This window comes from Akebia trifoliata, unplaced genomic scaffold (genome assembly GCF_017979445.1).
Source record: "Akebia trifoliata isolate Shusen 1 unplaced genomic scaffold, ASM1797944v1 Contig00209, whole genome shotgun sequence".
Taxonomy (NCBI): Eukaryota; Viridiplantae; Streptophyta; class Magnoliopsida; order Ranunculales; family Lardizabalaceae; genus Akebia; species Akebia trifoliata.
The window spans coordinates 2,959-66,694 of record NW_028236862.1 but is presented as its reverse complement, the minus strand read 5'-3'; the positions used below and the strand labels follow the sequence as shown (position 1 = coordinate 66,694).

Below are 63,736 nucleotides of genomic sequence, written 5' to 3'. Positions count from 1 at the left end.
TGGACCAATGGGAGAACAAAAGTACTTTTGGGAGGGTGAGTAGGAGAATGACATGTGTAAATGTGAAGTGGTAGGTAAAAAGTAGACCTTGATTCATTTGTAAATAACTTATAAAACAATAGTGGAAGTATAATTTTGAAATGGACTAATGGGAGAACTCCATGTATGTACTTGAAGATTCTCACATTTTGAGGGTATGATTGGAAAGTTCTCTCAACTTTATGGATTATTACCAAAGATCAAAGTATCTTTTTGATTTGACTAACCTTTTTGGAAAATGTATTCTTGGATTTTCACATGGAAGAGTTGACTCTCCAATTAGATAATGCATTGGGTATTGAGGACTTATGAGATATCAACATGTGTCATCTTTTGGGAGGTGTGAGAGAATGGACTTAGAATGGGCTTGGTGTTGGGCTTAGAATAGACTTGGTTTTAAGTTTAAGATATGGACTTGGGTTTGGGCTTAAAATATGGACTTGGGTTAGGTTGGAGAATGGATATAGGTTTGGATCGGATCATGGAAATAAGTAGAATTGACTTGGATTAGGGACAAGGTATGGGTATGCAAAAATAATATGAGATGATGAATGTATGCATGTATGCATGACTAATGTTACCAAGTGGCAATGCGGGCTCTTTAAGAGGCTTAAGTCCTAAATTGAAATCAATTTGAAAAAACGTGAATTTTTCTAATGGGTTCGTGCAAATTGGGGTGTCTACACCCTCAATAAACTCCATGAGAGCATTAGAATAATTGTTCTCTTTTGTTCTTTATTTCCCTTACAAGTTTTAGATTATTAATATAGATGCTCTTTATTTCCTTTTATTTCCATTGCAAGTTAAATTCCTAGAATAAATGTTTTTGTTTTCTTTTTTAATGGCTTAAGAGTTAGACAATAATCCCTCCTTGAAGGTAATCTTATATTTCCAAGTCCATTACATGCATACACTATATGAACATACTTACTTATAAAATGATCACAAGCAAGAGTGTAGGTCCCTATTGACCTATATTCAACCTTTAGAACCAACAAAACAGTTCAAAATGGACACATTGCATGCATAAGGTCACTAGTCTTTCTATAGTGGTGTCCAATTATTAAACACCTCCTAAAAGCTAAACTAACAAAAAAATGCTCCCAAGTGAGCACATAACCTCTAAAAGAATCCTTTTGATTCAAGAAGGTGAAATTCACATGGATTATCATCAAAATCTTAGGCTCTTAAAAAAAATCCAACAAACAACATTTCTATTTTAACTTGCTCATTGTCTTATTTTGTTCATTTTCCAAAACTAGATTATAGTTCTTTTTCTTTTCAATAGAAAAATTATCAAAACCTAAAAAAAATTTATAATCTTTACCGAGGGTCATATATCGGTAGCCATCTATAGATAGGTGGGACAAGGTGCCTAATACATTTCTTATCCCTCAACCAAACTTCCTTACCTTAGGAATCTAGGTTAACCATTATCCTTTTATCACTTAGATATGTGAGTCACTACAAGTAAAAAAATAAAATTTCACAAAATAATTTTTATAGTGTCCATTCATACTTTAATTGAATGATGGCGACTCCTAAACCCGTGTAGATGAGTTCAAAACCTCTCAAAAGATTTCGAAGCCCATGTGTCTACAATCCTTACTAAGAATTTTTCAATTGCATTAAGATCTAGCAATTTCTGTTGATGATTTTTCAAAGTTGAGTCTATTGTATGTTTTTGATATTTTTTTGCTTTTAATTAGCAATGATGTCATTTTGTCAAAATATGTTGAGCTTGTCAACGTATATCAAGAAAATGTCTCACCTTTTGGATCAGATCTGCTAGTAAACTCCTTAGTCTATCAATTTATCATAAAAAGGTCTCACCTTTTGCATCATATCTGCTTGTAAATCCTCAATTCATCGATTTATCATGAACCTTTTACATCAGTTCATCATTTATCTACTCAACCCATCGATCTATCTAAGATAAAACCAACAAATTTTGCACCAAATTCGCATAAAATAATCTTTCCTTTTTTTTACCCTATTTGTTTTCTTTATACGAGCAGGACGAAACAACAACAATTTCGACATCTTTCTTCTTCTCCTTCCCTTTTTTTCCCATCTGTTTTGAATGAGAAAATAAGAATTAGCTTTCATTATTCCTTAAGTGAAAGATTGAGTTGTTAACCATAGACCGAAGTTCAATTTTCAATTACACGTGGATTTTTGTATTTATTTTACACCCTACTCTTTTATTATTGGCTTGTTTCGATGCAGGGTTCTATCGAAATTAAGTTGAATCCGAGTCCTACTAGCCTTACTGAATTAATAAGATATGGAAAAATTACTTAAAAGACCCTCAGAAAGGGATTTCTTTCTAAATGATCCCTGGGTTTTTTTACATTGGGTTAACAAGACATTTAGTAACTTCTAGTTTTTAAACGATCATTGAAAACTATTTTTACCAAAAAATTTGATCAAACTTGTAAACATGAGATGTTCATCATAGACCTCAATCATACATTGTTTGGAGTCACCACTATTCTTTTTTGGAAATAGGTGTGAATGGAGACCCGAAATGATTTTAAAATTGATTTTGTCATTGTAGTGACTCTCATACATGAAAAATGCATAGTCTATCTAAGATCTAAGTAGGGATGTCTGGTTAGAGGATGGGGAAGGTATTAGGCACCCCATCCCCTCTACCGTGGTTACCTTGAAACTTGGTCATTCTTTTGAAAAACTTAAGAAAATAAAAAATGCATGAAAATGCATGTTAGAGGTAGTGTGTGCAATAAGTGAAAATGTTCCCTTAAAAAAAGAGTTTTGATGTCAATGTGACATTAAGAACATCTTATGGAGAAGGATAGCCCATATAGTCTACATTATATTTTTTATTAGTAAGAATGTTGGTTTGGGACTTTTTAGAGAGATTCCATAATGGAGTTCCCTTAATGCCATAATTTTAATGCATGTATGTAAGGCTAAAAACTTAGTGCTTCAATCCCAACAAGAAAGTGACATATTTCTTCATCATGACCAAGCATATGTGATAGGTACATGATGTACAATATGATGCATGAGATATGTAATAGGAAATAGAAAGCTTCAACCCCTACCCTTTCAGTCGAACTTAAGTCCAACCTACCGAAAGTGGGAGAAATTGTACATTACATCTTATAAGTTTTCTAAAAATATAAAATAAATAGAGGGTTAGAAATAGAAGATGCAAGTACTTGAAAATGAAAACCTAATCTAACACACCTTGTCTCTAGATATTTTTTAATGAACTTGAGTCTTGAGAGATGAACTTGAGGGTTGAGTGTTTTAGTTGAGGGTAGATGACTAGAGAAGATGGGAGTTGTTGGCTGAAGGTTGAAAGATAAGAAAGAGTTCTTAAGTTAAAGGTTAGTTTAAGAGATAATTAAAGAGATGGAGTAGAGATTTTGGTATAGTTTTAAGTTGAGAGATGGGATTTGAGAGCATGAATTGTTTATAGGAAATATGATTATTTTTAGAGTTTTTGGATAACTTTTGAGGATAAAGTGGTTTAACCCTAAAAATAAAGATAATGGACACAAGGTTTAGGTTATTGCTTTTTAGATTTTTCATTTTTATGAGGGTAAATGTGGAATTTGTGAAAAAAATCATAAAAGTATTTTTTGTATTTGATTTTTTGGTAAATAGAGGTGAAAAAACAAAATTACTTTTGGGAGGGTGAGTAGGGAAGTGACATGTGTAAAGGTGAAATGGTAGGTAAAAAGTAGACCTTGATTCATTTGTAAATAACTTATAAAGCAATGGTAGATGTATATTTTTGAAATAGACTAATGGAAGAGCTTCATGTATGTACTTGAAAAATTCTTATATTTTAAGAGTAAGATTGGAAGTTTTTCCAACTTTAGAGATTTTTATCAAAGACCAAAGTGCTTTTTTTGTTGAACTATACTTTTTAAGAAGGGTATTTTTGAGTTTTTACAAAGGGAGTTGACTTGCCAATCAAGTTAGAGCATTGGGCATTGGGGGCCTATGAGAGATCAACATGGGTCATCTTTTGGGAGGAGGTGTAAGATCATGGACTTAGAATGAGCTTAGTATTAGGCTTATAATGAACTTAACTTTAGATTTTGATTTTGGGCTTAGATTATGGATTTAGGGTAGTATAGGTTTGAGTATTTTGAGTAGATTTGAATGTGGACTTAATATTGGGTTAGGATATGGGTAATGAATTGGTTAATGAAGAGTGGATTTGGATAATGAAGCGGGTATGAAATTGGATCGATCCATGGACTCGGAGACATGGGTTAGGGAAGCGAGTATGAAATTGTATTGGATTAGGGATAAACTTTGGGCATACAAAACAATGTGAGATGATACATGTATGCATGAAAATGATACTAAGTGGCAATGTGGGCCCGTTAAAGAGCTTAAAGTTTCTTAATTGGAATCAACTTGAGAAGATTTTGATTTTTCTAATGGCTTCATGCAAATTGGGGTATCTACAAAACTACCTAACCTAACCTCCAAACTTATCATTATTTTTATCAAAAGACTCAATTTTCGGCATCTAATTGATATGTAAAAGCCATCATTTACATCGGATAAGGTCGAAAGAGCTCAAATATGTTCTTTTGGAAAGTTTTATCGGTCGGTTTGAAAAGTTACATTTGATTTAGGTTTTTGTTGAGTTTTGTAATCACTTTTAACATAAAATCTAATTTGTACGGTTCATTTTGGTTTGAAAATGAAAATAGAGTTTGATTTTGTTATTTTTATATTTTCCATCATTTTTTTGTAAAAGAAAATGAATGCTCGTTTTTTATAGGGTCAAGTTCATTTTTTATTATTGTTGAGTTCAGTAGTATTACTAATATGAACTTGACAGTAATTAAATTACAACCGAGTTCAATGGTAATATATATTATGAACTCATTGTAATTTAATTACCATCGAATTTGGAGTAAAATGAATTATGAACTCGATGGCAATTTATTGAATTCAACTGTAATTTATTTCGAATTCAACGATAATTTATTGAACTAAATATATTTTTTATATTAAAAATCCTTGATTATTGTCTATAATGATACAATTATCTCGTGATATTGAAGTCAAAGATTTATTAAACTCAAAATATGGTATGTATTGTGTTGCTTTTTTTGTCAATATAAATATTTTATTTTATTTTATTATCTTGTTGCTTCCGCTCAAGTATTGGTATTATCAAATTTTTTGAGGATTTAACAAAAGAGCAAACCAATACATTTAAAGGTGTGTGCTTTGATAAATTATACAAATTGGAGGTGATGAATATTACACAACTACAAAGTCTTATTACAATTTTGTTGGAAAAATATAAATCGACTTTGGCATTTTCTTTTGGAGACGAAGGCTCAAAGGTTACCCTATTAGATATTACCTTTATATTAGTATTGAAATATGTGGTGGATAAAGAAATTGTAGTCCAACCACTTAAGAAAGGTAAGAAAAATATTTAAGAGGCATATTTCTCCACTTTTGAAAAGATCCTTGTTGAGGATATTTCAATTGCATTAAAGATCCGGGGATTTTATCAATTCTAAAATATCCCTAAAAAAAGACGTGATATTATCAAATTCTAAAATATCCCTTGGAATGTCCATTCAAGGCCTCTCATGCTCTATTACCTCCTCGAGATGTGATGTATTCAAATCTAAAATCTCTCTTGGAAAATTATTCCAAGGCTTTTCGTCTCCTCTTATTATTTCACTCTTTATGTTTCCCTCGATCTCTGTTGTTCCCTGCCTCACCTGTAAACATAAAGACAATTTTTTAACCAGACATTAACATTATTAAAAACAGTAATGAGAGAAAAGCGGTTTTAAAACCTAATTAGAAACACTGGTCACTGGCTATATCTATTGAACATATGAAATATTAGCTCATCTATCTGTGATTGAATATACTAAGATTCAGTCTTTAGTGATTTTTAGCCATTATGTTCAATTTTTTTTCTTTCTATTAATGACTAGAAAACACCAATTGAGCAGATTTTAGCGAATAAGTTCACATGATTTTGGTTGGCCCCTTTATCAAGGGTGATGGATGAAACTTGTTATTTATAAATGTTAAAAGAACAGGAGTTTTGCCCACTCTTGATGTGGAACAAATCCTATTAGTTTTTGGGTATTGGAAGATCCACATTTCATGTAAAACTTCCCAATATATTAGGAGAATAGGGTAGATAGAGCATGAGAAGACAATGAGAAGTGTTGAGGCCCTTGATGGTTTAATATATATATATATATATATAGGGTCCCGTTCAGCAAAAAACATTTTGGCAAAACATGGGTTAGAGGTTTTGGAATGGGTTGATTTTTGGTGAGGATGATCTCTACGGTGAGGAGATCATCCTCACCAAAAATCAGCCCATTCCAAAACTTCTAGCCCCAATTTACAAGTTGAAAAATCGTGGACCATCCATTTTTTGTAAATCATTTTTGATGGGGTTAGAAGTTTTGGAATGGGCTGATTTTTGGTGATGATGATCTCCTCACCGTAGAGATCATCCTCACCAAAAATCAGCCCATTCCAAAATCTCTTACCCATGTTTTGAAAAATGTTTTGCCAAAATGTTTGTTGCTGAACATTTCCCATATATATATATATATATATATATATATATATATGGGTCGGGTTCCGTAGACCCCCATTACGACTCACATTGCGACACACCGTTTTGTCTTATATGGACAAAAATGTTTGGAATGGGCTGATTTTTTGTGAGGATGATCTTTATGGTGAGGAAATCATCCTTGCCAAAAATCAGCTCATTATGAAACTTCTAGCCCTATGTTTACAAGTTGAAAAATTTTAGACCGTCCAATTTTTGTAAATCAATTTTGATGGGGTTAGAAATTTTGGAATGGGATGATTTTTTGCAAAGATGATCCCCTCATCACAGAGATCATTCTCACAAAAAATCAGCCCATTTCAAACATTTTTCCCCATATAAGACAAACGGTGTGTCGCAATGTGAGTCGTAATGGGGGTCGTAGGAACCCCACCCTATATATATAGGGTAGCGTTCAATGGCAAACTTTTTGGCAAAACATTTTTCAAAACATGAGTTAGAAGTTTTGGAATGGGCTGATTTTTGGTGAGGATGATCTCTACGGTGAGGAGATCATCCTCACCAAAAATCAGCTCATTCCAAAACTTCTAACCCCATCAAAAATGGTTTACAAAAAATGAACGGTCTACAATTTTTCAACTTGTAAACACGGGACTAAAAATTTCAGAATGGGCTGATTTTTGGTGAGCATGATCTTCTAATCATAGAGATCATCCTCACCAAAAATCAGCCCATTCTAAAATTTCTAACCCATGTAGGACAAAACACGTAGGGTAAAGCGTAGGGTGTTAATATATATATATATGGTTTACAAAAAATGGACGGTCCACGATTTTTCAACTTGTAAACATGGGGCTAGAAGTTTTAGAATGGGCTGATTTTTGGTGAGGATGATCTCCTCACCGTAAAGATCATCCTCACCAAAAATCAGCCCATTCCAAAACTCCTAAACCATGTAGGATAAAAGATGTTGGGCAAATTGTTGGGTAAATGGTTGGGTGCTAAACATATATATATGGGTCCCGTTCAGCACCAAACATTTTGGCCAACATTTTAGCTAACTATTTTTGTCCTACATGGGTTAGAAGTTTTGGAATGGACTGATTTTTGGTGAGGATGATTTCTACACATTTCAAAACTTCTAGCCCCATGTTTACAAGTTGAAAAATCGTGGATCGTCCATTTTTTGTAAACCATTTTTTATGGGGTTAGAAGTTTTGGAATGTGCTGATTTTTGGTGAGGACGATCTCTACGGTGAGGAGATCATTCTCACCAAAAATCAGCCCATTCCAAAACTTCTAGCCCCATGTTTACAAGTTGTCGTGGACCGTCCATTTTTTGTAAACCATTTTTGATGGGGTTAAAAGTTTTGGAATGTGTTGATTTTTGGTGATGATGATCTCCTCACTGTAGAGATCATCCTCACAAAAAATCAGCCAATTCCAAAATTTCTAACCCATGTTTTGAAAAATGTTTGGTGTTGAACATTTCCTTTTTTACATATGTCTCATGATCCATCCCATATATATATGGGTCCCCTTCAACACCAAACATTTTGGCCAACATTTTAGCCAATCACTATTGTCCTACATGGGTTAGAAGTTTTGGAATGAGCTAATTTTTTGTGAGGATGATCTCTACGGTGAGGAGATCATCCTCACAAAAAATTAGCCCATTCCAAAACTTCTAGTCCCATGTTTACAAGTTGAAAAATCGTGGACCGTCCATTTTTTGTTAACCATTTTTGATGGGGTTAAAACTTTTGGAATGTGCTGATTTTTGGTGATGATGATCTCCTCACCGTAGAGATCATCCTCACCAAAAATCTGCCCATTCCAAAATTTCTAACCCATGTTTTGAAAAATATTTTGCCAAAATGTTTGGTGCTGAACATTTCCCATATATATGAGAGCTGTTCGGCATCAATCTAATTATCAAACGTTTCACCCTACAAAAAGGAGTCGTTCGATCGGACACAATCCAACGGACGAAATCTAAAACGTTAAAACACGTGCTCACTTATAGATTTTTGAAAATTTGGGAGACCTCCCTGCTCGACCCTCTCTCTCTCGCTAGAACTCTCTCTCTTGCTGCAACTCCATCTCTCTCTCTCTCTCGCTACAACTCTCTCGCCCTCTCTCACATTCTCCATCTCCCACACGTTGAACCCTAATCTTTTTTAGGGCTTCACGAACAAACCCTAATCACCCAAATCCAATCTAAGAAGCAGTATTACAGTCGCTTGAATGCTTATCAACAGGTAAATTTACACTATCAAACCTTTTTTTTTTATGTTTTTGTTAGGCATTTTGTGAGAAGCATTACGAAACATTCAGAATTTGTAATTTTTTGTTGATTTTCATATAGGCCATATTCGAGGTTGGTGAGGTCATATAGTTTTATGATTCTGATAAGCGCTGCCCTTCATGGGGTTTTTGGAGGAAGGACAATTGGTGGTGTTGTATCTCATTGTTTAATTTGAATGGTAGTGTTAGTGAGTTTGAGGCAAGTTTATTTGAATTTTTGTGTTCCGTTTGCTTGTTTTCTCGTCATTGAAGATTTGAATTGGTCATTGTTTCCCTAAATTCGTATTGTATTTCTTGTTTTCAAATGTCTTGATATCATAATGAATTACACGATGCAACCATTTCTACTTTTTGACTATAACTTGATACACTCTTGCAAGACAAGCTACTATAAAAAGTGCAGGGAAGAGGTGGAACCAAATATGTGTGGATACTTTAAAATTACAATCTATATATTGTATATGATACTTCAGCTTATTTTCTTCATTTGTAACGATTTACTTATTTAGGTGTCAACAAGACTTAAAAAATTAAAACTTTGCAACACTAGAAGCGTCATAAGATTTGGATGATTTCGATACTTGGAAATGATACCTACCTTTACATATTTGATACAGATATCCTACCTTTAATGTAGTGGTTACTCCACAAAATGCGCTCTTCTAGTACAACATACTTCTTATTATAAACACATCTAGTGACGGGGTTTTATAAATAATGTATATTTGTGAGCTTTGCTACGGTAAGTTTTGGTTGAATCTGGACAGGTTTTTGTTGAAAATTTGTTCCCCCTTTACCTTCAGGTCGAAGGAGTAAATGGAATTATGTCAGCCTATTCAAGTGCTCTGCATAATGTTGCTCTTTCAGGGCCCACTTTATTTGGGCAAGTAATCCACAAAGCTGCACATATTGCTAGTGAGTCACTCTCGTATAACCAGAGCAAGTACTATGTCTTGCTCATAATTATGGTAAAGGATGAAATTGTTGTGTCTCTCATTGTTTGCCCTTATTTCTATTTTTTTTCTGAGCTAATAAATTGTTATCCTTTTCTAGGATGGAGTACTTACGGATCTTCAGGAAACCACAGATGCTCTGGTGAGAGCATCTGATTTACCCTTATCAATTCTTATAGTTGGCGTGGGAGGTGCAGATTTTAAGGAAATGGAGTTATCCATATTATCCTTACTAAACATGATCATAATTCCCCAACCCTTTAGAAGTTGTTTGGATGAACTTCATGTTTTATGCGTTTTGCGCAAAATACATCACCATAATGCTATTTTAGTTCATGTTTTTTCTTCTAGAAGGCTCATCGTGCAAAAAAAAAAAAAAATGCTAATCCTGCTTTCAATGTGTTAAAAAGATCCCACATGAACCTACTTTTATCCGGCTGAATCTTGGGTTTTTCCTATTAACCAAACAACATTCAACATTAAATGTGTTTACAAGTGAAACATTTTCCACCAACAATTTGTCCGAGAATAATGTGTTTATAGAAGAAAAGAAAAACACGCATCCAAATACCCTCTTAATGATTTATTGGGAAGAAAACAATTAATGGTTCAATTATGTGGCTGAGCAGATCTTAGATGTTGATAATGGAAAACGTTTAGAGAGTTCCACCAGAAGGATAGCTACACGTGACATCGTACAATTAATGGTGCATTGTGAGTGTTTCTCTTTTCATCATCATTCTTCTTTGTGTTGATAGGTGGGTGCCTGTGCCTGTGCCCGATGTGGGTTCATTCATCTATGATCCCCATATTCATCACTCCTTCATGTAATGTGTGAGGAGTGACACATCATGGGGCATGTGTTCTTGTCTGTGGTTGTGTTTGTTCTATCGGTGGGTCATTTCGACCTCCTATTTTCTTAATAAAATCCAATTTACTTACTAAAAAAAAAAAAGAATTCTTATGTACAGGTAGAGAGATCTTTGTTCAAGTTCTCTTGCAAGAGTTGCCCGAAAATTTTTTGACGTACATGCTAAGCAAGGGTATCATGCATTTCGTGAATCAAGCCCAAACTTCCGTTGCAGAACACGCATCAACAAGCTGTGGTACGGATCATGATTTTGAATGTCACAAGTTGATTAGATCTAAAAGTTTCTTTTTTCCATTATGGGCAAGAAAAAGAAATTCTTTTTTTTTTTTTTCTCTTTTTAATATTTTTAATAAGTTATGTGCTCCCCTTCAACGCATCAAGTCCATCCACCACAAAAAGTCGTTACATTATCAAGACTCCTTTATTTATGATTTAGATGTGGCCCCCCTATATCTTACTCAAAATTAGAGAGATCTTCTGTGCTTTGAAACTTATGACTCAGTCTTCTAAGTAGACTAATAGGAAAGACTTAAATGCCGTCATTTTTAACCTCTAGCCAAAAATTCATATTTTTTTAAATCAGTTATCTTCAAACTCTCAAACTTCTATAGTATATTGAATTGACTCTATCTTAAATTGATCGTTTCAACTTAGAACTAATCCTTTACATGAAACTCTATATCTTTCTACCCAAAATCCCATCATTTTCGATTTTTCCAAAAAATCCTATTTGTTTTTCTTCCCAAAATCAATCAATTTCAAACTTTTCATTTTTTTTTTTTTGGTAACTTCAACCTTTTCAACTTTATCTTCATCCATCATTTTCTACCTTATCTCCTTTTTGAAAATCCTTGGTTTTTCTATCAAAATTTTATCATTTAATATTTTCCCAAAAATTGTATCTTCAATTGAGATTTTAAGATTGAAAAAAAAAATTGATACAAATTATCTAAAGAGGCTAAAAATGATTGATTGATTTTAAAACGAAAAATTAGGGTTTTTGACTAGGTGTTGAAGGTGAGGGCATTTAAGTCTTTTTTAGCTATTTATTTTAGAGAGTAAGGTCAAGGAATGCATGTCATAAATTTAAAAACTTAGGGGGATACTTCAAATATTCAGCAAAACATGAGGGGCATGTCTAAATCACCCTCTAATTCACCAACAATCCTTGAGAGCTGATTATGGTTAAGCGCAGTTTATTCGATAAAATAGATCTGTCTTCTGTACAGAAAAAAATAGATAAGGGAGAAGAAGTAGAAGAAAAGAAAAATCAGTAAGCGATTTCGAGCTCTGAAGAAGGGATAACAATGGCGATAAGATAATCAAATTTCTCAGATCTCTCTCTCGATAAGTTCCTGTCTTTTGAAATTTGTTAGGATTTGTGAAATGAGAGGAATTGACGCACTTTCAATTAGAAGGAATGTAATTTGCTAGAGATTATTTTCTATATTTAATATTTTTGAGTTGTTCTCTTGGTGTTACATGGGATGTTTGTAGTGGTGAAATTTAGCTTTTTATGTACTCTTGACGACTCTTTATCCTCGTATCAATTTATTTAACTTATTAAAAAATAAAATCATTTACTTTTAATTTACAATTAATTATTAATATGCATTTATACATAATTTTTTTAAGAAAATAAAGTAGATTAGAAGCAACCATGTCGAACTTCACTACTTTCTGGTGATTCATATGTCAGAGAAATAGTTGATTCAGATAACCTAGTGCCTTGTTACGACAATTTTCGTATAGATAAGTATGTCTTCAGTAGATTATGTTATTTTATAAGAGATAGAAGATTACTTTAAGATAGTAGAGCAATGAGAGTTGAAGAACAAATTGCAATTTTTTTTTATATACAGTTGGGCATAATGTTACGAATAAAAATAATCATGAAAGATTCCAACATTCTGGTGAAACGATAAGTCGATATTTTCATCACGTATTGCAAGCATTATATAATTTTGCACATGACTTAATAAAAACACCTCACTTGAGTATCACATAACCAAAAATATTAGTAGATTGATGATATTTTTCATGGTTTAAAATAATTAATTATTTAATATTTGAATGAATATAATCAACAATATAATAATTGTTTAATGTTTACTTTTAAATAAAATAGGATTGCGTGGGTGCAATTGACTAGACTCATATACCTGCAGTTATACCATTTGACAAATAAATACCATTTCGATTAGGAATAAAGATCGAATGTACACAAAATATCTTGACTATTTGTTCATTTGACATGCAACTCACTTTTTTTTTGACTGGATGGGAAGGTTCGGCACACGATTGGCGTGTCTTTTAATCTGCACTTAGCGATCTGAGTTTGAATTTTCCACATCCTCCTATTAGTAATGAAAAATTATTTTATTTTCTTATTTTTGATATTTTTTATATCCATTAAGATAATTTAAATTTAATGAAAAAAATATCTTAATTATCTTAGGAAAATATTACATGATTGATGCGGGTTAGCAAAATATGCGACGATATCTTGCACCATATCGTAATACACTGTATCATATTCATGATTTTCGTAGATGAAATAGGCCAAGAACGAAAGAGGAATGGTTCAATTATTATCACACTTCGTGTAGAAACGTTATTGAGCGTTGTTTTGATGTACTGAAGAAATGATTCCCGATCTTGAAACGGATGGCTTCATACTCTTTTATGACTCAGATACGTATTGTATGTGTATGTATGGCTTTACATAATTTCATCCGACAACAACCAGTTACTGATAGTTGGTTTACACAATATAATGATGAAAATGTTGACACTAATAGAGGAGGTGCATCTAATATGACACCAAATGAAGTTGATGATGAATTAGTTGCTGATATGAAATATTATACGAGATGAGATTGGTCAACAAATTTATAATGCCATATATACATGATGTAAAATTTTATTTAATTATTTATTATTTATTTGATAAACATTAAATATGTTAGTATAGAAAAAAATGAAATTGAATTTTTATTTTTATCTTTTAATATTAAATTATATGATTATACTTATTGTTAATATATTATTGCTTATATTAGATAAATAATATATTTTTTAATATTATTTTTAATTTCATCCAGCAATTTCTATACAACAGGTAACCAAACAATTTAACATATTAACAGTACAATTAGACAGTATGTTACCAAACAATATACTCAATTCAGCAAATTGCTTCAGCAATAACAACAACAACTTTCTCTCAGCATCAGCAACTTTACATACAACTTTTCCAAACAAAGCATCAATTTTTTTAAGTAGACTAGTGGGAAAGACTTAAATGCCGTCATTTTTAACCTCTAGCTAAAAATTCATATTTTTCCCCCTCAAAATCAGTCATCTTCAAATTCTCAAACTTCTATAGTATATTGAATTGACTTTATCTTAAATTGATCGTTTCAACTTAGAACTAATCCTTTACATGAAACTCTATATCTTTCTACCCAAAATCCCATCATTTTCGATTTTTCTAAAAAATCCTACTTGTTTTCTTCCCAAAATCAATCAATTTCAAACTTTTCAATTTTTTTTGGTAACTTTAACCTTTTCAATTTTATCTTCATCCATTATTTTCTACCTTATCTCCTTTTTGAAAATCATTGGTTTTTCTATCAAAATTTTATCATTTAATATTTTCTAAAAAATTGTATCTTCAATTGAGATTTAAAGAGTGAAAAAAAAAATTGATACAAATTATCTAAAGAGATTAAAAATGACTGATTGATTTAGAAAAGGAAAATTAAGGTTCTTAACTAGGGGTTGAAGGTAAGGGCATTTTAATCTTTTTCAATTATCTATTTAGTAGAGTAAGGCTAAAGAATACATGTCATCAATTTCAAAACTTAGGGGGATACTTCAAATATTCAACAAAACATGAGGGGCATGTCTAAATCATCATCTAATTCACCAACAGTCTTTGAGAGCTGACTGTGGTCAAGGGCAGCTTATTCGATAAAATAGAATCGTATTCTATACAGAAAAAAAAATCAAATAAGACAAAAGAAGAAGAAAAATCATTAAACGATCTCGAGCTCTAAAGAAGGGATAATAATGGCGATGAGGTAATCAAATTTCTCAGAACTCTCTCTCGATAAGTTCATGTCTTTTGAAATTTGTTAGGATTTGTAAAAGGAAAGGAATTGACGCACTTTCAATTAGAAGGAATGTAATTTCTAGAGATTATTTTCTATATTTTATATTTTTGAGTTGTTCTTTTGGTGTTAAATGAGATGTTTTTAGTGGTGAAATTTAGCATTTTGTGTACTCTTTGACGACTCATTGTCCTCGTATCAATTTAATTCAACTTGTTAAAAAATAAAATCATTTACTTTTGATTTATAACTAATTATTAATATGCATTTATACATAATTTTTTTTTTGAAAATAAAGTAGATTAGAAGTAACCATGTCGAACTTCACTACTTTCTGATTCATCTGTCAGAACATACTTGATTAAGACAACCTAGTGCCTTGTTACGACAATTTTAGTATGGATACATATGTCTTCAATAGATTATGCTATTTTATGAGAGATAGATGATTACTTCAAGATAGTAGAGCGATGAGAGTTGAAGAACAAATTATAATTATTTTATATAGTTAGGCATAATGATACAAATAAAAATAATTAGGATAGATTCCAACATTCTAGTGAAACGATAAGTCGATATTTTCATCACGTATTGCAAGGATTATATAGTTTTGCCCATGACTTAATAAATGCACCTGACTTGAGCATCATACCACCAAAAATATTAGCAGATTGACGATACTTTTCATGTTTTAAGGTAATTAATTATTTAATATTTGAATTAATATAATCAACAACATAATAATTGTTTAATGTTTACCATTGACAATCAATTATCATTTCGATCAGGAAGAAAGACTGAATGTACATAAAATGTCTTGGCTATTTGTTCATTTGACATGCAGTTCACTTTCGTTTTAGCTGGATGGGAAGGTTCGGCACACGATTGGCGCTTAGTGATCCGAAGTTAAATTTTTCACATCCTCCAACTGGTAATGAAAAATTATTTTATTTTCTTATTTTTGATATTTTTTGTATCTATTAAGTAATTTAAATTTATTGAAAAAATATATTAATTGTTTAGGAAAAATATTAAATGGTTGATGCGGGTTACCAAAATATGCGATGATATCTTGCACCATATCGTAATACACGATATCATATTCATGATTTTCGTAGTGGAAATGGGCCAAGAACAAAGGAGGAGTAGTTCAATTATTATCACTCTTCGTGTAGAAACGTTATTGAACGTTGTTTTGGTGTATTGACGAAACGATTCCCGATCTTGAAATGGATGGTTTCATACTCTTTTTGACTCAGATATGTATTGTATGTGTGTGCATGGATTTACATAATTTCATCTGATAACAATCAGTTATTGATAGTTGGTTTACACAATATGAAGTTGAAAATATTGACATTAATAGAGGATGTGCATCTAATATTACACCAAATGAAGTTGATGATGAATTGGTTGTTGTTATGATATTGTACGAGATGAGATTTGTCAATAAATTTATAATGCCATATATACATGATGTAAAGTTTTATTTAATTATTTATTATTTATTTTATAGACATTAAATTTGTTAATATAGAAAAAATGAAATTTAATTTTAATTTTTATTTTTTAATATTAAATCTTATGTTTATACGTATTGTTAATATATTATTACTTATATTAGATAAATAATATCATTTTTTAATATTATTTTTAATTTAATCTAGCAATTTCTAGATAGTAGGTAACCAAACAGTTCAACATGTTAACAGTACAATTAGACAGGATATTACCAAACAATATACTTAATTCAGCAAGTTGCTTTAGCAACAGCAACAACATTTTCCCTCAGCATCAACAACTTAATTCAGCATCAGCAACTTTACATATGCTCTGTTTAGAAAAATGTATGTAAAGTTGTTGATGCTGAATTAAGTTACTGATGCTAAGAGAAAGTTGTTGTTGTTGTTGCTGAATTGAGTATATTATTTGGTAACATGCTATCCAATTGTACTGTTAACATGTTGAACTGTTTAGTTACCTACTGTCTAGAAATTGCTGGATGAAATTAAAAATAATATTAAAAAAAGATATTATTTATCTAATATAAGTAATAATATATTAATAATAAGTATAAATATAAGATTTAATATTAAAAAATAAAAATAAAAATTAAATTTTATTTTTTCTGTACTAACATATTTAATGTCTATCAAATAAATAATAAATAATTAAATAAAATTTTACATCATGTATATATGGCATTATAAATTTATTGAGCAATCTCATCGCGTACAATATTCATATCAACAACCAATTCATCATCAACTTCATTTGGTGTTATATTAGATGCACATCCTCTATTAATGTCAACATTTTCATCCTCATATTGTGTAAACCAACTATCAGTAACTGATTGTCGTCTCGGATTATATATTAATCGTGCCTAAAATCACATCTCTTTTAATCTATCTTCCTTTTCAAATCCATTGTTGCATTCCTTTCTCTCTCATTCAGCTTCTGTTCTTTTTCTTGTTAGGGAAAATTTTTCAAGAACATATGTAATTTCAAGTGCAAATTTTTGAAAAAAATGAAAGATTTTTGAGTTTATGGGTGTGGGTTTGCGGGATTTTAATTACAGGTGTGTGGTATTATAAATGTCACTCAGTTAAGATGAAAATCTTTATTAAAATGAAGGATTAATTTTCAGTTTGATTCGTTTATTTTTATTTTGTATGTGGAAGTACCACTCACATAAATTGAATTTTAGTAAAATGTAATATTTTTCAACTTTTTTATTCTTATGATTTCTGTATATTTATTATTTTTTATTTGGGAGTTTGGGTGGATTAGATCACAGGTATGTAGTTTTGCCGTTCAAAGGCTTTACTAACTCATTGAATTGACACTTTCAGTAAATGTGGTGTTAATTCCACCTGACCACCCACGCAAGAGTTCACTATGTAAAAATCCTCATGTCATTTTCTTTGAAAGAATGTGTCTTGAAGCCATCGTAACTTACCAGACAAAGCCAAGATGAACTCCTTTTCACGACAAAAGCAAGGAATACGCACAAGAATTTCAATTAAATTAGCTCAGATGTATCCTTTCTTTCAAGTACGACACTATACAAAGGTTATTAAGCCACCTATATTATGGTTATGTAAGGGTTTAGTGATCGACTCTTCTAGTAATCTTTTTGATAGAGCAAGGTTAATCTTTTATTAACAATCATCTGAATTGAAAGAGTTATAGAAATTTACCCTGCAGCCTTCTTCCCAACTGCCTTCTTTTTGCCTGTAGTCTTCTTTTCCTTTTTGTCCTTGTAAATCTATTCCTTTTCGTAGGTTAGCCTACACTGTTCCATCATGTCCGTGCACTTGGCGAAGCTCTTCTTGCAGTCCTTGCAAGCAAAACGCGGATTGTTTTTCCTACAAAACCCAACAGCAATACATTATAATAAAAAAGCTACAAATTTTTAATAAAAAATAAATAATTAACATGAAATTTCATCTAATAGGTCAATCCATCCATGAAAATAAATAATTAATTAATTTATCCATGAAACAAATTACTTAATATGTCTCAACTATGTTGGTTTCGTTCGGTTCTATACCAGCCTTGAACCAAAAAACGAGCCAAATAAATTGGTTCTCCATTTTTCATCCTAAAATGAAATCATAATTTTTTTTTCCAAATCAAACCCAATCAATCCAAAACTATCTATTTAGTTCGATTCTTAATTTGAATAGTGGTAATATGCACCCTAGTGCATGTCATTGGCATTATCTATAATTGATTATAAATTTATTCGAGACCAAGTTTGAGTCACCTTAGTCTAGTTCTTGGACAAGTGATTATCATACGTGAATCATCTTGCACATTGTCTCAACTTGGAACATGTTTTGAAAATTTCATACTTAAGTTATAAAACTGGGACAAGTCGATTGGGATATTTTAATTTTTATTTAAAATTTTTATTTTTATTCAAATTATATATTTTCAAAATAAAAATATGATCCTATGATAAATCCTCTTCTAATCTACTTTATTTTCTAAAAAAAATTATGTATAAATGCATATTACTAATTAATTGTAAATCAAAAGTAAATGATTTTATTTTTTAATAAGTTGAATTAAATTGATACGAAGATAAGGAGTCGTCAAGAGTACACAAAAAGCTAAATTTCACCACTAAAAACACCCCATGTAACACCAAGAGAACAACTCAAAAATATAAAATATAGAAAATAAGCTCTTGCAAATTACATTCCTTTTAATTGAAAGTGCGTCAATTCCTCTCCTTTCACAAATCCTAAGAAATTCCAAAAGACGTGAACTTATCGATAGAGATTTCTGTGAAATTTGGTTACCTTATCGCCATTGTTATCCCTTATTCAGAGTCCGAGTTTGCTTACTAGTTTTTCTTCTTCTTCTTTCTTATCTAAATTTTTTTTCTATACAAAATACAGATCTATTTTATCGAATAAACTGCCCTTGACCACAGTTAGCTCTCAAAGATTTTTGGTGAATTAGACATGCCCCTCATGTTTTGCTGAATATTTGAAGTATCCTCCTAAGTTTTGAAATTGATGACATGCATTCCTTGACCTTACTCTTCTAAATAGATAATTGAAAAAGACTTAAATGCCTTTACCTTCAACCCCTAGTGAAGAACCCTAATTTTTCTTTTCAAAATCAATCAATCATTTTTAACCTCTTTACATAATTTGTATAAATTTTTTTTTTCAATCTTCAAATCTCAATTGAAGATATAATTTTTGAGAAAATATTAAATGATAAAATTTTGATAGAAAAACCAAAGATTTTTAAAAAGGAAACAAGGTAGAAAATAATGGATGAAGATAAGTTGAAAAAGTTAAAGTTACCCAATTTTTTTTTTTTGAAAACTTTGAAATTGACTGATTTTAGGAAGAAAAACAAATAGGATTTTTTGAAAATTGAAAATGATGGGATTTTGGGTAGAAAGATATAGAGTTTCATGTAAAGGATTAGTTATAATTTGAAACGATCAATTTAAGATAGAGTCAATTCAATATACCATAGACTAGTGGGAAAGACTAAATGCAGTCATTTTCAACCTCTAGCCAAAAATTCATATTTTCCCCCCTCAAAATCAGTCATCTTCAACTCTCAAAATTCATATCGTTTCAAAATTTTAATTTTTCCAAAAAATCCTATTTGTTTTTCTTCCTAAATCAGTCAATTTCTAAGTTTTCAAAAAAAAAAAAAAAAAATTGGGTAACTTTAACCTTTTCAACTTTATCTTCATCCATTAAATTCTACCTTGCCTCCTTTTTGAAAATCAATGGTTTTTCTATCAAAATTTTATAATTTAATATTTTCTCAAAATTTGTATATTCAATTGAGATTTGAAGATTGAAAATAAAATTCATACAAATTATCTAAAGAGGTTAAAAAAGATTGATTGATTTTGAAAAGAAAAATTAGGGTTCTTGACTAGGGATTAAAGGTAAGGGCATTTAAGTCTTTTTCAATTATCTATTTAGAAGAGTAAGGTCAAGGAATGCATGTCATCAATTTCAAAACTTAGGAGGATACTTCAAATATTCAGTAAAACATTGGGGGCATGTCTAAATCACCCTTTAATTCACCAACAGTCTTTGAGAGCTGACTATGGTCAAGGGCAATTTATTTGATAAAATAGATCTGTATTTTGTACAGAAAAAAAAATTTAGAGAAGAGAAAAGAAGTAGTAGAAGAAGAAAAACCAGTAAGCGATCTCGGGCTCTAAAGAAGGGATAACAATGGTGATAAGGTAATCAAATTTCACAGAAATCTCTATCGATAAGTTCATGTCTTTTGGAATTTGTTAGGATTTGTGAAAGGAGAGGAATTGACGCACTTTCAATTAGAAGGAATGTAATTTGCTAGAGATTATTTTCTATATTTTATATTTTTGAGTTGTTCTATTGGTGTTACATGGGATGTTTTTAGTGGTGAAATTTAGCTTTTTGTGTACTCTTTGACGACTCCTTGTCCTCGTATTAATTTAATTCAACTTATTAAAAAATAAAATCATTTACTTTTGATTTGCAATTAATTATTAATATGCATTTATACATAATTTTTTTTAGAAAATAAAGTAGATTAGAAGAGGATTTATCATAAGATCATATTTTTATTTCAAAAATATATAATTTGAATAAAAATAATCATTTTAAAGAAAAATTAAAATATCCCAATCGACTTGTCCCAGTTTTATAACTTAAGTTTGAAATTTTCAAAACACGTTCCAAGTTGAGACAATGTGCAAGATGATTCACGTATGATAACCACTTTGTCCAAGAACTAGACTAAGGTGACTCGAACTTGGTCTTTAAGAAATTTATAATCAATTACAGATAATGCCAATGACATGCACTAGGGTGCATATTACCACTATTCAAATCAAGATTCAAACTAAATCGATAGCTTTGAATTGATTGGATTTGATTTGGAGAACAAACTATGATTTCATTTTAGGATGAAAAATGGAGAACTAATTTATTTGGCTCGTTTTTCGGTTCAAGGCTGGTATAGAATCGAACGAAACCAACATAGTTGAGACATATTAAGTAATTTGTTTCATGGATAAATTAATTAATTATTTATTTTCATGGATGGATTAACCTATTAGATCAAATTTCATGTTCATTATTTATTTTTTTGTTAAAAATTTGTAACTTTTTTATTCTAATGTACTGTTGTTGGGTTTTGTAGGAAAAACAATCCGCATTTTGCTTGCAAGGACTGCAAGAAGAGCTTTGCCAAGTTCACAGACATTGTAGACATGAAAATGCTTGCCATGAACATCAATGCTACATTGTTTGGAGTCGCCACCATTCTTTTTTGGAAATGAGTGTTAATGGGCATTCGAATCAATTTTTTTGAAAACCATTTTTTCCATGTCATTGTAATGAGTCTCATGTGTTGGAAAGGCAATGTCTACCTAAAATCTAGATAAGGAGGTCCGGTTAGAGGATGGGGAAGGTGTTAGACACCCCATCTTCTCCACCAAAGGTGGTTATCTTGCTTGGCCATTTTATCTTGTAAAAACTTAAGAAAATAAATAGTAAAATACATGAGAATGCATGATAAGGGTGGTGTGTGCATTGGAGTGAAATGTCCCTTTAACAAAGGGTTTTGATTTCAAAGTGACATTAAGGGCATTATATGGAAAAGAATGACCTATGTAGTCACATTAAATTTATGAATATGAATGTAGGTCTGAGCTTTTAGAGAGACTCCATGATGGAGTTCCCTTGAGGCCACAACCTTGATGCATGTATGCATGTCTAAAAACTTGGTGTTTCACCCCATCAAGAGGGTGACATTTATTCATCATTGTCATGCATAGGTGAGTGTGTGCATTGTGTACAATATGATGCATGAAATTAAGGTAAAAAATATTTCAACCCCCATTCTTTCGATCGAACGTTAGTCCAATCTACCGGAGATGGGAGAGGGTATGCATTACATTCTAAGGGATTTCTAAAAAGAAAATAAAGTAGAAGGTTAGAAAAAGAAGATGCAAACTTTAAAACAAATAAACTACATCTTAACCCCACCTTGTCCCTTGGTGATCTTGAACCTTGAGAGATAGGCTTGAGAGTTGAGTGAGATGGTTGAGGGTTGAGTGAGTTAAAACTTTGAAAGATGCGAGAATGAGTAAAAATTTTGGTAGAGTTTTAGGTTGAGAGATGAGGGCTTGAGAGTATGAATTGTTCATAGAAAATGAGGGTATTTATAGAGTTTTTAGAGAACTTTTGGGGATAAAGTGGTCCAACCCTAAAAATAAAGAAAATGGACATGAGGTTTAGGTTATTTCTTTTTAGATTTTTCATTTGTATGAGGGTAAAGATGACAATTGTAAAGGAATCCTAAAAGCATTCTTTAATCTTTGATTTTTTTGGTAAATAGAGGTGAGAGAACAAAAAGTACTTTTGGGAGGGTGAATAAGGGAGTGACATGTGTAAAGGTAGAGTGGTAGGTGAAAAGTAGATCTTGGTTCATTTGTAAATAACATATAAAGCAAGGGTGTAAGTATATTTTTAAAATAGACCAATGAGAGAACAAAAATACTTTTAGGAGGGTGAATAGGAAAATGACATGTGTAAATATGAAATGATAGGTGAAAAGTAAACCTTAGTTCATTTGTAAATAACACATAAAGCAATGGTGAAAGTATATTTTTGAAATGGACCAATGGGAGAACAAAAGTACTTTTGGGAGTGTGAGTAGGAGAATGACATGTGTAAAGGTGAAACGGTAGGTGAAAAGTAGACATTGATTCATTTGTAAATAACACTTAAAGCAAGGGTAGAAGTATAATTTTGAAATGGACTAATGGGAGAACTCCATGTATGTACTTGAAGATTTTCACCTTTTGAGGGTATGATTGGAAGTTCTCTCAACTTTATGGATTATTACCAATGACCAAAGTATCTTTTTGGTTTGACTAACCTTTTTGATAATGGCATTCTTACATTTTCACAAGGGGAGTTGACTCTCCAATTAGATGATGCATTGGGTATTAGGGGCTTATGAGAGATCAACATGTGTCATCTTTTGAAGGGGTGTGAGATAATGGGCTTAGTGTTGGGCTTATGTTGGACTTGGTTTAAGACTTAAAGAATAGGCTTTGTCTTGAGCTTAGATTTGGTTAGGAAGTGGACTATGGTTAGGGTATGGGTGATGGTTCGATTAATGGGGAAGAGATATGGATTCGGGTTAGTTCATGATAGGGGGTAGGAAATTATAGTGAATTAAGGACAAGGTGGAGCATGCAAACTATATAACATGATGCATGTATGCATGAATAATGATGTCAAGTGGCAATACGGGCCCGTGATAGGCTTGAGTTCTTAGTTGGAACCAATTCGAGAAAATTTAAATTTTCCTATGGATTCGTGCAAATTGGGATGTTTACAGACATGAAGGAACAGTGCAGGCTAACCTACAAAAAGGAACAGATGCACAAGGACAAAAAAGACAAGAAGACTGTAGGCAAAAAGAAGGCAGTTGGGAAGAAGGTTGTAAGGTAAATTTCTATAACTCTTTCAATTAAGATGATTGTTAATAAAAAGATCAGCCTTGCTCTATCAAAACGATTGCTAGAAGAGTCGATCACTAAACCCTTACATAACCATAACATAGGTGGCTTAATAACCTTTGCATAGAGCCGCACTTGAAAGAAAGGATACATCTGAGCTAATTTAATTGAAATTCTTGTGCGTACTCCTTGCTTTTGCCGTGGAAAGGGGCTCATTTTAACTTTATTGGTAAGTTGTAATGACTTCAAGACACATTCTTTCGAAGAAAATGACATGAGAATTTTTACATAGTGAACTCTTGCATGGGTGGTCAGGTGGAATTAACACCACATTCACTAAAAGTGTCAACTTAGTGAGTTAGTAAAGTCCTTGAGCGGCAAAACTACATACCTGCGATCTAATCCACCCAAACTCCCAAATAAAAAATAAAAAATATACAAAAATCAGAAGAAAAAAAAAGCTGAAAAATATTACATTTTACTAAAATTCAATTTATGTGAGTGGTACCACCACACATAAAATAAAAATAAACGAATCAAACTGAAAATTGATCCTTCATTTTAATGAATATTTTCATCTTAACTGAGTGACATTTATAATACCACACACCTGTGATTAAAATCCCGCAAACCCACACCCATAAACTCCAAAATCTTTCATTTTTTTCAAAGATTTGCACTTGAAATTACATATGTTCTTGAAAAAATTTTCCTAACAAGAAAAAGAATAGAAGCTGAACAAAAGAGAAAGGGATGCAACAATGGATTTGAAAAGGAAGATAGATTAAAAGAGATGTGATTTTAGGCACGATTAATATCTCATCCAAGACGATAATCAGTTACTGATAGTTGGTTTACACAATATGAGGATGAAAATGTTGACATTAATAGAGGATGTGCATCGAATATCATACCAAATGAAGTTGATTATAAATTAGTTGCTGATATGAATATTATACGAGATGAGATTACTAAACAAATTTATAATGCCATTATACATGATGTAAAATTTTATTTAATTATTTATTATTTATTTGATAAACATTAAATATGTTAGTACAGTAAAAATAAAATTTAATTTTGAATATTATTTTTTAATATTAAATCCTATGTTTATACTTATTGTTAATATATTATTACTTATATTAAATAAATGATATCTTTTTTTAATATTATTATTAATTTCATCCAGTAATTTCTAAACAGCAGGTTACCAAATAGTTCAATATGTTAACTGTACAATTAGAGAGCATGTTACCAAACAATATATGCAATTCAACAACAGCAACAGTAATTTTCACTCAGCATCAGCAACTTTACATACAGTTTTTCCAAACAGAGCATCAGTCTTCTAAGTAGACTAGTGGGAAAGACTTAAATGCCGTCATTTTCAACCTCTAGCCAAAAATTTATATTTTTTCCCCTCAAAATCAGTCATCTTCAAACTTTAAAACTTCTTTGGCATATTGAATTGACTCTATCTTAAATTGATCATTTCAACTTAGAACTAATCATTTACATGAAACTCTATATCTTTCTACCCAAAATCTCATCATTTTCTATTTTTCCTAAAAATCCTATTTTTTTTTCTTCCAAAAATCAATCAATTTCAACTTTTCAATTTTTTTTGGTAACTTTAACCTTTTAAACTTTATCTTCATCTATCATTTTCTATCTTGTTTCCTTTTTGAAAATCCTTGGTTTTTCTATCAAAATTTTATCGTTTAATATTTTCTCAAAAATTGTATCTTCAATTGAGATTTGAAGATTGAAAAAAAAAATTTGATAAAAATTATCTAAAGAGGTTAAAAATGATTGATTGATTTTAAAAAAGAAAATTAGGGTTTTTAACTAGGGGTTGAAGGTGAGGGCATTTAAGTCTTTTTCAATTATTTATTTTAGAGAAAAAGGTAAAGGAATGCATGTCATCAATTTCAAAACTTAGGGGATACTTCTAATATTTAGCAAAACATGAGGGGCATGTCTAAATCACCATCTAATTAACCAACAGTCTTTGAGAGCTGACTATGGTCAAGGGTAGTTTATTCGATAAAATAGATTTGTATTCTGTACAGAAAAAAAAAAATAAAAGAGAAGAAGTAGTAGAAGAAGAAAAACCAATAAGCGATCTCGAACTCTGAAGAATGGATAACAATGGTGATAAGGTAATCAAATTTCTCAAATCTCTCTCTCGATAAGTTCATGTTTTTTGAAATTTGTTAGGATTTGTGAAAGGTGAGGAATTGACACACTTTCAATTAGAAGGAATGTAATTTGCTAGAGATTATTTTCTATATTTTATATTTTTGAGTTGTTCTCTTGGTGTTACATGGGATGTTCTTAGTGGTGAAATTTAGTTTTTTGTGTACTCTTTAACGACTCATTTTCCTCGTATCAATTTAATTCAACTTATTAAAAAATAAAATCATTTACTTTTGATTTGTAATTAATTATTAATATGCATTTATACATAATTTTTTGTAGAAAATAAAGTAGATTAGAAGCAACCATGTTGAACTTCACTACTTTCTGGTGATTCATATGTTAGAGTAATAGTTGATTCAGACAACCCAATGCCTTGTTACGAAAATTTTCGTAAGGATAAGTATTTCTTCAATAGATTATGTTATTTTATTAGAGATAAATAATTACTTCAAAATAGTAGAGCGGTGAGAGTTGAAGAATAAATTACAATTTTTTTATATACAATTGGGCATAATGTTATGAATAGAAATAATTAGGATTGATTGTAAAATTCTGGTGGAACGATAAGTTGATATTTTCATCACGTATTACAAGCATTATATAATTTTGCTCATGACTTAATAAAAGAATATTAACAGATTGACGATATTTTACATGGTTTAAGATTATTAACTATTTAATATTTGAATTAATATAATCAACAATATAATAATTATTTAATGTTTACTTTTAAATGAAATAGGATTGCGTGAATGCAATTGACGGGACTCATATACCTGCAATTATACCATTTGACAAACAAATACCATTTCGATCAGGAAGAAATATCGAATGTACACAAAATGTCTTAGTTATTTGTTTTTTTGACATGCAGTTCACTTTCATTTTGGCTTGATGGGAAGGTTCGACACACGATTGGCATGTCTTTCAATCTGCGCTTAGCGATCCGAGTTTAAAATTTTCAAATCCTCCTATTAGTAATGAAAAATTATTTTATTTTCTTATTTTTGATATTTTTTATATTCATTAAGATAATTTAAATTTACTTAAAAAAAATATCTTAATTTTCTTAGGAAAATATTACATGATTGATGCGGATTACCAAAATATGCGAGGATATCTTGCACCATATCGTAATACACGGTATCATATTCATGATTTTTGTAAAGGAAATGAGCCAAGAACGAAGGAGGAGTGGTTTAATTATTATCACTTTTCGTGTTTAGCGTTGTTTTAGTGTATTGAAGAAACGATTCCCGATCTTGAAACGGATGGCTTCATACTCTTTTATGACTCAGATACGTATTATACATGTGTGAATGGCTTTACATAATTTCATCCGACAACAATCAGTTACTGATAGTTGGTTTACAAAATATGATGATGAAAATATTGACATTAATAGAGGAGATGCATCTAATATGACACCAAATAAAGTTGATGATGAATTGGTTACAGATATGAATATTGTACGAAATGAGATTGCTCAACAAATTTATAATGTGATATATACATGATGTAAAATTTTATTTAATTATTTATTATTTATTTTATAGACATTAAATATGTTAGTACAAAAAAAAGTGAAATTGAATTTTTATTTTTTATTTTTTATATTAAATCCTATATTTATACTTATTGTTAATATATTATTACGTATATTAAATAAATAATATCTTTTTTTAATATTATTTTTAATTTCATCCTGCAATTTCTAGACAGTAAGTAATCAAATAGTTCAATATGTTAACAGTACAATTAGACCGCATTTTACTAAACAATATACTCAATTCAACAACAGCAACAATAATTTTCTCTCAGCATTAGTAACTTAATTCAGCATCAGCAACTTTACATACAACTTTTCCAAACAGAGCATCAGTCTTCTAAGTAGACTAGTGGGAAAGACTTAAATGTCGTCATTGTCAACCTCTGGCCAAAAATTCATTTTTTCCCCTAAAAAATAGTCATCTTCAAACTCCCAAACTTCTATGGTATATTGAATTGATTCTTTCTTAAATTGATCGTTTCAACTTAGAACTAATCATTTACTTGAAACTCTATATCTTTCTAACCAAAATCCTATCATTTTCGATTTTTCCAAAAAATCCTATTTATTTATTTTCCCAAAATCAGTCAATTTCAAACTTTTCAATTTTTTTGGCAACTTTAACCTTTTAAACTTTATCTTCATCCATTATTTTCTATTTTGTCTTCTTTTTGAAAATCCTTGGTTTTTCTATCAAAATTTTATCATTTAATATTTTCTCAAAAATTGTATCTTCAATTGAGATTTGAAGATTGATACAAATTATCTAAAGAGGTTAAAAATGATTGATTGATTTAAAAAAAAGTAGGGTTTTTGACTAGGGGTTGATGGTGAGGGCATTTAAGTCTTTTTCAATTATCTATTTTAGATAGAAAGGTCAAAGAATGCATGTCATAAATTTCAAAACTTAGGGGAATACTTCAAATATTCTGCAAAACATGAGGGGCATGTCTAAATAACCCTTTAATTCACCAACAGTCTTTGAGAGCTGACTGTGGTCAAGGGAAGTTTATTCGATAAAATAGATATATATTCTGTACAGAAAAAAAAACAAATAAAAGAAAATAAGTAGTAGAAGAAGAAAAATCAGTAAGCGATCTCGAGCTCTGAAAAAGGGATAACAATGGCGATAAGGTAATCAAATTTCTCAAATCTTTCTCTCGATAAATTCATGTCTTTTGGAATTTGTTAAGATTTGTGAAAGGAGAGGAATTGACGCACTTTCAATTAGAAGGAGTGTAATTTGCTAGAGATTATTTTCTATATTTTATATTTTTGAATTGTTCTCTTGATGTTACATAAGATGTTTTTAGTGGTGAAATTTAACTTGTTGTGTACTCTTTGACGACTCCTTATCCTCGTATCAATTTAAATCAACTTATTAAAAAATAAAATCATTTACTTTTGATTTGCAATTAATTATTAATATGCATTTATACATAATTTTTTTAGAAAAGAAAGTAGATTAGAAGCAACCATGTTGAACTTCACTACTTTTTGGTGATTCATATGTCAAAGAAATAGTTGATTCAGACAACCCAGTGCCTTGTTATTAAAATTTTCGTATGGATAAGTATGTCTTCAATAGATTAGTTATTTTATTAGAGATAAATAATTACTTCAAGATAGTAGAGCGATGAAAGTTGAAGAACAAATTACAATTTTTTTATATACAATTGGGCATAATGTTACGAATAAAAATAATCAAGATTGATTGCAACATTCTGGTGTAACGATAAGTTTATATTTTCATCACGTATTGTAAGCATTATATAATTTTGCCCATGACTTAATAAAAACACCTGACTTGAACGTCACACCACAAAAAATATTAGCAGATCGATGATATTTTCCATGGTTTAAGGTTATTAATTATTTAATATTTGAATTAATATAATCAACAATATAATAATTATTCAATGTTTATTTTTAAATGAAATAGGATTGCGTGGGTGCAATTAACGGGACTCATATACCTGCAATTATACCATTTGACAAACAAATACCATTTCGATTAGGAAAAAAAGATCGAATGTACATAAAATGTCTTGACTATTTGTTCTTTTGATATGCAGTTCACTTTTGTTTTGGTTGGATGGGAAGGTTTAACACAAGATTGGCGTGTCTTTCAATCTGCGCTTAGCGATCCGAGTTTGAATTTTCCACATCCTTCTATTGGTAATGAAAAATTATTTTATTTTCTTATTTTTGATATTTTTTATATCCATTAAGATAATTTAAATTTACTGAAAAAAAATATCTTAATTGTCTTAGAAAAATATTACATGATTGATGCGGGTTACCAAAATATGCGAGGATATCTTGCACTATATCGTAATACACTGTATCATATTCATGATTTTTGTAAAGGAAATGGGCTAAGAACGAAGGAAGTGTGGTTCAATTATTATCACTTTTCGTGTAGAAACATTATTTAACGTTGTTTTGGTGTACTGAAGAAACGATTCCCGATCTTGAAACGGATGGTTTCATACTCTTTTATGACTCAGATACGTATTGTATGTGTGTGCATGACTTTACATAATTCCATCCGATAACAATCAGTTACTGATAGTTGGTTTACACAATATAAGGATGAAAATGTTGACATTAATAGAAGAAGTGCATCTAATATGACACCAAATGAAGTTGGAGATGAATTGGTTGCTAATATTAATATTGTACGAGATTAGATTGCTCAACAAATTTATAATGTGATATATACATGATGTAAAATTTTATTTATTATTTATTATTTATTTGATAGACATTAAATATGTTAGTACAGAAAAAATGAAATTGAATTTTTATTTTTATTTTTATTTTTTAATATTAAATCCTATATTTATACTTATTGTTAATATTTATTACTTATATTAGATAAAGAATATCTTTTTTTAATATTATTTTTAATTTCATCCTTATCCTGCAATTTTTAGACAGTAGGTAACCAAAGAGTTTAATATGTTAAAAGTACAATTAGACAGCTTGTTACCAAATAATATACTCAATTCAACAACAGCAATAGTAACTTTCACTCAACATCAGTAACTTAATTCAACATCAGCAACTTTACATACAACTTTTCCAAACAAAACATCAGTCTTCTAAGTAGACTAGTGGGAAAGACTTAAATGCTGTCATTTTCAACCTCTAGCCAAAAATTCATATTTTTTCCCCTTAAAATCAGTCATCTTCAAACTTTCAAACTTCTATGGTATATTAAATTAACTCTTTCTTAAATTAATCGTTTCAACTTAGAACTAATCATTTACATGAAACTCTATATCTTTCTACCCAAAATCCCATCATTTTTTATTTTTTCAAAAAAATCCTATTTGTTTTTTTCCCAAAATCAGTCAATTTCAAACTTTTCAAAAAAAAATTTGGGTAAGTTTAACATTTTCAACTTTATCCTCATCCATAATTTCTACCTTGTCTCCTTTTTAAAAATCTTTGATTTTTCTATCAAAATTTTATCATTTAATATTTTCTCAAAAATTTTGTATTCAATTGAGATTTGAAGATTGAAAAAAAAAATTGATACAAATTATCTAAAGAGGTTAAAAATGATTGATTGATTTTAAAAAGGAAAATTAGGGTTCTTGACTAGGGGTTGAAGGTAAGGGCATTTAAGTCTTTTTCAATTATCTATTTAGAAGAGTAAGGTCAAGGAATACATGTCAGCAATTTAAAAACTTAGGAGGATACTTCAAATATTCAACAAAACATGAGGGGCATGTCTAAATCACCCTCTAATTCACCAACAGTCTTTGAGAGCTGATTGTGGTCAAGGGCAATTTATTCGATAAAATAGATCTGTATTTTGTACAAAAAAAAAATTTTAGATAAGAGAGAAGAAGTAGTAGAAGAAGAAAAACCAATAAACGATCTCGGACCCTGAAGAAGGGATAATAATGGCAATAAGATAATCAAATTTCTTAGATCTCTCTTCTCGATAAGTTATAGAGTTTCAAACTTGACATTGGGGTTAGCAAGAGAATTGCTTGTCCCTTACGCCCATAACCAGATCTACTCATTGGGAAACGTTTGGGCTTAGAAACCTTAAGAAAAGAAAACACGGCAACAATGTCAAAAAAAAAAACCTAAAACACCATGAAATTGTAGTAACACCATGAAACTGACCATGTAGCGTACAATAAACTACATAGGCAAAGTTGGAAATAGTAAAAAAAATAAAAATAAAGTAATACTATAAAAAAAAAATATTTATTGATAGATTCCAAAGTTATAGAACCTAAAAATGTAGACTTTAAACTAAGGCTTAAGGAGATTATTATAACTGTAATGTTTCGTTGGCATCAAAGTCAATACTTCACCCACCAAGGTCAAAATCCTGAGTTAACCTAGGTGTTTTTAGGGCTGTCAACAGATAGCTATCCGATCGGATAGTGATATATCCGAATTCGAAAAAAAATATTGATATCCGAATTCAAATTCGAATTCGATAAATATATCGGATATCCGATAATATCTGATTCAATAAAACCCTAACAAAATTAGATTCGATGACTACCAACATCTTCAATCGGCAAAAATCAAATTGATTTTCCTAATTTCTTCAGAAATTATAATCTTCAATGTATTTCAGTCTTAAAATCAAATAAGCTTTGATTTTTGAAAAAAAAATGATTTTAAAATCAAATAAATTTTAATTTTTGAAAAAAAATTATGAAAAATTTGAATAAAATATACAATTTTCCAGAGAGAGAGAGATGAAGTATCTACCTAATGCTCGCCGGCCGGAAAATATGTGGTTATGGAGCTCGCACAATTGACAAAAAGAGGGTTTTAGTTTTACTATGTGTGTGTGTGTGTGAGAGAGAGAGAGAGGGGAGGAAATACCAACCTTCATGTTCGTCGGCCAGAGAAGAGGGTGGCTATGGGGAGCTGCATAGTCGAAATCCACGGTTGAAACCCACGCTGGTTCTGCGTTTTGGTTGAGAAGATAAACATTCAAGTTAAATTTCGTTATAAAACTTGAATACACGAGTATATATATATATAAAAGTTTTGTTATATAACATGAATACGTAATACATGTATTTATAATCGGAGCGGATATTATCGAATCCGAATTCGTATCCGAAACTTATTCGAATTTTAAAATAAGATCCGAATCCGAATCCGATATCCGAAAACTTCGGATAATATCCAATTTTTCGAATTTGAATTCGGATTTCGACTATCCATTGACACCCCTAGGTGTTTTACTGTTTTTACAACACTAGGTGATGTAATTACTTGATGAAAACAATCATCCTATAACAGTCACTGATTTGCTGTTGAAAATGGTAAAAGCTTACAAATCATGAAATATAAATGAAAACTATAGCTCAAATTAAAGTGGAATACAAAAATAGCTGAAAGATAAAAAAGATAAGGCACTAGGACCTACCACAAGCCTTTGTTGAAGAATCCTTAAGGATTTGATCTTTAGAGTAAGCTTGAAAAGTTACAACCATGGGCTTGCCTACCACCATAATGAAGAGAGCAAAAGAACAAATTAGAATAAATCTGATAGTGCAAAGCAATATATCTATAAATTGAGAGAATGCACAATGCAAATGTGTTATCCTATTAAAGCTCATTAATTTTCTTAAAAAAACACCTGCATCAGCAGGCTTCTTGAACACCCAAAGGATGGGGGATGAAACAAAAGGAAAAAACAATTCCATTTTCAATGATCAAAGCACAAATTGCAAGAAACAGATTGTAGAATGCATTGTACTAGATCGTCAATAAATGCAATTTCATCCGAAATTGATCCAACTAGACACTACGTCATAATGCGTCAAAAATGACTGCCCCTACAGTCGTAAAAAGAGTCGTTTTAAAATGAGTGGTTTTTAAAAAGCGACAGACCAAAACAGTCAGAAAAAACGATTGTCCACGGCAGTCGGAAAAAAACGACTGTCTACAACAGTTGGAAAAAACGACAGTAAAATTGGGATATAGTGAGGGTCAGCATTGGGATATAGCGACAGTCGGAGACCGTTGCTATAGGGTATTTTGTTTTAAAAAAGTTTATTTTACACCTGCCCCCCTCACATGTTGCTGAATATTCGAGATACCCCTATGCGTTGACATTGACGACCTAGACCCCAACTAACAACATGAAAAGACTCAAATGCCCCTCGTTACTCTCCAACCCAATCCAAACCCAATCTAATTGATGTCGATTTAAATTGTTAACACTACATAATCATGAGATACATTAAAAAGCATTCAACTTACTTGGCGGTGGGAACTCTGGCAAAAATAATATGTTATAGCACATTAAAAGTGAAAAGTAACCCTTTAAGACATTTAAAGATGATCCCTGGTGCATGGGCACTCCAACTGATCAACATAATAGGCACCAAAAAGAAAAAAAATTGCAGCCACGGAAGAAGTTGAACTGCAAGGAAACTATTTTCTTACCAGCCTTCAGGGATGAAAAGTGCATCACCAGCATGAAGAATCACTTTTTGGGAGTATATTCCATTGAGTGCTTTGCTCTTGAATGAATTGAAAAATCAGGGTTTTCTAAATCTACAGAACTACCATAATAAAAAGGGAAGAATCAAAATAAAGAATATGAACACAGCATTAATAATAGGAATTTTAAAAGTTATTCACAGAAGTTCAACAAACCAACAATAAAGATAAGTAAATGAGCTTTTACAATTTTCTAGACGGTTAAAGAAGTAGCATACCTGTGGTTTGAAGCCTCACCATACATAGGCATACAGTATAACAGGGGACTCGCAGAAGGGGGCCATAAAACAACTGAGATGCACCAAATATTAATCAAAAAAGACAACGTTCTTACATAAAGTTCAGCAAAATTCAGACTTGGAAGCCCAAAAAATAAGATACCAGACCTAATGTACTCAATGCAGAACCATTAGGCATGTATGCGTGAGTGCATGACCTCAATAATTTGTTGGTAAAAAATAACCCTAAACTACCATTCTGTTTTTGTAACAAGGGGTTTCCAAGAGCCCCCAACCATATATAATAATGACTACTGAGAACAGACAAGGAAATAGCTACATTTACCTATCTTAGGAGACTAATCAGTAAAGCTCATCCAAAATAGGTTCCTTTCGAATGGAAGCCTTATAGGGATTTCAATGGCCAAGGTCTAAATAATAAAAATTCACTAGAAGGATAGAAGCATGGAACAATAGTGATATTAATAGTGCTCAACTTTTTGGCTTCATGAAAAATTCCATCTTTGAGAAGAAGACTGGAAGGCTTTGCGTCAGAAAGGGTCTAAAAACCTCAATCAAGCACAGTTAGTAAGTACAAGCCCAAGATTGAAATTCGGACAAGAATCACATAAAGTATGACCAAATAGGAATAGGCTTAACATCTATGAAAGTATTGCTAGCTCGGTTTTTTTTTTTTTTTTATCTTTGATAAGTAGCTCCGATTTTTTTTTATTTTCCTTACAATTGGGAAAGGATTTTAAGAAAGTCTAAAAGCTGTTAGTTAGTTTAAAAGTGCTTTTAAGTGGAGTTTTATGCTAGGGTAGCATAATTAACATTGCGGGCATTGACATTTAGATTGCACAATAACTTTGAGAGCTCGGAAAGGCGTTTAGGAAATCTAGGAGCCATATGATTTTTGAAGGTCATTCATAATCTATTCTTTTAGCGAAAGCAATTCAAGCCTTCCTAGTAATTGATCTATTTTCTTGCAAAACCAAGCCAAACTCTTGTTTCCACAAGAGACACACCAGATGAAAGAGTCAGGATTTATCTACGTATGCGCTGTTTATCAAGGAAAGGACAATGGCAAGAAGCACTTAAGAATGATAAACCTTATAAACTTATACTAAAATGGAGAAACACTGATTATTAGTCTCAAAGAGAATAAGTAAAATACCGTGTTTGCATCCAGCAACTATGCATAAAAGGTTATGATGTGGATCATAGTGAGTACTAGATCTAGATCTAGTATTATTCATCCATAAATTGATAGATGCTAACGCCTTTGTCTCCAAAATTGTTGGCCGCATGAACCAAACAAAGGTAAAACAAAACAACAATTAAAAAAAAGGCAACAATAATGTTTGTAAAAGCAACAGTTACTTGAGTGTTACTTAATTCTCTTTGAAGACCAAAGTATAGAAACTTATCATGAATAATTCAACATATGTTTTAACCTTAAAAGTTTGGTGGAGGGTTAAAATCTAAATGAAACATGACCAGAATGAAAGAATAATAAGAACTATGCAAACCATTTGAATGTCTTCTTTCAGAGATTCCAATTGAGACCTCTCTTTATTCTCCATATTTGAAATTGGGACCTGCATGAGAAATTTATTATCAAGTAATTGAATTTCATTCCCAAATTGTGGCATCAGCAAGTAGTAAGTCCTCAATAATGTGAATGATGTATCATAACTATTGATGTTGAAATAACATAATAAGAGATCTCAGGAATATCTGAAAAAGGAATCCCAGATAACAAGTATGCAGATTGTTGACAAGTGCCTAAATAGTGCAATGTGCACTTGTAAAAGATTTCAACTGACATCCACAAATCATTATCCATATTTTTCATTTTTAGAAGTATTCATTGAAATGAGAAAAGTTTTCAAAGGTGTTTAAAATCATCAGTTTGATCTAAACCTTACCAGATTACTGTAGAAAGCAACATGGATAGTTTATCATTTTTTTTTCTTATTCACTGATCTAAAAATCCAAATGTGTCTTAAAGAGAACAACTAGCTCATACAAAAAGATTGTGATGAGTTCCGGTACTAGACTCAAGACCTGTCCTAAGATCCAATTAGTTGGATCTTAGGCAAGATTCATGAGTCATAATTTGAGTTATAGAGTTTGCAATGTCATATAAATGGTCTTTTGACAAAATTAGAAGCATTTAGAAATATTTCATTTTCTCTTATATACTTTATATGGAATATATGTTGGATATTTGTGGGAACCAGCAAGACATTTTCACACAACAGCCTCACACTCCGACATATACACAAGTGCCGAAAATCCTCTAACAAGATGGGATTATATTACACTTTGGTGATTGTGGGGGGAAATCCTGTGGAAGACTTTAACCTATGCCATTTGTCATACGTAACTTGAGAACTTCTAAAGAGAAATAAAAAGGTAAGGCAGACCATGGGCCGTTTACTAGTGGACTGGGCTCTTATTTGGAAGGAGTTTCGACTTCAGAGATATAAAGGCAGAACATTTTGTGAACACCTGGGAGGAATTGATATATGGGTAGTAATTTGTCACACTAATCTATTTAGTTCCTGTGGTGCTAATGCCCAACAAGAACCACATGTGCCCTGCAAAAATATCGTAAATGTTAATTTGAATTGATACAAATTCATCATCTTATTCTCTGACATCAACAAAGCCTTGTCCCAAAGATTGGATCAACTAAACGAATCCTATTCCTCCATTCAATTTTGTCCAAAACTGCATTGTCATTGGATATGTGTTTATACTTTATATCTACTTTTATTATCTCAATTAACCTTCTCATGTTAAAGACATTATTTACTGGTTTAATCATATATTCCAGCATTGTACATATTGATCACATACTCCGAATAGTTAAACCTACATAATTCTCCTGATGCCAACTCATTTAACATAACAATGGCCAAATCATCGTAACAACTTGTTTTTTACTCCATTTACCATATTCTCTATTTGACTCTTCATCCCCTCATCCCCATCCCCAACCAAACACATAAAGTCACCAAGTCAGGGTTCAGGAATAAGTTGGCAAGGTAAAAAAATCTAATATATATTAGGCTACAGTTAAGACTAGTAACTCTTCCTACTAAGTTTGGATTCATTAAAAGATCAAAACATCAAATTCAATGTCAGAATTAAATGTGAGCTCATTGAATAAAACAAAATAAAAGATTTATATATTAAAACATATCATCACTAACTTTCATAACCTAACATACATATACATACAAAACATGTCCATACACTCACTTGCAAGTTCTAATTCTGTTGCCCACTTTGAAATGGCCATCTATAAGCGTGGTCAATATCATCTTGTCTAGAGGGACTCCTTTCCTCTCCATCTCTTCCCTAACTCTATTGCTCTATTCAACATGCCTTTACTGCATAGACCCCTAATGACCGCCCCATATGCCGCTACATCAAGCCTGATCTAACTACGATGATATACACAAAGAAAAAAATAAAGAAAGAAAACTCACTGATTCTTTGTTCGTGGGCTTTGAGCTTGAATGAGGTTTCTATAAAATCATGCGAGTGACTTTTCTTCACACCAACACCATTGGCTTTGTCACCATCTGCTCTCAGCCTACACAACCACAAGCCCACAGCTATGATTTGAGTACCAGCATGAATAAAGTACGAGCAAGAGACCTATATATAACTACAACTAATATCCCATCAAATGGTCGACATGGAATTTAAGGCCTCCCCGCATGGAAGCTTAGAAATTTTTTTGGTTAAAATGTAATTTTTACTATTTTAGAAATTATTAAGAAAGCTACTAGTATTGGAATACAGGCAAATAATGTAAATTTAATCACCCACAAACCTTCTAGCTTCTTCATCCCGTAGTTTAGCGCCCATTTCCTTGCTTGGAGGATATGGTGGGAGGCTTGAATGCTCACACACATCTGTCCTCACAGTTTTCTAAGAGAGCACAAGGGAATAAAAATGTATCAAAAAACAGAGAGATGAACACTCATTGAAAAGTGATACATATGAATTTCTTGTTAACTAACTTGATATTCAACAAACCTTGTAAGAGGAAAAAATCATAAAGTAAAGAAATTGGGAAAGAGTACATTGCAATCCATACACTCATGCAACATTTCAAATGCAATGCTTGAGTTGTATATTTAAGTCAATTAAACAAAAAATCTAAAATGGTAAAACATAGTAGGATGGTCAGAGATAACAACAATTTCATGCAACATTTCAAATGCAAGAGCTTGCCAATCCCAAATTTCTTAGGAGAGAGTAGGAACTAAAAGGTGCTTTGTAGGCTATAATAATTGGTAAAAGGCAAGCCAGTTTTCTACACTTCATTGGGTATCTTAGACAAATGATGAAAATTTTGTGTGGCCAACACTTACAAGATAGATGAATCCCATTTACAAAAGGAGACAATCATAATCACTTGTTAGAGTCCAACGACTTTAGAATAAGTAAAACTAAGGTCGAGTATGTGGATTTTAAATTCACTATCAACACCAAGGATGTCTTAGGTAGTAGGCCATGTTTTACTCTGCCTTTATATGAGTCTATAAGAGGAAAACTAGATATTTTTTGTCATATCTATGGATTTGATCATTTGGTCTACATACTGTTTTATTTGAACTGTTATTTGCTCTGTTCCTAGTTCTATGGTTTATCTCTATTTATCTTTAGTGATTACAAGTAGCTTTCTAATAACTTGTCATGACCATCACATGCTAATGCTTGTTGTTGCAGCTGTGAAACCCACTAAAGAGCATGCAGGAGCAACCCTTGAGCTTCCTACCGAGGATATCCTTCCAAAGTCCACTGCATAAGAGAGTAGATGAGCTGCAATGCTTTCAAATGTAGGCATTTATGGATTATTTATTTAAGTGTAATCTCTGCTAAAGAGTACATGAGTCCTTTTTTGTGTTCCAATATCTATGGTTTGCTCAATCATAAAGCAATAATGGTAACAGAATGCGTTTATTAATGTTAAACAGAATGCGTTTATTAATGTTAAACTACACATTGAAAAATGTATTGCAAGAATAAGCAAGAAGCTTACAAAGGAAGAGATGCTTCGAAAATAGATGGAACAAAAGTAAGGTTATTTACATTGTTAGGCACCATGGGTGCTACAATATTTGTAAACCACAAAGGCAAGCTACCAACAACATAATTGTACAAGCTGCTAACATAAAGGAGGTGGGATCCACCACTCAATGGGGTCATCAACTTGATCAAGACATAAGTTTTCTTCTTTACTTTGTTAAGTTTCTTTGCTCAGATGGTGTGATTTCCTATTCAGAATGCCTAAGGATTAATGAGATTCTAGACCTCCAAGAACTAGTGAGACTTTATTTGTATCCTCTTCTCACATACCTATTTTTGTTATCACACTTCCAACAACTAAGTCATACACCAATGTTTTGCTACTAAAGGTGGATATTTCCTACAACTACCCTGCATTAGTATATAAACTACTAAAATTGTTGCAGATTTGATAGTTCTAATTCCACTTATTTTAAAACTAGAACCAACAAAAACCAGAACCGATAAAATATAGTGGTTATAATTCTTATTTTCATAGGAACTGAACCAGAACCGACTCATTGCAACCTGTACTTGTCTTCCTATGTAATCTTTACTCCCAATAGTATAACAAGATTTATACATACATTTCTTGTTTCCAAATATTGGGAATTACTTTCAAGTTTCAACACTACAAGAGCCCTCTTTGTCACAGACACAATCACAATCCAGCATACTAAGAGAAAAACTTTTTGAGGGACAACTACAAATTAATTAAGCTGAGCAGTTTGGGAATAAATAAAAAAGGATTGAAAAACTGCAGCATCAAATCATAAAAAAGAAGTCCAACTAAATGAGTTTGATTCATAAGAAATCAGATTCCCAAAAAATTATAAAAAGAAAAAAAAATCAGTTAATTCGTACAAAACTATGATGAAGTATAAAAAAAATTCATGTGCAGATTACTAGTTAATGGACAACTATTAGATAGAGGAGCAATACTCATATCAGTACAAGATGGTTGAAAAGATGTCACATGCCTTTTCCATACATGAGGCACACATCCAATTATTAGATCAGATGTTCAAAGCCAATAAAAGAACACCAAACAAACTATAACTTTCAAGGATCAAAGCCAAATACAGTCATTTGAAATCAGCAAGTATATTACATAACACAGCAGAAACTCCAATTAATACCATGTGCATAATTTGCAATACACTCATTATTTACAAATCAAGCTCGGATCAGATCTTTGAATTGACCCGATCCATTGCTAATCCTCTAAAAAAGAATGACTTCAAATGAAAAAAATATCTGAAACCCTAAATTAATTAAGGAAAATCTGATATTCAATAAAAAAACTTTAATATATCTAAAGATTCGATCACAAACCCAACAAAGGGAGGGAGATTGAACAATGCCCTAAAGCTTTCGATCAAACGCCGATCGATTCTGCCATAAAACTTGCAAATCGAAATTTGATTGCGTCCTCAAAATCACAGATTCTGTGGGTGAGAGATCGAGCGAAGATCTTTCACTCAAACTCCGATCGATTTCTTTACAAAAAAATCGAGACAGAGTCGAGTAAGAGAGAGATAGATTCAAGAAAGAGAGTGACAAATTCGATAGAGAGCAAGAAGAGCGACGGATGAGAAAGAGAGAGAGAGAGAGAGCGATTCGAGAGAGAGAGACAGTCGAATGAGAGAAGAGAGTAGAAGTTCGACTGTGGCGGAGTTCGAAATTCTGTAAACGAAGGTCAGTAAGGAGTTTTTTAAGAGTGACTATTGGCACCCCAACTTTTACTTATTACCGCCCGTGAGTATGTTAAAACGACGGTTATACGACAGCTAAAAACTGTCGCAATTAACGACAGCTTTTAGCAGTTGTTTTTAGCGCAATTTGGCGTCGCCGAAAACGCAAAATGACGTAGTGAGAGGATGGTGAACTCACAACTCAAAGCCTGAAGTTTTGGCAAGAACCGATCGGCTAGATCTATTGCATTTGCTATCCCTACAATAGGGAAAAAACAGTCAACTTTAAATTTATATTGGGGAGTTCAATCCTAGAATTTCAAACTTGTTTCTATAGCCCATTGAGGACATTTATAGAGTTTCAAACTTGAAATTGGGGATTGGAAAGAACACTTACTTTCACTTTTTCTTTGTCCCGCTCTCCCTTTCTTCTTTTCTTCTTTTCTTCTTATCTTTCATCTCCATTTCAGTTGCCTATAATATCAAACAAAATTAGACCACCATATAAGGGTTGGAGAAAAAACTCAGGGTAAAAACCAGCAACCAAGCTTAATTCCTAATTATTTGACAAAATATGTAAGAGAAAGAACTGAAGTAAGCATAATGAACTGAACTGCCTTAATCTTTGTCATCTACAATACCCAATCAAGTTGTTACAACACAACAGCAGCAAGCAAAGCTCTTACATGAACGGAAAAACATTGAGAGCATTATTAAACAACTGACAAACCTGAGATGCATGTTGGAAATCAATGAAGGCTTTGGAATGTGACTGCAATGTTCCCCGTATACTATAGCCCAGCCTTCCACCAATCTACTTATATAAATTTAGTTCAGCATATATATATATATATATATATATATATATGGGAAATGTTCAGCAACAAACATTTTAACAAACATTTTGGCAAAACATTTTTCAAAATATGGGTTAGAGGTTTTGGAATGGGCTGATTTTTGTGAGGATGATCTCTACGGTGAGGAGATCATCATAACCAAAAATCAGCCCATTCCAAAACCTCTAACCCATGTTTTGAAAAATGTTTTGCCAAAATGTTTGTCAAAATGTTTGTTGCTGAACAGGACCCTATATATATAGAGAGAGAGAGATTTATGTATGCATGTATGTATCACAAAGTTTAAAAAAAAAAAAAAAACATTGAGTGATCAAAATGCTCATCAATGAACAAGCAATACCTTTTCAGTAGCTGTTATGAAATCCTGAGTGATGTTGTATATGCTTAAAAACTCTTGCAATTTTAACTTTGGGTAAAGAAGAGCATGAACACCAAGGACCTTACCCCATCTTCCATGAGCAGCATCACAAGCTGCAAATACAACTTCTGTGTTTTCCCTCGATACATCAGCACTGTGAAGGAGAAATATGATCAGATTGCCAAAGAATATTGCTATTTGACATAATATTTTGCATTAAACCAACTAAATAACAATCCACTAAGTGGAAAGCATTTAACTTCACAGTTGAACATTAACATGGAAATCCACAAGGAGACATTAGGACTGCTAAAAGTAGAGGTTGTAGTTTACAAAGATCTTCAAAGATCTGCATGCAATATATTCCAACCTAAAACTTGACTTAAGCAACACCCTCAATTTAAGTTTACGTTCTAATTAGCACAATGCACTTTTAAGAAATTTGAGGATCCCAATAACCAAACTACAGCAGGTTAGAGTGCTCTTTCAACATAGAACAAGGTCTCAGAATGGAAATCAAAGAAAAGCAAGCACCTAACACATGGGTAGATCCAAAATGTTCAGTAGGACCAGTCCTGCATCATGCCTGTCTCGTGGGTGATGATATTTACACGCTGCTCCAAATTTGCAAGTTCCTGTCTTTAGGAAATGCTGAAAATATAAAAGGTAGACAAGCAATGATTACAAAAATATAAGTTCACAAGAAACAGTCGTATTTTTAACTAAAGAGAATTTATAAGCAAATAGTTACACATCATCTGCTTTAAATAAAGTCTTTGATCTTAGATATAGCTCCATATATGGTACATATATAAATTACCAGATTTTTTGTTTGATAAATATATAAACTATCAAATAATAACTTCAAAAAATCTTGTGATCTCAGATTTTAATAATAATAATAATAATGATTTAAACAATAAAGGAAAATGGAAGAATCGTATTTTGTTGTTGACATGCACATTGTCAAACAAATTAAGGAAATGGACAAATAATAATACTGAGGAAATACGCACCCCCAATTGTATAAGATATGTGGTATCATGTCTATGCCTGTTTTTGTATCCAACATTGGGAGAAAGCATTCCTCCATAATACCAAGAGCAACAACCAATTTTGAATTGCATTCAGCCATCAGTGCAGAACAAACATTTTGGTCACCACGGATACATTAAGAAGGGTCCATGAAAAATCATCAGCAATATGGTTTGAAATGCCAACATGAGAATGAAGACCAAAGTAAACCTGCATGCAGTAGTGAATTGAACTCTTTAAAATAAGAACGACCAACAATTAGCAACATGAAAAAAATGCAAAGCAAGACTAGGGACATGAATTAGCAGATAAGTGTGCCCAAACTGTAATGCAGAATTATTAGGCAATAATCACTAAACAGACCACATGTACCCCTCTATATTTTCCCTGGTGTGTGTGTGTGCGTGTATGTGCATCCATCTCAGTATTGCCGAGGACCCAGAGTTGATTCATGTGTATTTCGTGATTCAAACTGGATAACTTTTCCTTTCATATCGTCTGGATCGCCCTGATTTTTCCATCACATCTTGATTTTTTATTTTTATCTTTTAAATGTTTTGTGTGGCTTTTAGTGAATTCCTCCCTTTCTGTGGTTAAGAAATACAATTGTCACAACAAACAGCAAAGGGGCCAATTCCCAATTAAAATTCAATAAACATAGAACATTAAGATAGTAAATACTAAAGTAGAGATCAAGTTGGAGAAATATAATAACTTCTCATCAAAATGCAACCTTGTGTATCGAGGATTGTGTTGCTCAAGTGTAGGTGATAACCAATACGACATCCCAAATCTCTTCTCTCAGTAGCATGTCGGCAATCATTGGCCACAATGGAATACTCCTACCTAAAGCACTAGGTCCAAGTATTCCAACCTACTGCCTGCAACATGTCCATGGCGCCTCTGACCACCACGTGAAGTTCCTACAACAAACAAAAGAAAAAAATAGAGAAAATAAAGGATAAGAGAGGGGGCTTATTTTGCTGTCTGTTCATGGATAATGAAAGAAAAGAAAAAAATGGAGTAACATGTTAAAGTTATTTGTCTACTGTGAGCATGGACAGATAGCATCTTCTTTCAACATGGGTGTTGTTCTCTCTGTTTGTTTCCTTAAATAATCGAAGAGGAGATAAGAAAACTCAACAAGAGGTGTTAGAGAGACGATGCTTGCAAAGGTCATGACATTTGAGATCGGGTGGTTCGATCGAGAGAACAGTAGTAGTGGGGTTTTATGCTTAGGATTAACTATAGATGCAACTTGGTCAGGAGTAACTTTCCTTAAAAATCACCTTCAAGAGCTTGAGAATCTAAACCTTTTGAGATTCCTTCAAGCTCTTCTTCAAGATCTGGTTAAATGAAGAAGACATTCAATTAATATACATATTCCAGAGCCATAAACATCAAGAATGGCTGCTTAGAGAATTAGGGTGCATCACTTAAAAGAAAAAAAACTCAAAAAAAAAAAGGGGTGATGATTCTTTCTCTACTGTGATGCTACATTTAAATTGTTACCTCACTCTACTAATGTCACACCAACTCCTATGCAAATCACCAAAAAGTTTGTGTAGCAATTAGTAACTCTCAAGTATTATTTCTCCGGATTATTGAACTATTCTGAATAATTCAGGCATTTTGAGTTATAAAAGAATAAAATGCATTTTTTTTTACGAATTTTAATAAAACTTGTTGGAAAAAACAGAAGAAGATGCTATTGTAACTTGTTGTATGTTGCAACGTGTAAATTTGTAAGTTCTCACGTGTAACACAAGTCGACTGAAAGTGATCATGTTTCAAAATTTTGGAGGAATCCACCTTTTTAAATGACAAATGTTCATTTTATCTGTAAAAAAAATAATAACATGGCTTTCTACATTTATTTGAGATTACACCTTAATTTTCCAAATTGATGATTTATCCCTAGATTTTGATCTTCTTTTATAAACCAATAGAACAATAATCTCATTATCACCACCATCATCATTACCATCACCACTATATCATCACCTTCACCATTACCATTAACATCATCAATTTCCTCATCACTGTCACTATTAACATCACTATCATATCACTGAATTTTTTATTTTCGACTTTTTGAAATGAGACAGATAATACACGTATGAAACATATATCGCATATTTTTCATTTATCGATTTTTTTACTAGGTTTTTGCAATCCAAAGTCAAATAGAACTAGAATTTTTCATGTATCAAACTTTTGTCTTATTCTGAATTTGATAACAAGGATCCAAACAAGAGAAATTGAGAGAAACTTGCATATTTTTTCTTCTCTCCAACTATCTCAATCCAAATATAATAGTGTCTGAGACAAGCAACCGCAAGTAAGGATACGAGTGGATCTTGGGCGTACTATGATCCCATGGATCCTTATTGGTTGGACCCCTCTGGTCTAATTGTGGTTGGGCAACAAAATTTGGAAGACCCCCACGTTTACACCTTAAGACTGTGTTTGGATTGAGAGAAATGGAGAGAAGAGAAACTCATTAAGAGAAGAGAAGAGAAGAGAAACTCAATTTCTCTCTACCATGTTTGGATTGACAAGAGAAAACTTAGAACAACTTTTGAATTTTAAAATACCTTAAAGGAGATCTAGGGGCATGGTTGGCATTATAAAATATTTTAAAAGAATTTCTCTCTATTTCTCCCCCCTTCTCTCCACTTTGGAGAGAAAGAAAACTCACAATTTTTTTTCTCTCTTCTCTTCAATTATTTTCTCTTCTTTCCCCACTTAACAATTCAAATAGGAGAAATGGAGATAAACTCATTTATTTTCTCTTCTCTTCTCTCCAATTCTCTCAATCCAAACACAACGTAAGTTCTCTCTATTGTCTCATTTAAATTGTTTTCTAAATTACAAAATATAACCTTTTATTTTGTCAAACACTTTAGTTAATTTTTTCCATAGAGATTATATTGCCCACCAAATTTTGCTAACCCCACCTCAATTATATGTAAATCATCAAAGAATCAGCACTCATTGGGGGTGGCGTTAGCAAAATTTGTTGTTGCAATAGAAGCTCTCTATTTCAAATTATATAATATTCAAATATATATTTAAAATAATTATAAATTGTAATTTTTGTAAAACATGCATTTGCACATGCCACTCGAGTAATGCGATTAGAATCAATTTTAATTGCAATCAACAGTACTTAGATAATTAATTATTTGAATATAAAATTTTAATTATTTTAGAAAAAAAATTGATTTGTAGGGTTTATTAATATAAAATGGGTTATTGAAACCAAAATTAGTAGTTAATCTAAGAAGCAAATCTACATACACAAAACACATGTGTCATGATTCTTTAAGATGTTGCCCATGACATGCACAACTAACTACACCTTAAATCTCCTAAAAGCTTCAGAAGTAGCTTTGTAAGTCCTTATAATTAACCCTAACCCTACTCCAACTCCCAAGCTCATGCCTAAACCTAACCCTATCCCTACCCTCACACCTGAAGTGAACCATGATAGTTCTTCTTCCTCTTCAAGAGTCATGTCTTCTTCATTGGGACTATTGAATTTGGGTTCCAATTCTTCAATGCCCTTCTCCCCCTTCTACAAAAGAGAATAAATTAAGATTATAATTCATATAACACTTGAAATGTAAATCAACAACACTATAATTCATCAAAGATTACACCCTGAGAGTGTGATGGATCAGATGTTACAATAATTTGATCAGATTCATTTATCAATCCCAAGATGTCACTGGTAGGACCCATTGAACCTAGTGTTCGACTAGCCTCACTGAGATACTATGGGTGAATCCCTTACTAAGGGTTCTTGGGATCATCTATTTGAAATCATGATCTGATCCTTCAGGGTTGTAGAGGACACAATTCTATGAACTTTGAAAAAATTCTAAATTCAAAAAATATTTTTTTTACTAATTTTAGGTAGAAGTTCAGTAGCCATCCATTTTCAAAAGTTTTAATTTTTTTATATGAGTTTTTTAGATGAAATTTAGAGGGCTGTGGTGTTGGATTACAAATATGGCAATCCATTTGAGCAAAACCACCCTTAGTAAGGTTTAAAATCTTTATTAATTAAGGAAAATGTCTCTCTTGAACCTAACCCTATAAACAAGTACATGGATCCCATCCCTCTCTCTAACGTGCACATATTCTCTAAGAAAAAACGACTTACTTTTTTAAGTGGGATGACAATGTATGGAAATTTTGCCCAAGATTAATTCTGTCATATTCCCTTAAATTCCAAAAAAATAAATAACTAGATAAATATACATTTCATGTTTCAGACTTTTTGGGCCCATGGACACCTGAATGCAAGACAATAATAGAATTATTTTTCAGCTTGATTTTAACATATAGGTCCACTCAGAGATGGAAGAAAATTCATGGATTGTGCCCCAAGGGGTTTTTGGGGGCCCAACATTTTAACTCATGTAGAAAAAAATTAGAAAATCTTTTCAGGAGAAATTCATTTCTGAAGTGAGTCATTTTCTAAGAAAATGATTTGCTCTATGGATAAGCATCATTTCACTACTTTCTAAAAAGGGCAAGGGTGGGTTTAATATAAGAAAGAAGATGTATTACCTTGAACCCATAGGAAATGCCTCTTCCTAATGATACATAATAAATAGATTATGAAATTGATTTTCAGAAACTATTATCTCATTTGGCAACACTATTTTTAAAAATGATTAAATATATATATTAAATTACTAACATTCAAGAGCACACATCTCGATGTATATTATTTCTGGATAGCAAAGTATTAATTGATGAGATTAGAGAGAATAAACATAAAACTAGAATTACCGAGAGAAATGTTAATAATCAAAGGGCCTTAGCATAAGAAGAACAAAGACCAGGTTTATGTGGAGTATAAATGTATTATTAACATACAAGAAGAGGAATGTCTAATTAAAACAATTGTCTAGAAATACCCAGAGCAACTAATTTTGTTATCTTGGATTTTATTATACATAAGGATGGAGAGATTGAGGAAGACATTACCCAAAGAATCAGAGAAAAAATTTTAATTTAAAGGGCACTTGGGATTACTATGTGACGGACAAGTACCAATTTCACTCGATAGAAAATTTTATAAGATGATGGTAAGATCAATTATGGTTTATTAAGTTGGACATTAGACAATAAATAAGCAGCATATTAATAAATTAAGCATAATAGAGATGAGGGTGTTAAGATGGGTAAGTGAAAAACTAGGAAAAATAAAAATTAAAAACATACATATTCTAGAAAATGTAATAACTCGAATAGATAATTAATAAAATGAGACAAAATCAATTGAGATGCTTTCGGCCAATTAAGAGAAATATTCAATTTGAATGTCTTGAAAGAAAAAGAAGAATACCTATAAAAGAAATAGAATTGAAATAGTGAAAGTTGTAAGATAGTATGATGTTTCATATTATGATACATTATATCATATCAATGTATCTCATCTCAAAAGGAAGGTGGTGTTCGAGAATAATATATGTAGTAATATTAATTAGGATATTCTACATCATAAGTTCTAATAAAATAGTATATTTATGTTAGGTTACTTTTCTTATCTTTGTTAATGTAATTCCTATAAATATCATATTAGGGTTCATGTAATATTCATCCAAGAATTCTCAATAAAATCAGATTTCTACATAGTATCAAACTCAAACTCCATTGAGTGCATCGATTTTGGAGTGTTGTTCTTCAACGATGACAACAACATTATGCCGAACCTAAATCATTTTGTTCCCTTTATTAGTATTTAGTTTCTTTTTTTTTTTTTCAATAAAACGCTACATTTCTCTAACGTTTCTACAAATCTCCTTACTTACAAGTTAATGCCTTGCGATCTGGATTTTTATTTTATCTAAAATCTCTAATGAAAGTTCTTGTATTTCAATCACATAATCCTTATTTGTATACTTATGGGAGAGATCATGACAAACTTGACCTATAGGCCACCAACTCCGACAGACTCAAAAATGAGTGGGAAGCGATAATGGTGGACTTCAGAGACATGCGATGACCACCACCAAACTTCATCGAACGTTTACGACTATCCATCATCAAATATTTCATGAGATCAAGAGGAGTTATTCAATTAAACCAATTGTATACTCTTACTTAAAAAAACCATGCAATTGCAAGAGGGTGTAAGATAATATGATGCATCATATTATAATACGTGAGATATATTATACCATATCAATGTATCTTATCTCAAAAGGAAGGTAGTGTTGGAGAATAACTTATGTAACAATATCAATTAGGATATTCTATATTAGGAAATTATAATAAATTAGAATATTTATGTTAGGTTAGTTTCCTTATCTTGATTGATATAATCCCTATAAATATCCTATCATGGTTCATGTAATATTCATCCAAGAATTCTCGATAAAATCAGATTTCTACAAAAGCAAATATGAATCTAGACTCAATAAGAAAATACTTAGCTTTATATAGAGTGGAATAAAGGAACGTGATTTCTTTAGTCAACTCCAAATCTTTGAGATAAGACATTTTTGCTGTTCTAATGATAATTTCATGGACGTTGTTTCCAAATTTATAATGCTAAATACTTAAAGAGCCATGATAAATATATGAGACAAAACATATGCAGTATGCACGCGACTAACATGGCCAGGGCACAAAACCATAAATCTTATTCTTCGGGACACACCGGAAAAAGATCAACGGTTTTGTGCCCTTGCCACATCATCCACGTACAGACTGAGTATGTTTTGTTATGTCGATTTATCATTAGTCATAACTTAAATTCAAAAGTTTAAATGCAAAACATTTGAAAATCGTAAGAAATGGGTCCTGCATTTTCTTCAAGTCAATTCATTGCTTTTATATTCAGAACTGAATATAACATCAAAATATAAAATTGGATTCTAGAATCCAAACTAAGAGTCCGTTTAGATAGAAAATAGAAAGTAGTTTTGGAAGAAGTAACTTTTAGAAAATAGAAAATAATTTCATTTTACTTTTTAAAAATAAGATTTTTTTTTATTTTTTAAAAGTAATTTTCTATAATGAATCCAAACATACTTTTTAACTTTCAAAAGTCAAAATGTTACTTTTTTTTTTTTTTTTTTTTTGTGTATGCTTCCAAACGGGTTCTAAATACCCTCCAAAAAGAAATGTTTAATCAAGCGGTCTAAAAATCAAAGATGAATAAGAAATATATGAGAGATTCTATTGACACACCAACTTTCACTTATAACACATTAATCATTTTCACAGTAAATGTTTGCCTACATATAATTTGGTGAGTCATAAGTGAAAAATTGGTACGTGTATTAGTAGAATATCTCATAAATAAAAGGGTCACGTTCAATGGCAAACTTTTTGGCAAAACATTTTTCAAAACATGAGTTAGAAGTTTTGGAATGGGCTGATTTTTGGTGAGGATGATCTCTACGATGAGGAGATCATCATCACCAAAAATCAGCCCATTCCAAAACTTCTAACCCCATCAAAAACAGTTTACAAAAAATGGACGGTCCACGATTTTTCAACTTGTAAACATGGGTTAAAAGTTTTGGAATGGGCTGATTTTTGGTGAGGATGATCTCCTCACCGTAGAGATCATCTTCACCAAAAATCAGCCCATTCCAAAACTTCTAACTCATGTTTTGAAAAATGTTTTACCAAAAAATTTGTCAAAAAGTTGGCCATTGAACGCTACCCTAAATAAAATAGTAAAGTGAATCCAAGAAATCCATATTAATGCACTAGTCTACTATAAATTCTTCCAGGAAAAAAATTAAAGCCAATTTATACTTTATAGAAAACTCAAATAGATTGAAGTGATAAATGAGAGTATAGCTTCTATTGCCACACCAACTTTTGGTAACGCCTCCCCAAGATCTGTTCAAATTCTTGGGTGAGTTACATATGAATTGGGGTGGCGTTAGCAAAAGTTGGTGTGGCAATAGAAGCTATCAAAATGAAGCATTAATGGCATTCTCACCTTGGAGTTATCTCTGACTTCTTCATCACCTTCCGGAATCCAATCCAACACTTTCCTTTTCTTCAACTCCACCACCCCATTTAGTAAAAGAGGTTTCCCTAAACTTCTTCCAGCAAAACAAACATCCACTAATTCACCATTAATATCTCTAATACCACCTTCCTTGCATTCCATGGCCCACATGTAATCATCCTTAGCACCACTAAACCCACTTCTCTTTCTTCTCAAAATCCCTGAAACAAGAACAAATGAGCCTTGAATTTGAACCTCAAAAGGAAGACAAAAGCCATTGAATTTGATTCTATCTGTGTTCACATAGACAGATTCAGACATCAATGCATCTGCTCTATGTTTGTTTAGAGGCCTTGATATTTTCTCACTTGGGTTGATCTTCAAACCATTTATTTGTAAAATTGAGCGGAGATCTCTTGGTGGGAAGATGAGATTCATGCAGCTTTGTATGTATGATGAGCTAATGATTCTCATGTATATAACCTTGAATTCAAAGGTTATTTCTCTTGAGATTTTGTAAGGTTTGTGATGGTTGATAGCTTTGAAATTCGATCTTAAGGGGTCTAGTGTTTGATTCTCAACTTCCATGCCTAAAAAAAGATGGTTTCACAAGAAATTTGGCTAAAATGGGATATGGGTTTAGAAATATGTGAGTGAAAATGACTGTTTTAATGAAAATATACTAAAAATGGAAGGGTTTGGAATTTGAGAAAGATTTATTCATCTATGTGGCTAAGAAATTTTTCTGAAAATGGAAAGATTGTGAAGAAGCTCTTGAGGGTCTTTTGAAGCTATGAGAAGTAAAGTGGATGGAAGAGAGGAATATTTCCTGTATTAGACATTGAATTTGCACATGAAGTAGAGCTTGAAGAGGATACCCCGAGAAGATCCAAATAATTTAATAGCTGCCACAAAATTCCAAAACTGAGGATGTCTTTTAGTATCCTTAAAAACAAGACTAATCAATAAGACATCGTTGTATATTGTGAAATAAATAAATCCCTTTATTGCCTACCAAAGTTGTGAACTCTTCAATAAAAGGCAAAGTCATCTAAAAGAATAGAACAGTAAGGTAACTATTTAACTTCAAGGAATACAAGATCCCAAGTCATATTGCAAAAGGTTAAATGTTGAAGGGGGTAACAAATTTTTTTTAAAATAAAGAAAAACAATTCAGACTTGTAACATAATCTAGGGATGTAAGTAGTAAAAATACAAAGATGCAAAGAAGATTGAGAAGACAGAAAAAGCCAATGGTGATTTAGACATAACTCTCAATGTTTTGGTGAAATATTTGAGGTACCTAGCATTTTCAAACTCATCTCATTGTTAAGAAAACAGGTGCAATCGAAAGAAGAAAGCGAATCAAAAAATAAATACAAGATGCAATCACACAAAGATTTTTTGTGATTCTCCCAATATTGAGGTACGTCCACGGATCACACTGATTCTATTATAAAGAGAAAAACTCGTAATTACATATTACACCTTTTCATCAAAAATGAGAAATATAAATATCCCAAGAAATCTAATTAGGATTTTACATAATATTAATGAAATTACGTACTTGCATAAAAGCATGGCTTGATTTACAGTACCTCCTTGTTAAAGTGTACTATCAGGTTTCACAAATTACAACACTCATACCATCCCTGACATGTAGTTTTCTATTTTAACTAATTCTAAATAACCCAAATGCCCTCCTCTTCAACTTCTAACCTAAAAATTCTTTATTTTTTTATTTATTATAAAATTTATAATTTTCAAGCTCTTCAACCTCTGCAATGCACTTTTTTACTTTATTTAAGATTCGCGTTGGAGTAACATTGGTGTGCATAGAACATAGATGTTTCTCATTTGCATCTCAATGAAAAGCATTTATGGTTCTATAGACACATCCACGTTAGCAATAACTAAAACAATGTCAATTTCAATCAGCATTTTTCTTTATTTTACCTTATCTTCAATTGACTATTTTCAACCTTATATTAAATCTTCAGCAAAAAAAACTACATTAAATTTTTCACCCAAAATTTTAATCATACCTTGAGGTTTAAAGTAGATACAATGTTCAAGTTGGTGAAAAAAATGAAGGTTTGAAACTAACTGATTTTGAGGAAGGAAAATCAAGGACTTTAGATAGAGATTGAAGACTAGGGTATTCAAGTCATTTTCTATTAGTTTTCCATAGAAAACTGAGTTCAAGGGGCATGTCTTCACTTTTAAAACATATGGAAATCTCAAAGTTTCTCCAAAATGTGAGGGGTTTTTAATAAAGAAAGAAGTCATTTGTAAAATATAATAAATATAAGGGTATTTAAGGAAATATAGAATTTCGATGAACTGCAAAGGATTACTCGGTATTGAGAATCCCTGACGCCATTTGCTCCGCACAACAGCCGTTTGGCACCACAGTGTCGGGCACAACTACACCAACAAGTTTTACTATAGTACACCTAAAGCTTATAACAAATTTAATACACCCAACTCCATCTCCGTTAATTATTAATCTTGTCGAGATTTGTTTCAATCAACGATTGAGAACGAATGAATATAAAGAAGATTTGATGTGAAGCTGTGGGCCTAGTCTAATTTTCCTTTTATACTCCTTACTCCACCTCTTCATCTCCACCCTCACTGCGTTAGCAGAAAAGTGCCACGTGCCGATGGCACGTGGATATCACGTTTTGCCATGAAAAGTTTCATCCACGTTTTGCTGTCTGAGGCAGCACACGTCTCACGTGTTTGGCACAGAATTCGTTGCGACACGTAGGAAAGAGGGGCTGTCATGGCAGATGCAACTGTCAGAGAATCAGAGCACATAAAAACCGCCATTTTGGATACCTGATCCGCCCGAACCACCCACAACCCAAGACAATTGTGAGATGCTGGCCAGCGAACCCAATCCACTCAACCCAGAAAAACATGGGCTTTGGGCTTATGTTAAGCCCACAATATGATAAGAATCATGCTTCTCAGGCCCATAAACTTTGGGGCCACGGGCTCTGATTTTTTTTTTATAACCTTTTTATGAAAGAAAACAAATCAACATTTACACTGTGTTTGGATTGAGAGAAATGGAGAGAAGAGAAAATAAAAGAGTTTCTCTCCATTTCTCTTGTTTGGATTATTAAGTGGGGAGAGAAGAGAAAAGAATTGGAGAGAAGAAAAGATGAATTTTCTTTCTCTCAAAAAATGTAGACAAGAGAAAAGAAATCCTTTTAAAATATTTTATAATCCCAACTCTGCCCCTAAATCTCTTTTAAGATATTCTAAAATTTCAAGGTTGTCCTAAGTTTTCTCTTGTCAATCCAAACATGATGGAGAGAAATTGAATTTCTCTTCTCTTCTCTTCTTTTAATGCATTTCTCTTCCCTCCACTTCTCTCAATCTAAACATAGTCTTTCATTTGATTCAATGACCAGAATTAGACGAGGGTATATAGCTCGGAGACGTAGAACAAAAATTCGTTTATTTGCATCAACCTTTCGAGGAGCTCATTCAAGACTTACTCGAACTACTACTCAACAAAATTTGAGAACTTTGTGTTTCTTTTCTCATCGATATTGGGGTGAGAAAAAGAGACATCTTCGTCGTTGTGGATCACTCAAATAAATGTGGGAATTCATGAGAATAGGACATCCCTCACTATGAGAAAACTGAAAATTTCAACAAGAAAATTCAACAGGCCAAGGCCCATGAATTTTAGAAATTGAATTTAGACAACCCAAGGCCATTGAAATTTTGATGCTCCCCAATCTGATGGCTTAGAGGTGTTGAATTTCTCTCATCCTCCATTCATTTGATAGTTTCGAACCATTAAAAAAAAAAAGATTTGATAATGAAAATTTTGACATCTTGGTCCATTGACTTTTATGAAATTTGAAGGCCTTGGACTGTCAAATATGAGCTTTTTTCATGTTGTGCCTTATTTATAGCCAATTAACACATGATTTGTATAAGAGGCAATTGCTTCTTAATCGTAAAATACATGATTGTCGATTAGATTAATTAAATTGTGTTAGTATAAATTAATTATCTTGACAATAATCATCCATATTGCACCACAAGTCGAAGTAATTTATTTATTTTTAATTTATATAATTTTTAACCATAGAAAAAACCATACATATGGGGATACTCTATGAAAGAGAAAAAACTTTGGAAGGAATGTAGAGATTTCAATTTTCATCACCATTATCGTATAGGTCTTATTCCAATTACAAGGATAAAAAAATATGAAATTATATCTTACATTCAAGATATGTATATTCAAATCGCATTCTAAATTCACTATTTGAGCATAGTTTGATCGCAATCAAACACATATGCCCCCTATCATCGAGTGGTTTAGGACAACTCTTAAAAGAAGCAGCTCTGGATGATCCACTTTCTCTAGGGGTATGGTATTACAAACGAAAGTTTCTCATGGATTGACAAACTAAAATTTGGGAAGGCAAACTCCACGTACATGTCGTAGGAAGGGACAACACGACAGAAACATTCAGTTGAATTCTCTAGTGAAATCATGATAGATAGCTTAGGACTGCCTTACCGAAGGAAAGGAAAGATTGCTTAATGACTTAGGATTTCTCCCTAAGTCATCACTCATGCTCGGGCATTCTAAACGAGATCAATGACAATTTTATCCAAAATTGATTCATCTTTTATCAATTCCAAAGTGGTTAATGGGAACAAACCATAAATTCATTTACTTGTTTAAGATCATTCAATCAAGTTCAACCCAATAATTTTCCATTCCATCATGAGATGATTTAACTATCTTTACCTCGGAAAAAAGTCCAATACTGAAAAATAAAGAAAAGAATCCATTTTTCTATTGATATATAATATCAACTCGTCACTGCATTTTATATGTTTCGAATAGGGGTGCAACTTGGTTCAGTTCAAACAGATAATCGAACCGAACCAATAGCTTTGGAGTGATTTGATTCGGTTTGGAACAAGTTGTGGTTTAGTTCCGGGTTACAAAAATGGAGAACCGATCAATTTGGTTCAATTCTCGAATTAAACCTATATAGAATCAAACCAAACCGAGAATCGAACCCTTATACAATAAATATATATATATAGGGAGCGGTTCGGCAGCCCTAAAGTTTGTCAAGTTTGGTGCTAAACATTTTTTGTAAATCACTTTTGATGGGGTTAGAAGTTTTGGAATAGGCTGATTTTTTGTGAGGATGATCTCTACAGTAAAGAGATCATCCTCATAAAAAATCAGCTCATTTTGAAATTTCTAACCCTAGTTTACAAGTTGAAGAATTGTGGACCATCCAATTTTTGTAAATCACTTTTGATGGGGTTAGAGGTTTTGGAATAGGCTGATTTTTGGTGAGGATGATCTCCTCATTATAAAGATTATCCTCACAAAAAATCAGCTCATTCCAAAGCTTCTAACCCATATTTTGAAAAATGTTTGGCACCAAACTTGACAAACTTTAAAGCTACTGAACCGTCCCCACATATATATATATATATATATATTATATATATATATGTGTGTGTGTGTGTGTGTGTGGTGTGTGTGTGTGTGTGTGTGTGTGTGTGTGTGAATTATTTTAGGAGTTAGGACATAGATTAATGATCTTTTTTAAATAAACTAATAACTTGTTATGGATATATTAGTGATTTATTGTATAAAATTTTATGTTTATTATATATATAATTTTTTTATTATTATTAAAAAAAATGGTATTTACAATTTATAGAATATTAACAATTCATAAAATCGAATCGAATCAAATCAAATCGACTTTAATTTGGTTTGGATTGGTTTGATTCCAATGAAATTGGCTTCGGTTTTGGTTCTTATTTAATGGAATCGGCCTATGTCGATTTGATTTCAATTTGACCTCACCCCGAACCAAATCGAACCAAGTTGTACCCCCTAGTTTTGAATGTATTTACTTATTTGAGCATTTTTACTTTCTTCCGCAAAATTACACCAACCAACAAAAATGTATTCCTTCTATTTAATATCTTTATGAGGAAAAGATGGATTGAAAGCGAGAAAAAAAAAAAAAAAATAACACCCGTAATGTTGAGAGAGAATTAAAATGTGTTGAGGATATATGAAATCGGATTTTCTTGCCTAAATCAAACAGACGATTGAGATGAGAGGAAAAACTGATTAATTGATCTTGGCCATTGATCATTTGGTGGGATGCTCCTAGACGATTTTGGCATCCAACTGACCTTAATATTTTCCGACAATTAAACAGGAAAATAGTCAAACTTTTTATGATAATTGTGATTAGTTGAATTGCTTTTGCGCACCAATAATAAGAATGATTGGTGGGCCCACATACATGCTGTATTCCATAAATGCAAATAATGAAATTGCACCCCACCCACTGAATGTACTTAGTCATTTTATTTAGAGAGCTATAATATGATGGACTTTTTAATGATCGACTAGATGCACGCTGATACGAAAGCACGTAACTTATTAAAAAATAAAAATATGAAAATTTCTCTCTCTTACCTGTTCTTTGCCCAAATGTTTATTTTTTTAGATTTTAAATCTTAAAAAGGATTTGGGCCCACATTGATCATCACATTGACAATCCAACAATACAAACATCTAGATTTCATAAAAATATTCATATTCAAAAAATAAATAATTAAAAACAATTGTTTTTTGAACTTGATCTATGATGTTTAAAACGAACGGCTACCAAGTATCCACATTTAAAAATAAAATTCAAGGTGAAAAATAACTTTTTTTTTAGTTTTTTTTTTAAAAGTTCATATAATTTTATCATCTACAATCCCATTTCATCGGATCATGATTTTGAATGTCACAAGGTGATTATATCTATAAAAAAAAAATTTAATTATGAACAGAGAAACTCTTTTTTTTTTCTCTCTTTTTCTATATTTTGAATAAGTTATATGTTTCCACGTGTGTCAAGTCCATCTACCAAAAGTCCGTCAAATTATCAGGACTCTTTTATTTATGATTTAGACGTGGGTCCCTTATTTTACGTAAAATTAGAGACCCCCTGTGCTTTGAAACTTATCACTCAATCTTCTAAGTAGGCTAGTAGGAAAGACTTAAATGCTGTCATCTTCAATCTCTAGCCAAAAATTCATATTTTTTTCCCCTCAAAATCAGTCATCTTCAAACTCTCAAACTTCTATGGTATATCTAATTGACTATTATCTTAAATTGATTGTTTCAACCTAGAACTAATCATTTATGTGAAACTCTAGATCTTTCTACCCAAAATCCCATTGTTTTTTATTTTCCCAAAAAATCTTATTTGTTTTTCTTCCAAAAATCAGTCAATTTCAAACTTTTCAACTTGTTTGGTAACTTTAACCTTTTCAACTTTATCTTTTATCTTTTATCTTCATCCATCATTTTCTACCTTGTCCCCTTTTTGAAAATCCTTGATTTTTCTACCAAAATTTCATCATTTAATATTTTCTCAAAAATTGTATATTGCAATGAGATTTGAAGAATGAAAAAAAAAAAAAATTGATATAAATTATCTAAATTTAGAGGTTAAAAATGATTGATTTTAAAAAGGAAAATCATGGTTTTTGATTTGGTGTTAAAGATGAGGGCATTTAAGACTTTTCAAATTACTTATTTAGAAAAATAAGGTCTAGGAATGAATGTCATCAATTTCAAAACTTAAGGGGATAATTCAAATATTCAGCAAAATAGAGGGGTGTGTCTAAATCACTCTCTCATACTTTTTACTATTGACGTCAAAATTCCAAAATGGAAAATGCTGGAATGACACCAACGAAGACACAAAGGTGACAAAAATGATGTGGTGGCACGCACATAACCATAGATGTTTTTCACTGGTATCTCACAAAAAAGAATCTATAGTAATATGTGCGCCACCATGAGTTTTTGTCACCTTTGTGTCACCCCAGCATTGACTCTTCCAAAATTAATCCACCGGTAAAGAGAGCAATAAAATAGAGAGTTCTATTGCCAGACCAGCTTTTCCTAAGAGCACTCCAAGATGGTGCCGATTCTTAGGTGATTTCATATGAATTGGGTGCTCTTCGCAAAATTTGGTGTGGCAATAGAATCTATCTTTAAATATTAAGGGCTTGTGTGGATTGACTTCTCTAAGTACTTCTGACTTTTGCGGGGAGTCAGAAGCACTTTAAAGGTGTTTGGATAAATAACTCCTGGAAAAAATTACTTTACTGTGGAGTCATTTTAGTACTTTTTCACGGAGTACCAATGATGCTACTTCTCTAAACTACTTTTGCGCGGAGCCACAAAATATTGTCAAAATGACGATATTAGGATAAGTATGCCCCTCATAAATTTTGAAAATTATAAACCTACCCTCAAAAAGGCAATTAGAATAATATTATATTACTATTCATTGATATGGTGGTAGCCTTTTGGTGTAACATTTGGGACAAATATATCCCTCATAAATTTTGAAAATTACAAGCATACCTTAAAAAATGCAATTGCAGTAATACTATATTACTATCCATTGATGTGGTGGTAGTTTTTTGGTGTAGTATTTGGGACAAGTATGCCCCTCATAAATTTTAAAAATTACAAGTATACCCTCAAAAATGTAATTAAGTAATATTTTATTATTATCCATTGATGTGGTGGTAGCCTTATAGTGTAGCATTTAAATTTGGATTTCTAGCTCTCCCAATTGCTCACTCAATGATTTATCCATGAGCATTCCAACCATAGTTGAAATTTTCTTATTGCAAGATTGATGTGAATAATTACACATAAATTTACTATCCATTGATTTGGTGAAAGCTTCTTCATATTTTTAGTGGTTGTATATATTTGCTCACAATATCTTATATTTGTTTATAATTGTTGGGTGTTTATATTAGTTTTAATGAATAAAAACCATAACTTTTATTTCTTTTGAAGAATAATTTGTAGAGTTATAATGTTAAAAATAGTAACTGATACTTATAAGGGCATTTTGATTATTTTAACAAAATCCAAAATAGTTTCCAAACACAAAACTCTATCAAAAGTACTTCTGACAGTACTTTTCAGAACCTGCATCCAAACACACAATAGTTATCCACCTACTCCAGACGGTACTTCAAAAAGTACTTATGAAAGTACTTATATTCTAAGTACTTTTGGCTCCTGTATCCACACGGGCCCTAAGTGTTTACTCGGTCTTTAAAATCAGTTGAATCTATTTGTCGAGTGAACTCGGAAATCAGATGAAATGAGTTAGATATTATCTTTTATGCGTTTTTTTAAAGGAGGAAAAAAAATTATAATTCCAAATTTTCAGCTTTTAAAAATACCTTTGAGATATTTATCAAATTAAAAAAAATATATTTATTTGAATTTCCTGAATCAACTTGCAAGACATTGAGTTGAGTCGAGGTTTAAAACAAAGATCAAACACCCAATCTATCACAATCAATAGATGATATGAACAAGGTTTAAAATGTCGTTTTGTATCAATGTTTCAGATTTTTAAAATATCAAAACAATACTAAAACAAATGATACATTCGAAACATTAATACGAGTCTTTTTTAAGATACCCAAATCAAGGGACATATCACTAGTTTAAAAATACAGGGGTTTATCACATATTACCTACAAATTAATTTGACAATAAACGAGTTCCTCGCATATTACCTAAAAGTGGAGGGGGTTTTTCAAAACTCCATCAGGCTTTGAGAGCTGACTCCGAAGAAGAAGAAGAAAACCAAGTAACGACCTTGAACTCCGAAGAAGGCGACAACGATGGCGATGAGGTAATCGGATTTCTTTCTCAGATCTCTCTCTCTAATTTTTATTTCTCAACTTCCTTTCTTATGGATCTCTTAGAAATTGAAAGTTTTTCACAAAAAAATCATTGTTTCGTAGATAATTTTGTTTTCATGGGTGTTTCGTCTCGAAAACATGAAAAATCGACACGAAACAATACTTTAAACCATGGATATTCATATTCATATTCATTGTTGTTAGCAATAGATGTCTCCTACAAGGGATCCATTAATGGTGGATCAATTTGGTACTAGGCCATGTGTGTGTAATGGGACCTAAACTCCGATGAATCTTGCTCTTGAGGGTGGGAGGTCAAGAAGGTAGAACATCAATCAATAGCTATGTTACTTGATTCGTGGTTACTTCACCTCATTTCAAATTTAGGTTCGTGGCTCATGGTTCGCCACTCAAGAATGAATCCAATTCGTAGGGATAGACAAAGATGAGGACATTTAAAAGTCGAAATAATGAATAGGGTAAAGAAGATGTCCAAGATAACAAATTTTGAGAAAAAGAAAAAATCAAGTTTTATTATTTAATAGTTCGAAGATAGGGTATTTGGTTAATGTTCACAAATTTATTGATAAAAACCAATGTTAAAGGGGTTAGGTTAGTAATTTGAAATTTAGAAGGACATCTCAATATTATCAATGTGTGGAAGGGAACACAATAATTTAAAACAATGTTGAAATTCGTTGCAAACTGCAAACTAGTTAGTCCGAATCGTTTCTTGAATTTGGTAATTTAGGCTCTGTTTGTTGCATCGCAAACAAGAAAATTTTGTATTTATTGAATTTTACTTAATTTTGTGATTGGTTCAATCCAAAAAAAAAAAAATCGTTTGCTTGGCCAGTCTACAAACACAAATGTATTTTTTTTTATTTTTTGTGTTTGTAGACGGGCCAAGCAAACGAGTTTTTTTAATTAGATTGAATCAATAACAAAATTAGGTAAAATTCAAAAAATATAAAATTTCATGTTTGCAATGCAAACAAATAGAGCCTAAATTACCAAATTCAGGAATCGATTCGAACTAACTAGTTTGCTGTACAGTTGGCAACGAATTTCAACATTGTTTTAAACTATTGTGTTCCCTTCAGCACATTGATAATATTGAGATGTCCTCCTAAATTTCAAATTACTAACCTAACCCCCTTTAATATTGATTTTTATTAATAACCTCGTGAAAATTGACCAAATACCCTCATTTTCGACTTATTAAATAATAAAATTTGATTTTTTCTTCTTCTCAAAATTTGTTATCTTCTACGTCTTCTTTACCTTATTTGTCTTTGTCTGCCCCTACGAATCGGGTTCATTCTTGAGTGGCGAACCATGAACCATGAACCTAAATTTGAAATGAGGTGAGGTAACCACGAATCAGGTAACATAGCTCTTGATTGACGTTCTACCTTCTTGATCTCCCATCCTCAAGATCAAGATTCATCGGTGTTTAGGTCCCATTACACACACATGGCCTAGTACCAAATTGATCCACCATTAATGGATCTCATGTAGGAGTCATCTATTGCTAACAACAATGAATATGAATATTCATATCCATGGTTTAAAGTATCGTTTTAATTTGTTTCGATTTTCATGTTTTTGAGACGAAACACCCATGAAAATGAAATTATCTACGAAACATTGATTTTTCTGTGAAAAACTTTCAATTTCTAAGAGATCATAAGAAAGGATGTTGAGAAATACAAATCAGAGAGAGATCTGAGAAAGAAATTTGATTACCGCATCGCCATTTTTGTCGCCTTCTTTAAAGTTCAAGGTCGGTTATTTGGTTTTCTTCTTCTACTTCGGAGTCAGCTCTCAAAGACTGATGGAATTTTGGAAAACCCCTCTACTTTTAGGTAACATGCGAGGATCTCGTTTAGTTTCAAATTAATTTGTAGATAATATGTAATAAACCCTTGTTTTGATAATCCGAGATTAAAAGTAGTCAAATTTATCAAAACATAATACATTTAACTACTCACTTTTATTCCCTTATATCTCAAGACTTCTATTAAATGTTTAAAGACAAGACTATGAATCCAAAATTTCCAACAAAGAAATATTGGGTTTAAGCTGCTGCAGAAATCCGTCTCTTACGACCTGATTCAACCCGACCATTTGATCGACAATGTCTATAGGATGCTAACATCTCCTTTGTTGATGCTTCTATCTCCTTCATTTCATCCAGGAAAATTTGCCTGCACCGGCACTCCACACTACAGAAACCTTGGTCACCCCTACATTAACAAAAACTCAATTAATCAATTGGATCTTCCTCGAGATTATTAGAAATCTCTATATTCTTCGAGATTGAAATATTAAAACTTTTGTTACCTGTACATGTAGACGTCCTTTTGAGGGCTCAATCGTTTGTTGCAAAGATAACATGCTTTGAGAAAGCTTGATTCTTCAAAATTTATGGGGATCTGAACTTTGGGTTTGATTAATCTAAATGTGGGTTTGATGACTATGTTTGATTCATAATCCGAACATTGGATGAGAATTCGTAATCCGAGTATTGGATCCACAGAGCTCTTGTTTGAGCTGGCTTGGTCTCTAATGGTGGACTTTTTTTTCTTACAT

At 31.8% G+C, this 63,736-nt stretch overlaps 2 protein-coding genes across 19 annotated transcripts in view; both read right to left on the bottom strand.

Annotated features, from left to right (window-relative positions):
* Positions 1-30,696: 30,696 nt before the first annotated feature.
* On the bottom strand, positions 30,697-52,264 carry LOC147381873 (uncharacterized protein At1g01500-like). Of its 18 annotated transcripts, XR_015174297.1 has the most exons (16): positions 51,359-52,250; positions 44,111-44,300; positions 43,359-43,587; positions 42,877-42,993; positions 42,325-42,496; positions 41,858-41,941; positions 41,525-41,601; positions 38,193-38,290; positions 37,843-37,949; positions 35,872-35,940; positions 35,517-35,622; positions 34,340-34,412; positions 34,065-34,183; positions 33,040-33,114; positions 32,491-32,570; positions 30,742-31,684 (listed from the first exon to the last, which is right to left on the bottom strand). XR_015174297.1 is itself a non-coding variant. In XM_086429865.1 (14 exons), exons 11-14 carry the CDS (start codon positions 33,970-33,972, stop codon positions 31,562-31,564), a joined length of 372 nt encoding a protein of 123 aa, XP_086285991.1. In that variant the 5' UTR covers positions 33,973-34,183; positions 34,340-35,940; positions 37,843-37,949; positions 38,193-38,290; positions 41,525-41,601; positions 41,858-41,941; positions 42,325-42,496; positions 42,877-42,993; positions 43,359-43,587; positions 44,111-44,300; positions 51,359-52,264; the 3' UTR covers positions 30,697-31,561. The 18 variants fall into 18 exon arrangements, 2 of the variants coding, with proteins under 2 accessions (XP_086285991.1, XP_086285989.1); XR_015174298.1 differs by adding an exon at positions 33,879-33,963 and having other exon boundaries at positions 30,733-31,684; positions 34,340-35,940; XR_015174302.1 differs by adding an exon at positions 44,667-44,723 and having other exon boundaries at positions 30,734-31,684; positions 34,340-35,940.
* A 10,856-nt stretch (positions 52,265-63,120) lies between these two features.
* The window catches only part of LOC147381872 (FCS-Like Zinc finger 17-like), a 729-nt gene continuing 113 nt past the window's right edge, over positions 63,121-63,736 (bottom strand). Inside the window, exons 1-2 of the mRNA XM_086429868.1 lie at positions 63,488-63,736; positions 63,121-63,390 (exon numbers count right to left, since the gene is read on the bottom strand). The exon at positions 63,488-63,736 is cut by the window's right edge and continues 113 nt beyond it. Of these exons, the coding sequence (XP_086285994.1) occupies positions 63,222-63,390; positions 63,488-63,736 (418 nt within the window). The 3' untranslated portion in view covers positions 63,121-63,221. The remainder of the gene's footprint in view (positions 63,391-63,487) is intronic.

Excerpts from the sequence above, each read along its gene's own strand:
- LOC147381873 (XM_086429863.1), bottom strand. The coding sequence starts at position 51,958 with ATGGAAGTTGAGAATCAAACACTAGACCCCTTAAGATCGAATTTCAAA. Across the intron at positions 46,958-51,358 it reads AAGTCAGAGATAACTCCAAG|AAGGGGGAGAAGGGCATTGA; the intron begins GTGAGAATGCCA and ends TCTCTTTTGTAG.